At 44.4% G+C, this 68,236-nt stretch overlaps 2 protein-coding genes across 8 annotated transcripts in view; one reads left to right on the top strand and one right to left on the bottom strand.

Moving 5' to 3' along the window:
* Positions 1 to 28,446: 28,446 nt before the first annotated feature.
* On the bottom strand, positions 28,447 to 32,420 carry LOC139584215 (putative nuclease HARBI1). Of its 7 annotated transcripts, none has more exons than XM_071415806.1 (7): positions 31,167 to 32,420; positions 31,015 to 31,076; positions 30,475 to 30,932; positions 30,360 to 30,395; positions 29,707 to 30,261; positions 29,314 to 29,425; positions 28,447 to 29,219 (listed from the first exon to the last, which is right to left on the bottom strand). In XM_071415806.1, exons 5-7 carry the CDS (start codon positions 29,773 to 29,775, stop codon positions 28,849 to 28,851), a joined length of 552 nt encoding a protein of 183 aa, XP_071271907.1. In that variant the 5' UTR covers positions 29,776 to 30,261; positions 30,360 to 30,395; positions 30,475 to 30,932; positions 31,015 to 31,076; positions 31,167 to 32,420; the 3' UTR covers positions 28,447 to 28,848. The 7 variants fall into 7 exon arrangements, with proteins under 7 accessions (XP_071271907.1, XP_071271911.1, XP_071271904.1 ...); XM_071415810.1 differs by having other exon boundaries at positions 29,707 to 30,648; positions 30,717 to 30,758; positions 30,846 to 30,932; XM_071415803.1 differs by having other exon boundaries at positions 30,360 to 30,932.
* Positions 32,421 to 67,249: 34,829 nt separating this feature from the next.
* LOC139584214 (homeobox protein aristaless-like 4) overlaps positions 67,250 to 68,236 on the top strand; it is a 57,203-nt gene continuing 56,216 nt past the window's right edge. Inside the window, exon 1 of the mRNA XM_071415802.1 lies at positions 67,250 to 67,959. Within this exon, the coding sequence (XP_071271903.1) occupies positions 67,605 to 67,959 (355 nt within the window). The 5' untranslated portion in view covers positions 67,250 to 67,604. The remainder of the gene's footprint in view (positions 67,960 to 68,236) is intronic.

Below are 68,236 nucleotides of genomic sequence, written 5' to 3'. Positions count from 1 at the left end.
ACCTGATCCTCTGTACCCTAGAGACCTGATCCTCTGTACCCTAGAGACCTGATCCTCTGTACCCTAGAGACCTGATCCTCTGTACCCTAGAGACCTGAGCCTCTGTACCCTAGAGACCTGATCCTCTCTATCCTAGGGACCTGATCCTCTGTACCCTAGAGACCTGATCCTCTGTACCCTAGAGACCTGATCCTCTGTACCCTAGAGACCTGATCCTCTGTACCCTATGGACCTGATCCTCTGTACCCTTGAGACCTGATCCTCTGTACCCTAGAGACCTGATCCTCTCTATCCTAGGGACCTGATCCTCTGTACCCAAGAGACCTGATCCTCTCTATCCTAGGGACCTGATCCTCTGTACCCTAGAGACCTGATCCTCTGTACCATAGAGACCTGATCCTCTGTACCCTATGGACCTGATCCTCTGTACCCTAGAGACCTGATCCTCTGTACCCTAGAGACCTGATCCTCTCTATCCTAGGGACCTGATCCTCTGTACCCAAGAGACCTGATCCTCTGTACCCTAGAGACCTGATCCTCTGTACCTTAGAGACCTGATCCTCTGTACCCTAGAGACCTGATCCTCTGTACCCTAGAGACCTGATCCTCTGTACCCTAGAGACCTGATCCTCTGTACCCTAGAGACCTGAGCCTCTGTTCCCTAGAGACCTGATCCTCTGTACCCTACAGACCTGATCCTCTGTACCCTAGAGACCTGATCCTCTGTACCATAGAGACCTGATCCTCTGTACCCTAGAGACCTGATCCTCTGTACCCCAGGGACCTGATCCTCTGTACCCCAGGGACCTGATCCTCTGTTCCCCAGGGACCTGAGCCTCTGTACCCTAAGGACCTGATCCCTGCTGGAGGGAGTTCATTGGGTTTAATGAAGAGAATGGAGCCAAAGAGACGTCGCCAGTCCCTGGTCCCGTCACGACGTCCAGTAGAACAGAAACCCACAGAACAGAGCCTCACAGGACCAGGCAACCAACAAGCCGGTCTGGTCTGGCCTGGTTTAGGCCTTGTCTTGCCTGGTCTGGCCTGGCCTGGTCTGGCCTGGTTCAGGCCTTGTCTTGCATGGCCTGGCATGGTTCAGGCCTTGTCTTGCCTGGTCTGGTCTGGTCTGGCCTGGTTCAGGCCTTGTCTTGCCTGGTCTGGTCTGGTCTGGCCTGGTTCAGGCCTTGTCTTGCCTGGTCTGGTCTGGTCTGGCCTGGTTCAGGCCTTGTCTTGCCTGGTCTGGTCTGGCCTGGTCTGGTTCAGGCCTTGTCTTGCCTGGCCTGGCCTGGTTCAGGCCTTGTCTTGCCTGGTCTGGTCTGGCCTGGTTCAGGCCTTGTCTTGCCTGGTCTGGTCTGGTCTGGTCTGGCCTGGTTCAGGCCTTGCCTGGTCTGGCCTGGTTCAGGCCTTGTCTTGTCTGGTCTGGTCTGGCCTGGTTCAGGCCTTGTCTTGCCTGTCCTGGCCTGGTTCAGGCCTTGTCTTGCCTGGTCTGGTCTGGCCTGGTTCAGGCCTTGTCTTGCCTGGCCTGGTCTGGTCTGGTCTGGTTCAGGCCTTGCCTGGCCTGGTCTGGTCTGGTCTGCTTTCCATTCTCTTATTTTCTTCTTGCTCTCCTCCAGTGCAGCGCCCTCCAGCCTGAGCTTCTCCAGAGAGCAGCCCTGACACACACACACACACACACACACACACACACACACACACACACACACACACACACACACACACACACACACACACACACACACACACACACACACACACACACACACACACACACACACACACACACACACACACACACACACAACCACCCTCGGCGGGTCTCAATAAAGGCGTTCTGTTCCTCTTGTGTCATCCCTAGCAGCTGCACACAAGGCCGGGAGTGTAATGCTGTGTTCTGTGTTTGTGTGCAGAGGAGGGTCTGTTTCGTCTCTCTAATGTCACAGCATTGCCCAACGGGTATACCTAAAAACAACCAGCTGTGCTCATGGAAACCAAGGAGACTTACTGAGGATGAAACCACAGTGTGTCGCAGCTTGTTTTTGTCCAACGGAGCAGAGGGCTGAGGTCTCACCCATTGCGTGAAACCCCAATCATCCTGGATCATGCAACTGTGAGGTGGTGTTATGTTCACTGTGTCCAGTAGATGGCGTGTGTGTTCTGATGGATGCCTATGGTCTCCTGGGCTCCTGGTCTGATATGAGGCCAAGCCAGCAGAGAGCCAGCAGCAAGCCAGCAGAGAGCCAACAGAGAGCCAGGAAGCACAATAATGAGGCCTAGTCAGCAGAGACCCAGCCAGTACAGAAATTAGGCACAATCAGCAGAAAGCCAACAGAGAGCCAGAGAGCCAGGCAGTACAGTAATGAGGCCCAGCCAGCAGAGAGTGATGATTATTACTGTACTGTCTGGCTCCCTACTTGCTGGGCCTCATTACTGTACTGCCTGGCTCCCTGCTGGCTGGGCCTCATTATTTTACTGCCTGGCTCCCTGCTGGCTTGGCTGGCTGGGCCTCAATACCGTACTGCCTGGCTCCCTGGTGGCTGGCTCTCTGCTGGCTGGGCCTCATTACTGTATTACCTGGCTCTCTGGCTCTCTGCTGGCTGGGCCTCATTATTTTACTGCCTGGCTCCCTGCTGGCTGACTATCATTCGATCCATCACTACACACATTCACACATGTGTTCTAGACAACTGTGAAAAGGAGGAGAGGAAGACAGTATAGCTGAAAGAAGAAAGGAGAGATGACAGAAAAAGAGAATGAGAATGAAAGGTTAGGTGGAGAGAGAGAAAGAGAGCGAGAGCGAGAGATAGGGAGAGAGATAAATAGAGTCAGAGAGTGAAAACTAAAAGGTGAGGTAGGGGGAAAGAGAGAAAAAAGTAGTCTGGGGAGGAAGACTGTTGGGTTCTGTAGTCTGTTGGGGCCCAGTAAGAAGACAGTTGGGTTCTGTAGTCTGTTGTGGCCCAGTAAGAAGACAGTTGGGTTCTGTAGTCTGTTGGGGCCCAGTAAGAAGACAGTTGGGTTCTGTAGTCTGTTGTGGCCCAGTAAGAAGACAGTTGGGTTCTGTAGTCTGTTGGGGCCCAGTAAGAAGACAGTTGGGTTCTGTAGTCTGTTGGGGCCCAGTAAGAAGACAGTTGGGTTCTGTAGTCTGTTGTGGCCCAGTAAGAAGACAGTTGGGTTCTGTAGTCTGTTGGGGCCCAGTAAGAAGACAGTTGGGTTCTGTAGTCTGTTGTGGCCCAGTAAGAAGACAGTTGGGTTCTGTAGTCTGTTGTGGTCCAGTAAGAAGACAGTTGGGTTCTGTAGTCTATTGGGGCCCGGTAAGAAGACAGTTGGGTTCTGTAGTCTGTTGGGGTCCAGTAAGAAGACAGTTGGGTTCTGTAGTCTGTTGGGGCCCGGTAAGAAGACAGTTGGGTTCTGTTGTCTGTTGGGGCCCAGTAAGAAGACCATGTGGACCCCCAGCGTTCTCTCGTCGATCAACCTGCATTCAACAAATCCTCATCAGATATTTAATCCAGTCATAACATAACACATGTCCAGAGCGGAGTTAAAGTGTTTAATTTACCTATCCACCTCACAGTCTTCAGTGGTCTGTGTGTTATTTCACCCACACACAGCTACCCAGACCTCCCCCAGATTTCTATCAGGCTATCAGAGATGAGAACATAAATGTGTCTCCTGGCAGACCACAGTCTGCTGAATCAATATATTCCCTATTAGCCTCCTCTGATCTAACATGAGTGAGAGGGAAATCTGAGGAGTTTAAAAAAAGCATGTTTTGATCAATAGCAGTTGAATCGTTTAATCCGATCAGTTCTTATCCTGACAGACCAGACCTAGCTGTGCTGTGATGAATCATTCTGCTATTAAGGATAATATCCTGACCACAACTTTCTCTGTAAGGTGTTGCTGAACTTTGCCGCTTGTGACTTCAGATCTTTTGGTTCTGGCTGGTCGGTTGGGTTTTTACTGATGTGCAAATTAATCTGTTCCTTATAGTTTTATTTGATTGACACACCTCACATCCTATCATAATCTATAATCTTCCTCGTGTTAGTGAAATAGTAATATGCAATAGATTGGACGAAGTCTGTAAAAGAGGTATTGTAAATCTTCAGTCTTTTACATATGTTGCCGGGGCCTTTCTCCCCACCGTATGTGGAGGGCTATGTTCCTGGCTCCCAATAAACCCAGCTTATGTATGTATGTTTCAAGTTGCATTTGTCACGTGTACAAGTACAGTGAAACGCTTAACTTGCAAGCCCTACCCAACAGTACAGTATTCAATGTCAAACTAGTATAAAATACATTTACATTTACATTTTAGTCATTTAGCAGACGCTCTTATCCAGAGCGACTTACAGTAGAGTGCATACATTTTATTACATTTTTACATACTGAGACAAGGATATCCCTACCGGCCAAACCCTCCCGGCAGGTAGCCTAGTGGTTAGAGTGGAGGGGCGGCAGGTAGCCTAGTGGTTAGAGTGGAGGGGCGGCAGGTAGCCTAGTGGTTAGAGTGGAGGGGCGGCAGGTAGCCTAGTGGTTAGAGTGGAGGGGCGGCAGGTAGCCTAGTGGTTAGAGTGGAGGGGCGGCAGGTAGCCTAGTGGTTAGAGTGGAGGGGCGGCAGATAGCCTAGTGGTTAGAGTGGAGTGGAGGGGCGGCAGGTAGCCTAGTTGTCAGAGCGTTGGACTTGTAACCGAAAGGTTGCAAGATTGAATCCCCGAGCTGACAAGTTAAAAATCTGTTGTTCTGCCCTTGAACAAGGCAGTTAACCCACTGTTCCTAGGCTGTCATTGAAAATAAGAATTTGTTCTTAACTGACTTGCCTAGTTAAATAAAAATACTGGAGTGTTTGAGGTAGATATATATAGGGGAAAGGTGATGGCAGCATTTGCGCAAAACTGAAAGTGCGAACTGTCACATTTAACCATGGCAAGCTGACTGGGAATATGGTCGAATACAAACAGTGTAGTTATTCCCTCCGTAAGGCAATCAAACAGGCAAAACGTCTATACAGAGACAAAGTGTAGTCTCAATTCAATGGCTCAGACTCGAGATGTACAGTGGCTTGCGAAAGTATTCACCCCCCTTGGCATTTTTCCTATTTTGTTGCCTTACAACCTGGAATTAAAATGGATTTTTGGGGGGTTTGTATCATTTGATTTACACAACATGCCACTTTGAAGATGCAACATATTTTTTATTATGAAACAAACAAGAAATAAGACAGAAAAAAATGAAAACTTGAGCGTGCATAACTATTCACCCCCTCAACGTCAATACTTTGTAGAGCCACCTTTTGCAGCAATTACAGCTGCACGTCTCTTGGGGTTTGTCTCTATAAGCTTGGCACATCTAGCCACTGGGATTTCTGCCCATTCTTCAAGGCAAAACTGCTTCAGCTCCTTCAAGTTGGATGGGTTCTGCTGGTGTACAGCAATCTTTAAGTCATACCACAGATTCTCAATTGGATTGAGGTCTGGGCTTTGACTAGGCCATTCCAAGACATTTAAATGTTTCCCCTTAAACCACTCGAGTGTTGCTTTAGCAGTATGCTTAGGGTCATTGTCCTGCTGGCAGGTGAACCTCCGTCCCAGTCTCAAATCTCTGGAAGACTGAAACAGGTTTCCCTCAAAGATTTCCCTGTATTTAGCACCATCCATCATTCCTTCAATTCTGACCAGTTTCCCAGTCCCTGCCGATGAAAAACATCCCCACAGTATGATGCTGCCACCACCATGCTTCATGGTGAACTCGGGGTGATGAGAGGTGTTGGGTTTGTGCCAGACATAACATTTTCCTTGATGGCCAAAAAGCAAAATATTAGTCTCATCTGACCAGAGTACCTTCTTCCATCTGTTTGGGGAGTCTCCCACATGCCTTTTGGCGAACACCAAACGTGTTTGCTTATTTTTTTCTTTAAGCAATGGCTTTTTTCTGGCCACTTCCATAAAGCCCAGTTCTGTAGAGTGTACAGCTTAAAGTGGTCCTATGGACAGATACTCCAATCCCCGCTGTGGAGCTTTGCAGCTCCTTCAGTGTTATCTTTGGTCTCTTTGTTGCCTCTGATTAATGCCCTCCTTGCCTGGTCTGTGAGTTGGTCTGTGAGCTGGTGTCTTGGCAGGTTTGTTGTGGGGCCATATTCTTTCAATTTTTTTACAATGGATTTAATGGTGCTCTGTGGGATATTCAAAGTTTCTGATATTTTTTTATAACCCAACCCTGATCTGTACTTCTCCACAACTTTGTCCCTGACCTGTTTGGAGAGCTCCTTGGTCTTCATGGTGCCGCTTGCTTGGTGGTGCCCCTTGCTTAGTGGTGTTGCAGACTCTGGGGCCTTTCAGAACAGGTGTATATGTACTGAGATCATGTGACAGATCATGTGACACTTAGATTGCACACAGGTGGACTTTATTTAACTAATTATGGGACTTCTGAAGGTAACTGGTTGCACCAGATCTTATTTAGGAGCTTCATAGCAAAGGGGGTGAATACATATGCATGCACCACTTTCCGTTTTAATTTTTTTTTGTTTTTTTGAAACAAGTTATTTTTTAAATTTCACTTCACCAATTTGGACTATTTTGTGTTTGTCCATTACATGAAATCCAAATAAAAATCTATTTAAATTACAGGTTGTAATGCAACAAAATAGGACAAACACCAAGGGGGATGAATACTTTTTCAAGGCACTGTTCTTGGGAATGTTCCCCTCTCTGTGAAGAAACACACACACACACACACACACACACACACACACACACACACACACACACACACACACACACACACACACACACACACACACACACACACACACACACACACACACACACACACACACACACACACACACACACACACACACACACACACACACACACACACACACACACAAATTCCTTTGTATCCACATCCCTGGGGATTTAACATGGTCCCCTCACACCAGCACAGTCATGAAGACGGCAATGCCTCTTCTCCCACGTAGACTAAGATACAGTAGAACAGGACAGAATACACTATATACGTATGAGATGAGTCATGCAAAATATGTCAACATTATGAAAGTGACTAGTGTTCCGTTATTATTAAAATGGCCAGTGATTTCAAGTCTCCTTGAGGAACGTAAAGTAGGCCTACAGCAAGGGTGGAATTGGAAAAATGTATATTTTAGAAACTGACCAATGTAAAAAAATCAAATATAGAATTCACCTTAAAACCCATTTTGTGCCCTGGGATGTTGATAGGGAGTCCAGCTGATGTCTGAATATGACCTTGGACGAGACGCAATATTGTGTCAGCAGACTATCATCTTCTTCTCTTTTACTCGGGGTAATAAATGTAATTCTATGTCTGGACCACAATATTAGGGTCAGACACTATAAATCAGAGGGATTATCCTCTGTAATCTAAAGCATTTTTTACAATACTTGGAGAAAGGAAAATAAGTGACGTTATGAGACAATGAAAACAGCACGACCGTGATTGAGTGGGTACTGCCTGACTGGGAGGTCAAAGTTGAAACAGTTGTCTGGGATGTATAGGAAAATTGGAGGCTAGAGAGACACGCAGTAGAAACCTGTCCAACAAAACAGACAAATGGTTTCCATTACCAAGGCCATTTTTTCTTTGTAATCCATCTCTGTACTACACCACAGTAGAAAAGAGTGGATAGTGAACAGACCAGTGCCTGGTAACAGAATAGTCCACTTTCAAAAAAGTAAACAGTTCAATTAAGGTTTCTAGAAAAGAACGGCCCTGCTTTTCAGTGCCCAGTCCACATGTGCAGGTAAGTGACGGGGCGTAGCATGGAGAGGCATGGTGATAAAGTTATGGGTTTGGGTTCACTGCAATTTCCATCTCTAATTGGATTTCCAAATGCAATGCCTGTTTCCAATCAGCCCAGAGATCAGTATAGACACCAAACTAGGCCAGACCAGACTAGGCCAGACTAGACCAGGCCAGACTAGGCCAGACTAGACCAGGCCAGACTAGGCCAGAGTAGACCAGACCAGGCCAGACCTGAGCAGGCCAGACTAGACCAGGCCAGACCAGACCAGACTAGGCCAGACCTGAGCAGGCCAGAATAGGCCAGACTAGGCCAGACCAGACCAGGCCAGACTAGGCCAGACCAGACCAGGCCAGATTAGGCCAGACTAGACCAGACCAGGCCAGACCAGACCTGTCTGGCCTATGTTAATGCCATGACGATGGCTCCTCTGTTAATGCTGTGACGATGCTCCTCTGTTAATACTGTGATGATGGCTCCTGTGTTAATGCCATGACGATGGCTCCTCTGTTAATGCTGTGATGATGGCTCCTCTGTTAATACTGTGATGATGGCTCCTCTGTTAATACTGTGATGATGGCTCCTCTGTTAATACTGTGACGATGGCTCCTCTGTTAATACTGTGATTTTATTTTTTTATTTTTTTATTTATTTCACCTTTATTTAACCAGGTAGGCTAGTTGAGAACAAGTTCTCATTTGCAACTGCGACCTGGCCAAGATAAAGCATAGCAGTGTGAACAGACAACACAGAGTTACACATGGAGTAAACAATAAACAAGTCAATAACATGGTAGAAAAAAAGAGAATCTATATACAATGTGTGCAAAAGGCATGAGGTAGGCAATAAATCGAATAATTACAATTTAGCAGATTAACACTGGAGTGATAAATCATCAGATGATCATGTGCAAGAAGAGATACTGGTACTGGTGTGCAAAAGAGCAGAAAAGTAAATAAATAAAAGCAGTATGGGGGGTGAGGTAGGTAAATTGGGTGGGTAGTTTACAGATGGACTATGTACAGCTGCAGCGATCGGTTAGCTGCTCGGATAGCAGATTTTTAAAGTTGTTGAGGGAGATAAAAGTCTCCAACTTCAGAGATGATGATGGCTCCTCTGTTTCTACTGTGATGATGACTCCTGTGTTAATGCTGTGATGATGGCTCCTCTGTTAATACTGTGATGATGGCTCCTCTGTTTCTACTGTGATGATGGCTCCTGTGTTAATGCTGTGATGATGGCTCCTCTGTTAATACTGTGATGATGGCTCCTCTGTTTCTACTGTGATGATGGCTCCTCTGTTTCTACTGTGACGATGGCTCCTCTGTTAATACTGTGATGATGGCTCCTCTGTTCCTACTGTGACGATGGCTCCTCTGTTAATACTGTGATGATGGCTCCTCTGTTAATACTGTGATGATGGCTCCTCTGTTTCTACTGTGATGATGGCTCCTCTGTTACTACTGTGATGATGGCTCCTCTGTTTCTACTGTGATGATGGCTCCTCTGTTAATACTGTGATGATGGCTCCTCTGTTTCTACTGTGATGATGGCTCCTCTGTTAATACTGTGATGATGGCTCCTCTGTTAATGCTGTGACGATGGCTCCTCTGTTAATGCTGTGACGATGGCTCCTCTGTTACTACTGTGACGATGGCTCCTCTGTTAATGCTGTGACGATGGCTCCTCTGTTTCTACTGTGATGATGGCTCCTCTGTTAATGCTGTGACGATGGCTCCTCTGTTAATACTGTGATGATGGCTCCTCTGTTACTACTGTGACGATGGCTCCTCTGTTAATGCTGTGATGATGGCTCCTCTGTTAATACTGTGATGATGGCTCCTCTGTTAATGCTGTGACGATGGCTCCTCTGTTACTACTGTGACGATGGCTCCTCTGTTAATGCTGTGATGATGGCTCCTCTGTTAATACTGTGATGATGGCTCCTCTGTTAATGCTGTGATGATGGCTCCTCTGTTAATACTGTGACGATGGCTCCCCTGTTTCTACTGTGATGATGGCTCCTCTGTTAATGATGTGATGATGGCTCCTCTGTTAATACTGTGATGATGGCTCCTCTGTTCCTACTGTGATGATGGCTCCTCTGTTAATACTGTGATGATGGCTCCTGTGTTTCTACTGTGATGATGGCTCCTCTGTTAATGATGTGATGATGGCTCCTCTGTTAATACTGTGATGATGGCTCCTCTGTTCCTACTGTGATGATGGCTCCTCTGTTAATACTGTGATGATGGCTCCTGTGTTAATACTGTGATGATGGCTCCCCTGTTTCTACTGTGATGATGGCTCCTCTGTTAATACTGTGATGATGGCTCCTCTGTTAATACTGTGATGATGGCTCCCCTGTTTCTACTGTGATGATGGCTCCTCTGTTAATACTGTGATGATGGCTCCCCTGTTTCTACTGTGATGATGGCTCCTCTGTTAATACTGTGATGATGGCTCCCCTGTTTCTACTGTGATGATGGCTCCTCTGTTAATACTGTGATGATGGCTCCTCTGTTAATACTGTGATGATGGCTCCTCTGTTAATACTGTGATGATGGCTCCCCTGTTTCTACTGTGATGATGGCTCCTCTGTTAATACTGTGATGATGGCTCCTCTGTTAATACTGTGATGATGGCTCCCCTGTTTCTACTGTGATGATGGCTCCTCTGTTAATACTGTGATGATGGCTCCTGTGTTAATACTGTGATGATGGCTCCCCTGTTTCTACTGTGACGATGGCTCCTCTGTTAATACTGTGATGATGGCTCCTCTGTTAATACTGTGATGATGGCTCCTCTGTTAATACTGTGATGATGGCTCCTGTGTTAATACTGTGATGATGACTCCTGTGTTAATACTGTGATGATGGCTCCTCTGTTAATACTGTGACGATGGCTCCCCTGTTTCTACTGTGATGATGGCTCCTCTGTTAATGATGTGATGATGGCTCCTCTGTTAATACTGTGATGATGGCTCCTCTGTTCCTACTGTGATGATGGCTCCTCTGTTAATACTGTGATGATGGCTCCTGTGTTAATACTGTGATGATGGCTCCTCTGTTAATACTGTGATGATGGCTCCTCTGTTCCTACTGTGATGATGGCTCCTCTGTTAATACTGTGATGATGGCTCCTGTGTTAATACTGTGATGATGGCTCCTCTGTTAATACTGTGATGATGGCTCCTGTGTTAATACTGTGATGATGGCTCCTCTGTTAATACTGTGATGATGGCTCCTGTGTTAATACTGTGATGATGGCTCCCCTGTTTCTACTGTGATGATGGCTCCTCTGTTAATACTGTGATGATGGCTCCTCTGTTAATACTGTGATGATGGCTCCTCTGTTAATACTGTGATGATGGCTCCTGTGTTAATACTGTGATGATGGCTCCTCTGTTAATACTGTGATGATGGCTCCTGTGTTAATACTGTGATGATGGCTCCCCTGTTTCTACTGTGATGATGGCTCCTCTGTTAATACTGTGATGATGGCTCCTCTGTTAATACTGTGATGATGGCTCCTCTGTTTCTACTGTGATGATGGCTCCTCTGTTAATACTGTGATGATGGCTCCTCTGTTTCTACTGTGATGATGGCTCCTCTGTTAATACTGTGATGATGGCTCCTCTGTTTCTACTGTGATGATGGCTCCTCTGTTTCTACTGTGATGATGGCTCCCCTGTTTCTACTGTGATGATGGCTCCCCTGTTTCTACTGTGATGATGGCTCCTCTGTTAATACTGTGATGATGGCTCCTCTGTTAATACTGTGATGATGGCTCCTCTGTTTCTACTGTGATGATGGCTCCTCTGTTAATACTGTGATGATGGCTCCTCTGTTTCTACTGTGATGATGGCTCCTCTGTTAATACTGTGATGATGGCTCCTCTGTTTCTACTGTGATGATGGCTCCTCTGTTTCTACTGTGATGATGGCTCCTCTGTTTCTACTGTGATGATGGCTCCTCTGTTTCTACTGTGATGATGGCTCCTCTGTTTCTACTGTGATGATGGCTCCTCTGTTTCTACTGTGATGATGGCTCCTCTGTTTCTACTGTGACGATGGCTCCTGTGTTAATACTGTGATGATGGCTCCTCTGTTTCTACTGTGATGATGGCTCCTCTGTTTCTACTGTGACGATGGCTCCTGTGTTAATACTGTGATGATGGCTCCTCTGTTAATACTGTGATGATGGCTCCTCTGTTCCTACTGTGATGATGGCTCCTCTGTTTCTACTGTGACGATGGCTCCTGTGTTAATACTGTGATGATGGCTCCTCTGTTTCTACTGTGACGATGGCTCCTCTGTTTCTACTGTGACGATGGCTCCTGTGTTAATACTGTGATGATGGCTCCTCTGTTTCTACTGTGATGATGGCTCCTCTGTTTCTACTGTGATGATGGCTCCTCTGTTTCTACTGTGATGATGGCTCCTCTGTTTCTACTGTGATGATGGCTCCTCTGTTCCTACTGTGATGATGGCTTCTCTGTTTCTACTGTGACGATGGCTCCTGTGTTAATACTGTGATGATGGCTCCTCTGTTTCTACTGTGATGATGGCTCCTCTGTTTCTACTGTGACGATGGCTCCTGTGTTAATACTGTGATGATGGCTCCTCTGTTAATACTGTGATGATGGCTCCTCTGTTCCTACTGTGATGATGGCTCCTCTGTTTCTACTGTGACGATGGCTCCTGTGTTAATACTGTGATGATGGCTCCTCTGTTTCTACTGTGACGATGGCTCCTCTGTTTCTACTGTGACGATGGCTCCTGTGTTAATACTGTGATGATGGCTCCTCTGTTTCTACTGTGATGATGGCTCCTCTGTTTCTACTGTGATGATGGCTCCTCTGTTTCTACTGTGATGATGGCTCCTCTGTTTCTACTGTGATGATGGCTCCTCTGTTCCTACTGTGATGATGGCTCCTCTGTTTCTACTGTGACGATGGCTCCTGTGTTAATACTGTGATGATGGCTCCTCTGTTTCTACTGTGATGATGGCTCCTCTGTTTCTACTGTGACGATGGCTCCTGTGTTAATACTGTGATGATGGCTCCTCTGTTAATACTGTGATGATGGCTTCTCTGTTCCTACTGTGATGATGGCTCCTCTGTTTCTACTGTGACGATGGCTCCTGTGTTCATACTGTGATGATGGCTCCTCTGTTTCTACTGTGATGATGGCTCCTCTGTTTCTACTGTGATGATGGCTCCTCTGTTTCTACTGTGATGATGGCTCCTCTGTTTCTACTGTGATGATGGCTCCTCTGTTAATACTGTGATGATGGCTCCTCTGTTTCTACTGTGATGATGGCTCCTCTGTTTCTACTGTGATGATGGCTCCTCTGTTTCTACTGTGATGATGGCTCCTCTGTTTCTACTGTGATGATGGCTCCTCTGTTCCTACTGTGATGATGGCTCCTGTGTTCCTACTGTGATGATGGCTCCTGTGTTCCTACTGTGATGATGGCTCCTGTGTTCCTACTGTGATGATGGCTCCTGTGTTCCTACTGTGATGATGGCTCCTGTGTTCCTACTGTGATGATGGCTCCTGTGTTCCTACTGTGATGATGGCTCCTGTGTTAATACTGTGATGATGGCTCCTCTGTTCCTACTGTGATGATGGCTCCCCTGTTAATACTGTGATGATGGCTCCTCTGTTACTACTGTGATGATGGCTCCTCTGTTACTACTGTGATGATGGCTCCCCTGTTAATACTGTGATGATGGCTCCTCTGTTACTACTGTGATGATGGCTCCTCTGTTACTACTGTGATGATGGCTCCTCTGTTACTACTGTGATGATGGCTCCCCTGTTAATACTGTGATGATGGCTCCTCTGTTACTACTGTGATGATGGCTCCTCTGTTACTACTGTGATGATGGCTCCCCTGTTAATACTGTGATGATGGCTCCTCTGTTACTACTGTGATGATGGCTCCTCTGTTTCTACTGTGATGATGGCTCCTCTGTTACTACTGTGATGATGGCTCCTCTGTTACTACTGTGATGATGGCTCCCCTGTTAATACTGTGATGATGGCTCCTCTGTTAATACTGTGATGATGGCTCCTCTGTTTCTACTGTGATGATGGCTCCCCTGTTAATACTGTGATGATGGCTCCTCTGTTAATACTGTGATGATGGCTCCTCTGTTACTACTGTGATGATGGCTCCCCAGGATTGAAACATGTTGGAAGATGGAGAGATGCGTCAGATGTTTCTCTACATTCTTTGGGGTCCAAGTCATCAATGTTGTGCATCGAATTAACGATTCCTAATATCACTAGTTCACTTGTATTGTTAAATTTATAACAAACTCCAGGGAATTATTAAAATGAGCTTGTTTGTATTTCCTGCTTTTGTGTTTTATGTGAGGAGGGTAGAGAAGGCACAAAGACGATACATGAATACCCACCTTCCTTCAGATATAGAAACAGCTGAGGTTTCTCAACAACGACTTACCAAATATGTTGATTGTATATTCAACCTCGTATATCAACGTAACTCTTTTCTCTGTAGATCTATAGGATCTTACTGAATAGACACACACACTCTCTCTCTCTCTCTCTCTCTCTCTCTCTCTCTCTCTCTCTCTCTCTCTCTCTCTCTCTCTCTCTCTCTCTCTCTCTCTTTGTCTATCTCTCTCTTTGTCTCTCTCTCTCTCTTTGTCTCTCTCTCTCTCTTTGTCTCTCTCTCTCTCTCTCTCTTTGTCTCTCTCTCTCTCTCTCTCTCTCTCTCTGTCTCTCTCTCTCTCTCTCTCTCTCTGTCTCTCTCTTTGTCTGTCTGTCTGTCTGTCTGTCTGTCTGTCTGTCTGTCTGTCTGTCTGTCTGTCTGTCTGTCTGTCTGTCTCTCTGTCTCTCTGTCTCTCTGTCTCTCTGTCTCTCTGTCTCTCTGTCTGTCTCTCTGTCTCTGTCTCTCTCTCCCTTACTCCCTCTCCCTCTCTCCGTCTCTCTGTCTCTCCCTCTCTCTCTCCGTCTCTCTCTCTCTCTCTCTCTCTCTGTCTCTCTCTTTCTGTTTGTTACAGTGTTAACTCGTTGTTTGGATTGTAACAGAACCCTGTCTGTCCTCCTGACCCAGCCTGATCTTCCCACAGTGAAGCCTGGGTTAGGAGATGTGTGTAGACTACAGACAGAGAACCAAAGCAAAACAAACTGGGGGGGGAACACGCCTCTAGATTCAGGGTTCAACCACACCACCTACCACATAGGCCTCATGGTGGTTGGTGGCGGAGGAGGAGGTGGAGGAGGAGGTGGATGGGGAGAAGGAGGGCAACATTCCCCTGAAATGAGGCTCAGTGGGATGAAAGCGTAGGGTGAGCTCCACCGATGACCCACGACCCTGTCTGTGTTTGTCCAGGGACGGAACCCTGATCCTTGTAGCTTGTAGTTGTCTCATTCCCCTGCTTCCCTGCCTACCCACCCTCCCTGCCAGCTTCCTGGGGAGTTCGACTGCGGCTGCTTGGGACTGGGGTGGCACGATTATACCCCGCTGTTATGGCCTCCTATGTCTAAGTTTTGGAGCAGAGTGAGAGACTGTCACAGCGGTGACCTTTCTCCCCCAGGAGTATCAACGGTGAGCCGCTGTGCTCGAGTCTTAAGTCTAAGAAGAAATTGCTTCTTAAGAAGGTTTTGTGAAGTCTAGTCTCACAGATGGGGAAGTTTGCTGGACTTACAGTTTCAGAGTAAATGGAAGTTTTTATTTGTTATTTTTATATAACCTTTATTTAACTAGGCAAGTCAAAATTATTATTTATAATGACGGCCTACCCCGGCAGAACCCAAACCCGGACGACGCTGGGCCAATTGTGCGTCGCCCTATGGGACTCCCAATCACGGCCGGTTGCGATACAGTCTGGAATCGAACCAGGGTCCGTAGTAACGCCTCTAGCACTGAGACACAGTGCCTTAGACCGCTGGGCAACTCGGGAGCTCGTATTTCACACTGTCCCAGTTTCATTCAGCAAGGCTTGTTTCTGAGTGATGTCATACTGAGTGGAGATGCACTACACGACCAAAAGTATGTGGACACGTGCTCGTTGAACATCTCATTCCAAAATCATGGGCATTAATATGGAGTTGGTCCCCCCTTTGCTGCTATAACAGCCTCCACTCTTCTGGGAAGGCATTAATATGGAGTTGGTCCCCCCTTTGCTGATATAACAGCCTCCACTCTTCTGGGAAGGCATTAAAATGGAGTTGGTCCCCCCTTTGCTGCTATAACAGCCTCCACTCTTCTGGGAAGGCATTAATATGGAGTTGGTCCCCCCTTTGCTGCTATAACAGCCTCCACTCTTCTGGGAAGGCATTAATATGGAGTTGGTCCCCCCGTTGCTGCTATAACAGCCTCCACTCTTCTGGGAAGGCATTAATATGGAGCTGGTCCCCCACTTTGCTGCTATAACAGCCTCCACTCTTCTGGGAAGGCATTAATATGGAGTTGGTCCCCCCTTTGCTGCTATAACAGCCTCCACTCTTCTGGGAAGGCATTAATATGGAGTTGGTCCCCCACTTTGCTGCTATAACAGCCTCCACTCTTCTGGGAAGGCATTAATATGGAGTTGGTCCCCCCTTTGCTGCTATAACAGCCTCCACTCTTCTGGGAAGGCATTAATATGGAGTTGGTCCCCCACTTTGCTGCTATAACAGCCTCCACTCTTCTGGGAAGGCATTAATATGGAGTTGGTCCCCCCTTTGCTGCTATAACAGCCTCCACTCTTCTGGGAAGGCATTAATATGGAGTTGGTCCCCCACTTTGCTGCTATAACAGCCTCCACTCTTCTGGGAAGGCATTAATATGGAGTTGGTCCCCCCTTTGCTGCTATAACAGCCTCCACTCTTCTGGGAAGTCATTAATATGGAGTTGGTCCCCCCTTTGCTGCTATAACAGCCTCCACCCTTCTGGGAAGGCATTAATATGGAGTTGGTCCCCCACTTTGCTGCTATAACAGCCTCCACTCTTCTGGGAAGGCATTAATATGGAGTTGGTCCCCCCTTTGCTGCTATAACAGCCTCCACTCTTCTGGGAAGGCATTAATATGGAGTTGGTCCCCCTTTGCTGCTATAACAGCCTCCACTCTTCTGGGAAGGCTTGTTGCTCCTAGATGTTTCCACTTCACAATAACAGCACTTACAAGGCAGCTCTAGCGGGGCAGAAATGTGACGAATTGATCTTTGTCTGTGGAGATAGCATGGCTGTGTGCTCAATTTTATACACCAGTCAGTAACGGGTTTGGCTGAAATAGCCAAATTCACTCATTTGAAAGGGTGTCCACATACTTTTGTATATACGTGGTTGTGATTGACAATATAAAAGGTCTCCAGGAGGCCATCTCAGTGTGATCAGGGCTCTGTAAGGAGGTGGGGAGAGGAGCTGTCAACAGGAAGCTGTTACTAATCTTTATCTCAGCTAGCATGGAAAGTTCTACTGACATCATGATGAACACCCCTCTGGCCTCAGATAACCTGGAACTGTGACTGGGCTGAGGAGACGATGAGAGGAGAGGAGAGGACTGGGCTGGGGGACGATGAGAGGAGAGGACTGGGCTGGACTGGGGGGATAAGGTTCAGGGGGACAAAGAGAGGAGAGGACTGATCTGGGGGACGATGAGAGGAGAGGACTGGGCTGGACTGGGGGTACAAGGGGCTGGGGGACGAAGAGAGAAGAGGAGAGGACTGGGCTGGACTGGGGGGACAAGGGGCTGGGAGACAATGAGAGGAGAGGAGAGGACTGGGGGACGAAGAGAGGAGAGGAGAGGACTGGGCTGGACTGGGGGGACAAGGGGCTGGGAGACAATGAGAGGAGAGGAGAGGACTGGGGGACGAAGAGAGGAGAGGAGAGGACTGGGGGGACAAGGGGCAGGGGGACAATGAGAGGAGAGGAGAGGACTGGGCTGGGGGACGACGAGAGGAGAGGACTGGGCTGGACTGGGGGTACAAGGGGCTGCGGGACGAGGAGAGGAGAGGACTGGGCTGAGGAACGAAGAGAGGAGAGGACTGGGCTTGGGGGACAAGGGGCTGGGAGACGATGAGAGGAGAGGACTGGGCTTGACTGGACTGGGGGGACAAGGGGCTGGGGGACGATGAGAGGAGAGGACTGGGCTGGGGGACGAAGAGAGGAGAGGACTGGGCTGGGGGACGATGAGAGGAGAGGACTGGGCTGGGGGGACAAGGGGCTGGGGGACGATGAGAGAACTGGGCTGGGGGGACATGGGGCTGGGGGACGAAGAGAGGAGAGGACTGGGCTTGACTGGACTGGGGGGACAAGGGGCTGGGGGACGAAGAGAGGAGAGGAGAGGACTGGGCTGGGGGGACAAGGGGCAGGGGGACAATGAGAGGAGAGGAGAGGACTGGGCTGGGGGATGAAGAGAGGAGAGGACTGAGCTGTGGGGACAAGGGGCTGGGAGACAATGAGAGGAGAGGAGAGGACTGGGCTGGGGGATGAAGAGAGGAGAGGACTGGGCTGTGGGGACAAGGGGCTGGGAGACAATGAGAGGAGAGGAGAGGACTGGGATGGGGGGACAAGGGGCAGGGGGACAATGAGAGGAGAGGAGAGGACTGGGCTGGGGGACGAAGAGAGGAGAGGACTGAGCTGTGGGGACAAGGGGCTGGGAGACAATGAGAGGAGAGGAGAGGACTGGGATGGGGGGACAAGGGGCAGGGGGACAATGAGAGGAGAGGAGAGGACTGGGCTGGGGGACGAAGAGAGGAGAGGACTGAGCTGTGAGGACAAGGGGCTGCGGGACGAAGAGAGGAGAGGACTGAGCTGTGGGGACAAGGGGCTGGGAGACAATGAGAGGAGAGTTTCAAGTTGTGACACACAGTCTGTGAGTCGGACTCTGAGACATTTGTGTACCGTTTCTAGAGTAAGGGTGGTGACAAGTTCCAGCAGCAGAGCAGAGGACTGTTTGTATGGCCGCTGGTTATGTCGTATTCTCTTAATAAAGGTAACACAAGATCTAACCCCTACCCTACCTCTACCTACCCGTAGGCTTTCCAGGATGTTGGAACAGAACCAGCCTCCGAACACAGCCAATACCAAACATATATTCCACACATTCCACTTTCACTTGAAACAGTCGGTCGACCTGGTCCCCTCTCTCTGCTCTGCTGAAGGTATCCCCTATCCCCTATCCCCTATCCTCTATCCCCTATCCCCTGTCCCCCCTATCCTCTACCCCCTATCCCCTATCCCCTATCCCCTATCCTCTATCCCCTATCCCCTGTCCTCTATCCCCTATCCTCTATCCCCTATCCTCTATCCCCTATCCCCTATCCCCTATCCCCTATCCCCTATCCCCTATCCCCTATCCCCTACCCCATCCTCTATCCCCTGTCCCCCCTATCCTCTATCCCCTATCCCCTATCCCCTTTCCACTATCCCCCATCCCCCATCCCCCATACTCTATCCCCTATCCCCTATCCCCTTTCCCCTATCCCCTATCACCTATCCCCTATCCCCTATCCCCTATCCCCTATCCCCTATCCCCCCTATCCCCTATCCCCCATCCCCTATCCCCCATCCCCTATCCTCTATCCCCTATCCCCTATCCCCTATCCCCTAGCCCCTATCCCCCCTATCCCCTATCCCCTATCCTCTATCCCCTATCCCCTATACCCTATCCCCTATCCCCCCTATCCCCTATCCCCTATCCTCTATCCCCTATCCCCTATCCCCTATCCCCCCTATCCCCTATCCCCCCTATCCCCTATCCCCTATCCTCTATCCCCTATCCCCTATCCCCCATTCCCCTATCCCCTATCCCCTATCCTCTATCCCCTATCCCCTATCCCCTATCCCCTATCCTCCATTCCTCTATCCCCAATCCCCCTATCCCCTATCCCCTATCCCCTATCCCCCCTATCCCCTATCCCCTATCCCCTATCCCGTTTCCCCTATCCCCTATCCCCTATCCTCTATCCCCTATCCCCTATCCTCCATTCCCCTATCCCCTATCCCCTATCCCCTATCCTCTATCCCCTATCCCCTATCCCCTATCCCCCCTATCCCCTCTCCCCTATCCCCCCGATCCCCTATCCCCTATCCCCTATCCCCTATCCCCTATCCCCTATCCCCTATCCCCTATCCCCTATCCTCTATCCCCTATCCCCCCTATCCCCTATCCCCCATCCCCTATCCCCTGTCCCCCCTATCCTCTATCCTCTATCCCCTATCCCCTATCCCCTATCCTCTATCCTCTATCCCCTATCCCCCATCCCCTATCCCCTGTCCCCCCTATCCTCTATCCTCTATCCTCTATCCCCTATCCCCCATCCCCTATCCCCTATCCCCTATCCCCTATCCTCTATCCCCTATCCTCCATTCCTCTATCCCCAATCCCCCTATCCCCCATTCCCCTATCCCCTATCCCCTTTCCCCTATCCCCTATCCTCTATCCCCTATCCCCTATCCCCTATCCCCTATCCCCTATCCCCTATCCCCTATCCTCTATCCCCTATCCCCTATCCTCCATTCCTCTATCCCCAATCCCCCTATCCCCCATTCCCCTATCCCCTATCCCCTTTCCCCTATCCCCCATTCCCCTATACCCTATCCCCTTTCCCCTATCCCCTATCCCCAATCCCCTATCCCCTATCCCCTATCCTCTATCCTCTATCCCCTATCCCCCATCCCCTATCCCCTGTCCCCCCTATCCTCTATCCTCTATCCTCTATCCCCTATCCCCCATCCCCTATCCCCTATCCCCTATCCTCTATCCCCTATCCCCTATCCTCCATTCCTCTATCCCCAATCCCCCTATCCCCCATTCCCCTATCCCCTATCCCCTATCCCCTTTCCCCTATCCCCCATTCCCCTATCCCCTATCCCCTATCCCCCCTATCCCCTATCCCCTATCCCCTATCCCCTTTCCCCTATCCCCTATCCTCCATTCCTCTATCCCCAATCCCCCTATCCCCCATTCCCCTATCCCCTATCCCCTGTCCCCCCTATCCTCTATCCTCTATCCCCTATCCCCCAATCCCCTATTCTCTATCCCCTATCCCCCATTCCCCAATCCCCCATTCCCCATTCCCCTATCCTAGTGTTTAGAGTGTTGGGTCAGTAACCGAAAGGTTGCTGGATTGAATCATCGAGCTGACAAGGTGAAAATCTGTCGTTCTGCTGCTGAGCAAGGCAGTTAACCCACTGTTCCCCGGGCACCAAATACACATTTCAGTTGAAGGCATTCAGTTGTACAACTGACTAGGTATCCCCCTTTCCTGTGTCCTCTACCCTCTATCCCCTATCCCCCATCCCTCATCTACCTCACCCCCATCCCCTCTCTCTCACCCTCAGGCCTCAGGCTGATGTTAATCACATTAAAGGGGAGGTTAAACAGGAAGACAATGTTAATCCCATTAAAGGGGAGGTTAAACAGGAAGACATGGTGGGGTCAGTAATGGTTGAGGCCGGCGATTACAGCAAGGCTAGAGGTCCCCCTCACTGGTCTAAAAGTATTCAGGGCTCAGTGGAGCCAGGAGAACAGAGGACACCACGACCTGACTGGTTGGAATTCATGACCCTCCCCCTGGCAACCCGATGGTTACCTACAGTCTGTCTCAGCTATATCAGTTACCTACAGTCTGTCTCAGCTATATCAGTTACCTACAGTCTGTCTCAGCTATATTCAGTTACCTACAGTCTGTATTCAGCTATATTCAGTTACCTACAGTCTGTCTCAGCTATATTCAGTTACCTACAGTCTGTCTCAGCTATATTCAGTTACCTACAGTCTGTCTCAGCTATATTCAGTTACCTACAGTCTGTCTCAGCTATATTCAGTTACCTACAGTCTGTCTCAGCTATATTCAGTTACCTACAGTCTGTATTCAGCTATATTCAGCTACCTACAGTCTGTCTCAGCTATATCAGTTACCTACAGTCTGTCTCAGCTATATTCAGTTACCTACAGTCTGTCTCAGCTATATCAGTTACCTACAGTCTGTCTCAGCTATATTCAGTTACCTACAGTCTGTCTCAGCTATATCAGTTACCTACAGTCTGTCTCAGCTATATTCAGTTACCTACAGTCTGTTTCAGCTATATTCAGTTACCTACAGTCTGTTTCAGCTATATTCAGTTACCTACAGTCTGTCTCAGCTATATCAGTTACCTACAGTCTGTATTCAGCTATATTCAGTTACCTACAGTCTGTCTCAGCTATATTCAGTTACCTACAGTCTGTCTCAGCTATATTCAGTTACCTACAGTCTGTCTCAGCTATATCAGTTACCTACAGTCTGTCTCAGCTATATTCAGTTACCTACAGTCTGTTTCAGCTATATTCAGTTACCTACAGTCTGTCTCAGCTATATCAGTTACCTACAGTCTGTATTCAGCTATATTCAGTTACCTACAGTCTGTCTCAGCTATATCAGTTACCTACAGTCTGTCTCAGCTATATTCAGCTACCTACAGTCTGTCTCAGCTATATTCAGTTACCTACAGTCTGTTTCAGCTATATTCAGTTACCTACAGTCTGTTTCAGCTATATTCAGTTACCTACAGTCTGTCTCAGCTATATTCAGTTACCTACAGTCTGTCTCAGCTATATTCAGCTACCTACAGTCTGTCTCAGCTATATCAGTTACCTACAGTCTGTCTCAGTATCAGCACAAACAAGAGGTCTGTCTCTTTCTCTGTCTCTATCTCTATCTCTCCTTCTCTCCTCTCATTTTCATTCTGTCTCCTTTTTCTCGCACGTTCTTTCTCTCGTTCTCTCTCTCCCTCATTCTCCGTGTACAGTACATTCGGAAAGTATTCAGACCCCTTCACTTTCCCCACATTTTCTTAAGTTCCAGAGTTATTCTAAAATGTATTACATTATTGTTTTCCGACATCAATCTATGCAAAATACCCCATAATAACAAAGTTAATAACAAAGTGAAAACAGGTTTTTAAAAAACAGAAATACCTTATTTACATAAGTATTCAGAATCTTTGCTGTGAGACTTGAAATTGAGCTCAAGTGCATCCTGTTTCTATTGAATATCCTTGAGATGTTTCTACAACTTGATTGGAGTCCACCTGTGGTAAATTCAATTGATTGGACATGATTTGGAAAGGCACACACCTGTCTATATATGGTCCCACAGTTGACCGTGCATGTCAGAGCAAAAACCAAGCCATGAGGTCGAAGGAATTGTCCGTAAAGCTCAGAGACAGGATTGTGTCGAGGCACAGGTCTAGGGAAGGGTACCAAAACATTTCTGCAGCATTGAAGGTCCCCAAGAACACATTGGCCTCCATCATTCTTAAAAGGAAGAAGTTTGTAACCACCAAGACTCTTCCTAGAGCTGGCTGCCCGGCCAAACTCAGTAATCAGAGGAGAAGGGCCTTGGTCAGGAAGGTGACCAAGAACCCGATGGTAACTGACAGAGCTCCAGAGTTCCTCTGCGGAGATGGGAGAACCTTCCAGAAGGACAACCATCTCTGTAGCACTCCACCAATCAGGCCTTTATGGTAGAGTGGACAGACGGAAGCCACTCCTCAGTAAAAGGAACATGACAGCTCGCTTGGAATTTGCCAAAAGGCACCTAAAAGACTCTCAAGACCATGAGAAACAAGATTTTCTGATCTGATGAAACCAAGACTGAACTCTTTGGCCTGAATGCCAAGCGTCACGTCTGGAGGAAACCTGGCACCATCCCTATGGTGAAGCATGGTGGTGGCAGCATCATGCTGTGGGGATGTTTTTCAGCGTCAGGGACTGGGAGACTAGTCACGATCGAGGGAGAGATGAATGGAGCAAAGTACAGCGAGAGTGGCCCAACCAGAGTGGTCCAACCAGACCCCGGACTTGAACCCGATCTAACATCTCTAGAGAGACCTGAAAATAGCTGTGCAGCAACACTCCCCATTCAACCTGACAGAGCTTGAGAGGATCTGCAGAAAAAAATGGGAGTAACTCACCAAATACAGGTGTGCCAAGCTTGTAGCGTCATACCCAAGAAGACTCAAGGATGTAATGGCTGCCAAAGGTGCTTCAACAAAGTACTGAGTAAAGGGTCTGAATACTTATTTAAATGTGATATGTAATATTTTTTATATTTAATACATTTGCAAAAAATTCAAAAACCCTGTTTTTGCTTCATCATTATGGGGTATTGTGTGTAGATTGATGAACGGAAAAAAACCTATTAAATCAATTTTGAGACTAAGGCTGTGACGTAACAAAATGTGGGAAAAGTCAAGAGGTCTGAATACTTTCCGAATGCACTGTATATCTTCAAATCTATCTATCATCTCTTGCTGTCTTTATTTCTCCTGGGGAGTGGGTTTCCTTTCAAACGTCCAGTATCCCAGAATGCAGAGGGTCATACAACTCACTGGCAGTAGCTGTCCACTCTGAACTCTGTGTTTACTCTAGAATTCCTTACAATCAAATGCCGACCGTATTATCATCCAATAGAATTCTCTTCGATTATAGTCACAGCCGTGTATATCCCCCCCCCCCTCCAAGCAGATACCTCGTCGGCCCTGAAAGAACTTCACTGGACTCTATGTAAACTGGAAACCATACATCCGGAGGCTGCATTTAACAAAGCTAATCTAAAATTATTACTCACTAAATTCTATCAGCATATCGAATGCGCGACACGAGCTGGCAGAAATCTGGAACATTGCTATTCGAACTTCCCGCGATGCATACAAAGCCCTCCCAAGCCCTGCCTTCGGCAAATCTGACTATGGATACATTTTGTTGTTCCCAGCCTATAGACAGAAACTTAAACAGGAAACGCCCGTGCTCAAGTCATCAATACAACGATGGTCTGACCAATCGGATTCAATGTGATTCCAACAAGATTGCTTCGATCACATGGACTGGGATACGTTCCAAATAGCCTTAGACAACAACATTGATGTATACGCTGACTCGGTGAGCGAGTTTATTAGCAAATGTATTGGAGATGTTGTACCCACTGTGACTATTAAAACCTTCCCTAACCAGAAACCGTGGATTCCTTACAACATTCGCACAAAACTGAAAGTGCGAACCACCGCTTTTAATCATGGCAAGGCGACCGGAAACACGACCAAATACAAACAGTGCAGCTATTCCCTCCACAAGGCAATCAAACAAGCAAAGCGTCAGTATAGAGACAAAGTAGAGTCGCAATTCAACTGCTCAAACACGAGACGTATGTGGCAGGGTCTACAGTCAATCACGGATTACAAAAAGAAAACCAGCCCCGTCGCGGATATCGACGTCTTGCTCCCAGATGAATTAAACAACTTCTTTGCTTGCTTTGAGGACAATACAGTGCCACTGACAGCTAGCCCGCTACCAAAACCTGCAGACTCTCCTTCACTGCAGCCAACGTGAGTAAAACATTTAAACGCGTTAACCCTCGCAAGGCTGCCGGCCCAGACGGCATCCCTCCCCGCGTCCTCAGAGCATGCGCAGACCAACCTGCCGGTGTGTTTACAGACATATTCAACCAATCCCTATCCCAGTCTGTTGTGCCCACATGCTTCAAGATGGCCACCATTGTTCCTGTTCCCAAGAAAGCTAAGGTAACTGAACTAAATGACTATCGCCCCGTAGCACTCACTTCTGTCATCATGAAGTGCTTTGAGAGACTAGTCAAGGATCATATCACCTCCAGCCTACCTGACACCCTAGACCCACTCCAATTTGCTTAACGCCCCAATAGGTCCACTGACGATGCAATCGCCATCACACTGCACACTGCCCTAACCCATCTGGACAAGAGGAATACCTATGTAAGAATGCTGTTCATCGACTACAGCTCAGCATTTAACATCATAGTACCCTCCAAAGTCGTCATTAAGCTCGAGACCCTGGGTCTCGACCCCGCCCTGTGCAACTGGGTCCTGGACTTTCTGACGGGCCGCCCCCAGGTAGTTAAGGTAGGAAACAACATCTCCACCCCGCTGATCCTCAACACTGGGGCCCCACAAGGGTGTTTTCTCAGCCATCTCCTGTACTCCCTGTTCACCCATGACTGTGTGGCCATGCACGCTTCCAACTCAATCATTAAGTTTGCAGACGACACTACAGTGGTAGGCTTGATTACCAACAACAACGAGACGGCCTACAGGGAGGAGGTGAGGGCCCTCGGAGTGTGGTGTCAGGAAAATAACCTTTCACTCAATGTCAACAAAACAAAGGAGATGATCGTGGACTTCAGGAAACAGCAGAGGGAGCACCCCCCTATCCACATCAACCGGACAGCAGTGGAGAAGGTGGAAAGTTTTAAGTTCCTCGGCGTACACATCACTGACAAACTGAAATGGTCCACCCACACAGACAGCGTGGTGAAGAAGGCGCAACAGCGCCTCTTCAACCTCAGGAGGCTGAAGATATTTGGCTTGTCATCTAAAACACTCACAAACTTTTACAGATGCACAATCGAGAGCATCCTTTCGGGCTGTATCACCGTCTTGTATGGCAACTGCTCCGCCCACAACCGTAAGGCTCTCCAGAGGGTAGTGAGGTCTGCACAACGCATCACCGGGGGCAAACTACCTGCCCTCCAGGACACCTACACCACCCAATGTCACAAGAAGGCCATAAAGATCATCAAGGACAACAACCACCCGAGCCACTGCCTGTTCACCCCGCTATCATCCAGAAGGCGAGGTCAGTACAGGTGCATCAAAGCTGAGACCGAGACTGAAAAACAGCTTCTATCTCAAGGCCATCAGACTGTTAAACAGCCATCATTAGCACAGAGAGGCTGCTGCCAACATACTGACTCAAATCTCTGGCCACTTTAATACATTTATTTAATTAAGGTATCACTAGTCACCTTAAATAACCCTACTTTAATAATGTTTACATATCCTACATTGCTCATCTCATATGTATATACTGTATTCTATACCATCTACTGCATCTTGCCTATGCCGCACGCCATCGCTCATCCATATATTTATATGTACATATTCTTATTCATCCCTTTACATTTGTGTGTATAAGGTAGTTCTTGTGAATTTGTTAGATTACTTGTTGGTTATTACTGCATTGTCGGAACTAGAAGCACAAGCATTCCGCTACACTCGCATTAACATCTGCTAACAATGTGTATGTGACAAATAAAATTTGATTTGATTTTCGATTTGATTTGTGATGGAACACATGGACTTCAAATCAAATCAAATCAAACTTTAATTGTCACGTGCGCGACGAATACAACAAGTGTAGACTTTACAGTGAAATGCTTACTTACAAGCCCTTAACCAACAGTACATTTCAAGAAGGGTTAAGAAAATATTTACCAAGTAGGCTATAATAAAAAAGTAACACAATAAGAATAACAATAACGAGGCTATATACAGGGGGCACCGGTACCGAGTCAGTGTGCGGTGGTACAGGCTAGTGGAGGTAATTTGTACATGTAGGTAGGGGTGAAGTGACTATGCATAGATAATAAACAGCGAGTAGCAGCAGTGTACAAAAGGGGGCGGGGTCAATGTAAATTGTCCGGTGGCAATTTTATGAATTGTTCAGCAGTCTTATGGCTTGAGGGTAAGAGCTGTTGAGGAGCCTTTTGGTCCTAGACTTGGCGCTCTGGTACCGCTTGCCGTACGGTAGCAGAGAAAACAGTCTATAACTTGGGTGACTGGAGTCTCTGACAATTTTATGGGCTTTCCTCTGACACTGCTTATTATATAGGTCCTGGATGGCAGGAAGCTTGGCCCCAGTGATGTTCTGGGCCGTTCGCACTACCCTCTGTAGCTCCTTACGGTCAGATGCCGAGCAGTCACATAATCAATGACATGGGACCATTAAACTGTTTTGTCATGATTATTAAGTCAAAGATAAGAATACAAAACATCACTTTGATCCAGTGTCTTAAAACATTGGTATGAATGATTTGTCAGAAGGATGGATTTTGGTAGTGGAGGTTTCCCATCTCAAATTTTTATTTATTTATTTATTTATTTATTTCACCTTTATTTAACCTGGGGCCTGTTGCACAAAACTAGGATAAGGGATTAAGCCAGGATATCTTGGTGATCCTGGCTCAATTGATCCGTAATCCGGTTGCACTAAAGATGGATAGGGGGCAGGAGGATATGTTATGGTATAAATTACCATGGAGATTTATTCTGTGGAGCTAGCCTGCTCCAGACCAGGCTAAATTCCAGGATCTATTTAATCTCATCCCTAATGTCAGTCAGCAGTCACCACAAATGGAAACCAATAGTTATTTCACTGCTCACTATACATTGTTATCACATATAACTAGACCCACTGTTATTATTTAAACGTTTGTGATCATTAATTTCAATGATTTTGGATAAAAAATGATTTTTAGATGATGTTGCTATCATTAGATAATTTACAGTTTCCCATAGACTATAAGGCTATATATAAAATGATAGAATATTAGGGCCACAAAGGGGAAAAAAACACAAGTCATAATATTGTAACCAGTTGTTTTAAAGGAGGACAGTTGTTAAAATGACAGATGTGGGGCATTTCGTGAAATTGTACTTCAGTATGGTTTCATAAACAAAGACATGCTGATGTGCCAGAATATTAAGTATCACATTGTCATAAGTATCAAAACTGTAAAAACAATATGTAGCTTTTCTGCAGAAAGAACCAGCCTCATAAATTTATGACTTTATCCTTTTTCTTCAGTGTGGCCCTAGTACTCTGTCATATAAACAAATACACATTCCATATGAATATAAAAACACAATGTGTAACATTATGTTCCTTTATTGAATAAGGACAAAACAAAGCAGGTAAACCATCAGCTCCTTTCGAAACTGAAGTCACAGTGACTCTACAAGATGGAAAGCACAGAATCCAAGCATATTATACAAAATGATACATACACATTCAAAGGTCTGTATATAACACACCCTGCATGTCTGCACACTAAAATAAATGCAGGACAAATCCATACACATCAACTGAACAGACAAATGAATGGATGCAGTAGCCTCCCTGCAGCCTTGTATTACACACAGTATACCGCACAAACATCATAAGAGGCCAAATTCGTCAAAAAACGAACCCAAAAAAACCCAAATTCCTCTGCCACCGCAGGACATATTTAACCAAAATTGAAAGCACACATACTAACTAAAATAATTCAACACATATTGGTCCCTCAGCAGCCGACCACTGTCGTCATCAGGGAAGATTGCCGGATTGTCCCAGTCCATGGCTGGTGGCACTCTGGGGGCCCTCTCCTTCCTCAGGCAGGCCACATTGTGGAGGACAGCACAAGCCACAGTAATATCACATGCCCTAACAGGGCTGACCCTTAATTTGTGAAGGCAGTGAAAGTGTGCCTTCAGGAGGCCAAAGGTCATTTCAACTCTGGCCCTGGTCCTGGCATGGGCATGGTTGTAGGCCTGCTGTGCTTCCTGGGGGTCTGTGAAAGGTGTCAGGAGAAAAGGCTGGCAGCCATACCCCCTGTCTCCCAGCAACACACCAGAGAATTCACCTGTCAACACAAAATCTCATCATTACTACCTCATAAACACAGTGATATTCTTGACACAGCCATGATGGTTATAAATAGGGGTTGTGTGGCTTACCTTGTGATAGGCACTGATAGATTTCAGAGGCCCGAAAGATTCTGGAGTCATGGACTGAGCCAGGCCATTTTGCCACAACATTGCTGATCACACAGTCAGCATTGCAGACCATCTGAAATCATAAGATGAGGAATATTACACCAATCAATGCACATCACTGGCAATGCAGAGTGTTCGTCAATGGACAATATCAAAAAGTTATGTTCACCTGAACATTAATGCTGTGAAAGGATTTCCTATTCACAAAATCGGCCTCATGGGCACCTGAGGGGGCTTTTATCCTTATGTGTGTGCAGTCCACTGCACCAATGACATTGGGGAAACCTGTCACACAAAGTAATGAGTATCCTACTATGTGTTAACAGTTGTCCTGTAATTTGTAGATCCTCTTACCTGCAATCCTATAGAACTCCTCTTTGATGTCACAGAGTCTTCTGTGGCCAGGGAAGGAGATGAAGACATCTGCTAATGCTTTGATAGCCAGACACACACTCCTTATTGTGCGGCAAATTGTGGCCTTGTTCAGCTGTTCTGCATCCCCCACTGAGTACAGGAAGGCTCCACTAGCAAAAAAGCGCAAGGCCACACAAACCATTTGCTCCACACTCAGTGCATGGCTCCGTGCAGTGCGGTGCTTAATCCTGGGACCCAGTAGTCTGCATAGATACCTGATGCCATCTGCAGAAAACCTGTATCTTTCATATAGATGGTCATCAGGGAAGGCCAGTGGGTCCAACCGGTCCCTGAAGACCCTTTCTCGCCTGAAGGCTCTCCTCAGCACAAGTGCTTCTTCATCCACCACATCTCGCACGAATGGGCATGCCATTGTCAGAGCAGAAAGGAACACACAATTTTGGGCCTTCATATAGGCTAGTGGCCACACCTGGTGCTGGGGGGGTGGGCAAAAGAGGGCGATGCCTTATAACGATGACTTGGTTGTACTGATTGCTGGGAAAATAAAAAAAACCTTAGAAAGATGCCACCGTCCTGTGTGCTCACAATAAGAGCTCATATGTCATGGCTCACTTGACTTTACGAGAATATACCTAATTTTTATTTTGAGCTGTGTCATCTTCTTGGAGCTGGGGGAGGAAAGAAAAATAATGATTAATACATTTGTGTTACAGTTAGCATACAGTGTACATTGAAGGCATATCTCACCTCCCTCTCAAGTTTTTTTATTTCAAGGTCCAGTTTCCTAATTGTCCTCTTTTTTATTTCGGACTCCAGTGCAAGATTTTCCATCTTTTTCTTCTTGTACTGAATGTCTATGTCTGCCAGTTCTATTTGGCGCCGGAGGTGGTTGCCATACAACTTTCTGATAGCTTGTGAGCTCTGTGAACACAATACAATTAGCGCAGCTGGAATTTGGCAGGATGTGGTGTCCTTTTATTAATACGCACTATGTTGCCAGGCTGGTTTTCCCACTGTATAGCATCTGGGTCCTGTAAAATAAATTAGATTTTTTGATTTTGATGAGGACTCCTCACCATTGTAGAGTAAATAGTACTTTCACAGTCTTAACATGATACCTCATGCCTTCTGGAATCCAGAGAGATGGTCTCCTCCTCATCATCGTCTCCATCATGTGCTGTTGCTGCTGCACTGGGGCCTTCACCCTATCACATTTAATCGGATTCATATTGAAGCTAGTAGACAAGACATGCCAGGCCTACAGTATGCCTTTGATGGAGTACTCACTGGATCAGCATCGTCTGGTGCTTGTGCTGGTGGCTCTAACAGGAACACAGTGCTGCCAGACACTGCAAGGCAATAGGTAAACCAAAGTCAGACAGTCCAAATTGATTCAATATGAATGTGGTTGTATCCCATGTAGAGATGGAAGGACATACCTTGAATGAAGCGGGTGGCATCTTGGGAGGAACCTATGCTCGTCTCTTTCCCCCCCAGGGATCCCCTCTAAGACGGGCCTGCCTTTATTTAGCTCCAAGGCCATGTCCTCTGCTGGGGTAAGGTCAGCCTTTGGTGACCCACCACCCGTGCCTTGTCTGTGGGTATTCTTTTTCACTGCTAAAACAGTACAGACAATGTGTGAGCAGGCACCTTCTGGGTACAATATATGCTTGTGCTTTGTTAAATATTAGTCAGGGACCATACCATTCTGCAGAATGTTCTTGTATTTGATTTTGACCTGCTGCCATGTCCGTTTTGGCCCGTTCATGTTTAATCTACACACACACACACACACACACACACACACATTTAATGGAGTCACACTGCAAAAAATTACTTGGTATTTTTGTCTTGTTTTCAGTAAAAATATCAAAAAATTTATCATAGCTTTATACAGTGTGATGGAGTTACTTTACACAATTTCACTCATATCTGCAGTGCATTTCAATTAAAAATTTAACCGTTTCATAATTACAGTACAACTGCATTTTTGGAGATGTGAATTAAATATTTGAATTGTAATTGTGATGTTTCAGCGGAGCGGTGAGTGTGTAATTGTGCACTACTTACGCATTCAGGCGGTCTGCAATACTTTGCCACGCTTTTTCTCTTTGCTTTATCACTGTGGCGGTGTTGCCTTTCTTCTTAATTATATCTTTTACCTCCTCGTATGCCTCCATGAGGATTTGTGCTTCCGACGGGGAAAAGTACGCGGCTCTAGTTGCCATGGTAAATCAGTTAATCTGTGATCTGTGGCGGGGTCTATTTGAGTGAGCCGTGAGCGCGCACCTATCCAGGATTGGTTTCACCTGGCTTAATGAATCCGTGTCTGCTCATCCTGGCTTGGTCTTTGTGCAACCAATTAAGCCTGGACGCACATGTTTTGGCTTCATTGAGCTCAGCTGAGTCATTTATCCCGGATGTCTTAATTCTACTTTTGTGCAACAGGCCCCAGGTAGGCAAATTGAGAACACGTTCTCATTTACAATTGCGACCTGGCCAGGATAAAGCAAAGCAGTTCGACACATACAACAACACATAGTTACACATGGAGTAAAACAAACATACAGTCAATAATACAGTGAAAAATAAGTCTATATACAATGTGAACAAGTGAGGTGAGATAAGGGAGGTGAAGGCAAACAAAATATATATATAAATAAATAAAAATATAAAAAAGGCCATGGTGGCGAAGTAAATACAAATGATGTGTCAGCCACCAACATTAGTAACAGTCCTCCTCTCCCATGTCTCAATATCAGGCCCTGTTTGAGCGAGGTCACTAGTTCAACACTGCATGTATCATAAACTCGACTAAACTAACCTACTAACCTAATGACTTGTTCCTGGCATTGTAATGTATGTACATAAGTTGATCGGATCACATCACTTGGTCCAGGTGTATCCCGTCTCTTGGCCAGTCCTCTCAGGTATCACGCTGCGCGCGCCATCACCGTGACTGACCCCGGAGCGAGAGGTCATCATTGAGAGGCAAACAGAGACCCTCTCATTCCTCCATCCCCCTTCCCTTCTTCTAATGGTCTGGAATGTCCTCTCAGGGACAAGAAAGAACCTCTTTCACATGGAGCCTAATCAGAGGCACGGTGCCTGCTGCTCATTCGGGGGGACACTTGTGGAACAACTAGCCTTGTCTTCAGTCAAACGGCCGACTGTAGAGCAGAGGGTTGGTGTTGGTGTCCTATTCATCCCATATAACCACGACAGGACAATATTTACCCCACAGAACCACTACAGGACAATATTTACCCCATATAACCACTACAGGACAATATTCACTCCACAGACCACTACAGGACAATATTTACCCCACAGAACCACTACAGGACAATATTTACCCCACAGACCAATACAGGACAATATTTACCCCACAGAACCAATACAGGACAATATTTACCCCACAGACCACTACAGGACAATATTTACCCCACAGAACCAATACAGGACAATATTTACCCCACAGACCAATACAGGACAATATTTACCCCACAGAACCACTACAGGACAATATTTACCCCACAGACCAATACAGGACAATATTTACCCCACAGAACCAATACAGGACAATATTTACCCCACAGACCACTACAGGACAATATTTACCCCATATAACCACTACAGGACAATATTCACTCCACAGACCACTACAGAACAATATTTACCCCACAGAACCAATACAGGACAATATTTACCCCACAGACCAATACAGGACAATATTTACCCCACAGACCACTACAGGACAATATTTACCCCACAGACCACTACAGAACAATATTTACCCCACAGAACCAATACAGGACAATATTTACCCCATATAACCACTACAGGACAATATTTACCCCACAGAACCACTACAGGACAATATTTACCCCATATAACCACTACAGGACAATATTTACCCCACAGACCACTACAGGACAATATTTACCCCACAGACCACTACAGGACAATATTTACCCCACAGAACCAATACAGGACAATATTTACCCCACAGACCACTACAGGACAATATTTACCCCACAGACCACTACAGGACAATATTTACCCCACAGACCACTACAGGACAATATTTACCCCATATAACCACTACAGGACAATATTCACCCCACAGACCACTACAGAACAATATTTACCCCACAGACCACTACAGGACAATATTTACCCCACAGACCACTACAGGACAATATTTACCCCACAGAACCAATACAGGACAATATTTACCCCACAGACCACTACAGGACAATATTTACCCCATATAACCACTACAGGACAATATTTACCCCACAGACCACTACAGGACAATATTTACCCCACAGACCACTACAGGACAATATTTACCCCACAGACCACTACAGGACAATATTTGTCCATAGCGTGTACAATGTGTCTCCTTTCTCCCTCTCTCTCACTCTCCCTCGCCACTCACTCTCCCTCTCTCTCTCTCTCCCTCGCCACTCACTCACTCTCCCTCTCTCTCTCTTCTCTCCATCTCCTCTCTCTCAACTCTGTATAGATAGATCAATGATTTTTAACTTTGTATAGATGAGTTAAGATAATAACTATCTGATTATAGTATTAGGTTAATTATGAGAGGTTCATTTGGCTTTGAGGAAGAGGAAGATAACATCCAGGTTTAGGGCCAGTTCCATTTCAATTTAGTCAATTCAGTGGCCTTTAGTGGAATTCAGTTTACTTCCTGCATTAACTGAATCATAATGGAATTGACCCCAACCTCGATAACATCACTGAAAACAACATGGATTGATAATGTAGCTAATATTACTGACTTACAGCAGCTGTACTTTGCCTCTGTGGTTTTCCATTGAAACAGCAAGCAGTGCCGGTCCTTGGAAAACGTCTTCAGATGTCTTGTCTCTCTCTAAGCCAGCTGCAGTAGTAATCATCACATCCCTTCTACAGTAGGAGTCTTTACAACATATCACTAGAGACTCAAGTCCTCTGGCTGCCCCTCCAGCCTCTGCTCTCAGCATTACTTGGTGTTGCCCTACACAGCAGCCAGGGTGTCGTTGAAATTTCCACAATACAAATGACTGACCGTCACCCACCATAGAGATCCTATTAAGTACTCTAATTCCGAATTATATGGTCCCCAAAACGACACATGTAGGGAAAATACACTGAGCGTACAAAACATTAGGAACACCTGCTCTTACCATGACATCGACTGACCAGGTGAATCCAGGTGAAAGCTATGATCCCTTACTGATGTCACCTGTTAAATCCAACTCAATATCAGGAAGGTGCTCTTAGTGTTTTGTTCACTCAGTATACAAGGTTCCATCTGCATTTCTGTCAAATTTGAGTTATTGACATAGCCTTGTTTTGTTACCTGTTCTCCACTCTCCTACTCCAAGTACCCCAATTCACACTGTTACATTCAAGAGAACACAAGAGAAAAATCTCAGAATCATCTTTGTACAGAACCGTATAGTCAGTCCCCAGCTCTTGATATGCCCAGCTCTCGATATGCCCAGCTCTCGATATGCCCAGCTCTTGATATGCCCAGCTCTTGATATGCCCAGCTCTTGATATGCCCAGCTCTTGATATGCCCAGCTCTTGATATGCCCAGCTCTTGATATGCCCAGCTCTTGATATGCCCAGCTCTTGATATGCCCAGCTCTTGATATGCCCAGCTCTTGATATGCCCAGCTCTTGATATGCCCAGCTCTTGATATGCCCAGCTCTTGATATGCCCAGCTCTTGATATGCCCAGCTCTTGATATGCCCAGCTCTTGATATGCCCAGCTCTTGATATGCCCAGCTCTTGATATGCCCAGCTCTTGATATGCCCAGCTCTTGATATGCCCAGCTCTTGATATGCCAAGCTCTTGATATGCCCAGCTCTTGATATCCCAAGCTCTTGATATGCCCAGCTCTTGATATGCCCAGCTCTTGATATGCCCAGCTCTTGATATGCCAAGCTCTTGATATGCCCAGCTCTTGATATCCCAAGCTCTTGATATGCCCAGCTCTTGATATGCCAAGCTCTTGATATGCCCAGCTCTTGATATGCCCAGCTCTTGATATGCCCAGCTCTTGATATCCCAAGCTCTTGATATGCCCAAGCTCTTGATATGCCCAGCTCTTGATATGCCCAGCTCTTGATATCCCAAGCTCTTGATATGCCAAGCTCTTGATATGCCCAGCTCTTGATATGCCCAGCTCTTGATATGCCCAGCTCTTGATATGCCCAGCTCTTGATATGCCCAGCTCTTGATATGCCCAGCTCTTGATATGCCCAGCTCTTGATATGCCCAGCTCTTGATATGCCCAGCTCTTGATATGCCCAGCTCTTGATATCCCAAGCTCTTGATATGCCCAGCTCTTGATATCCCAAGCTCTTGATATGCCCAGCTCTTGATATCCCAAGCTCTTGATATGCCCAGCTCTTGATATGCCCAGCTCTTGATATGCCCAGCTCTTGATATGCCCAGCTCTTGATATGCCCAGCTCTTGATATGCCCAGCTCTTGATATGCCCAGCTCTTGATATGCCCAGCTCTTGATATGCCCAGCTCTCGATATGCCCAGCTCTTGATATGCCCAGCTCTTGATATGCCCAGCTCTTGATATGCCCAGCTCTTGATATGCCCAGCTCTTGATATGCCCAGCTCTTGATATGCCAAGCTCTTGATATGCCCAGCTCTTGATATGCCCAGCTCTTGATATGCCCAGCTCTTGATATGCCCAGCTCTTGATATGCCCAGCTCTTGATATGCCCAGCTCTTGATATGCCCAGCTCTTGATATGCCCAGCTCTTGATATGCCCAGCTCTTGATATGCCCAGCTCTTGATATGCCCAGCTCTTGATATGCCCAGCTCTTGATATGCCCAGCTCTTGATATGCCCAGCTCTTGATATGCCCAGCTCTTGATATGCCCAGCTCTTGATATGCCCAGCTCTTGATATGCCCAGCTCTTGATATGCCCAGCTCTTGATATGCCAAGCTCTTGATATGCCCAGCTCTTGATATGCCCAGCTCTTGATATGCCCAGCTCTTGATATGCCCAGCTCTTGATATGCCCAGCTCTTGATATGCCCAGCTCTTGATATGCCCAGCTCTTGATATGCCAAGCTCTTGATATGCCCAAGCTCTTGATATGCCCAGCTCTTGATATGCCCAGCTCTTGATATCCCAAGCTCTTGATATGCCCAGCTCTTGATATGCCCAGCTCTTGATATGCCCAGCTCTTGATATGCCCAGCTCTTGATATCCCAAGCTCTTGATATGCCCAGCTCTTGATATGCCAAGCTCTCGATATGCCCAGCTCTTGATATGCCCAGCTCTTGATATGCCCAGCTCTTGATATGCCCAGCTCTTGATATGCCCAGCTCTTGATATGCCAAGCTCTTGATATGCCCAGCTCTTGATATGCCCAGCTCTTGATATGCCCAGCTCTTGATATGCCCAGCTCTTGATATGCCCAGCTCTTGATATGCCCAGCTCTTGATATGCCCAGCTCTTGATATGCCCAGCTCTTGATATGCCCAGCTCTTGATATGCCCAGCTCTTGATATGCCCAGCTCTTGATATGCCAAGCTCTTGATATGCCCAGCTCTTGATATCCCAAGCTCTTGATATGCCCAGCTCTTGATATGCCCAGCTCTTGATATCCCAAGCTCTTGATATGCCCAGCTCTTGATATGCCCAGCTCTTGATATGCCCAGCTCTTGATATCCCAAGCTCTTGATATGCCCAGCTCTTGATATGCCCAGCTCTTGATATGCCCAGCTCTTGATATGCCCAGCTCTTGATATCCCAAGCTCTTGATATGCCAAGCTCTTGATATCCCAAGCTCTTGATATGCCCAGCTCTTGATATGCCCAGCTCTTGATATCCCAAGCTCTTGATATGCCCAGCTCTTGATATGCCCAGCTCTTGATATGCCCAGCTCTTGATATGCCCAAGCTCTTGATATGCCCAGCTCTTGATATCCCAAGCTCTTGATATGCCAAGCTCTCGATATGCCCAGCTCTTGATATGCCAAGCTCTCGATATGCCCAGCTCTTGATATGCCCAGCTCTTGATATGCCAAGCTCTCAATATGCCAAGCTCTCGATATGCCCAGGTCTCGATATGCCCAGGTCTCGATATGCCCAGGTCTCGATATGCCCAGGTCTCGATATGCCCAGCTCTCGATATGCCCAGCTCTCGATATGCCCAGGTCTCGATATGCCCAGGTCTCGATATGCCCAGGTCTCGATATGCCCAGGTCTCGATATGCCCAGCTCTCGATATGCCCAGCTCTCGATATGCCCAGCTCTCGATATGCCCAGCTCTCGATATGCCCAGCTCTCGATATGCCAAGCTCTCGATATGCCCAGCTCTCGATATGCCCAGCTCTCGATATGCCACGCTCTCGATTTCTTTAATGGATTTATTTTAGTTTCTTCAACCGTTTGTGACTGGCCGTGATTGGGAGTCCCATAGGGCGGTGCACAATTGGCCCAGCATCATCCGTGTTTGGCCGGTGTAGGCCATCATTGTAAATTATAATTTGTTCTTAACTGACTTGCCTAATTAAAAATAAAGCTTAAATGAAAAAAAATATATATCAAATAATTTAATTTAAGTCCACACCATTTTCTTGACGTAAAGAAACGTTTCTTTACTTACTTTTCTGCTTCTCTGTTTGACTTTGATTTAGTTTGAGAATTAGCAGACTTGAAGTAACTTATGGAAGTATTTCACTGCATCACAGGGAAACTATGGAACACCACCAGGACATTTGAGGGTTTGCTTTATTGTGATGCCAGCCGTTTCCTCCCTGGTTCACAGTAACAGCCAGTGCAGAGTTACACAAAACGGCTGTGTGTGTGTGTCCTTGTATGTATGTGTGCAAGTGCTTGTGTGTGTGTGTGTGTGTGTGTGTGTGTGTGTGTGTGTGTGTGTGTGTGTGTGTGTGTGTGTGTGTGTGTGTGTGTGTGTGTGTGTGTGTGTGTGTGTATGGGACTAATTCTGGGAAGAGTTATGTATTATTTCACAATAATTGCTCAATACTCTGTCATTCCTCCATTGGAGGTCCTGTCTACTCTGTTGTTGAAGGCTTTTGGGTCTCTTCACTGCAGCATTAGGCGGTTCCCCTTGACGTGTCTGGTCGCTACATAAACTGTCCAAGATGAGTCAGACAGTGAAACTGGGAGTATAGACCACAATCACAACCACGACTACGATCACAACCACGACCAGGACCACGACCACGATCACGGTCACAACCACGACCAGGATCACATCCACAACCAGGATCACAACCACGACCACGACCATGACCACGACCACGATCACGGTCACAACCACGACCAGGATCACAACCACGACCACGACCATGACCACGACCACGATCACGGTCACAACCACGACCAGGATCACATCCACAACCAGGATCACATCCACAACCAGGATCACAACCACAACCAGGATCACAACCACGACCAGGATCACAACCACGACCACGATCACAACCACGACCACGACCACGACCACGATCACGGTCACAACCACGACCAGGATCACAACCACGACCAAGACCACGACCAGGATCACAACCACGACCACGATCACGACCACGATCACGGTCACAACCACGACCAGGATCACAACCACGACCAAGACCACGACCAGGATCACAACCACGACCACGATCACAACCACGACCAAGACCACGACCAGGATCACAACCACGACCACGACCACGATCAGGATCACAACCACAACCAGGATCACAACCACGATCAGGATCACAACCACGACCACGATCATGACCACGATCACAACCACGACCACGATCACAACCACAACCACGACCACGATCACAACCACAACCACGATCATGACCACAACCACGACCACGATCATGACCACAATCACGATTACAACCATAACCAGGATCACAACCACGACCAGGATCACAACCACGACCATGATCACGACCACGACCACGACCACGATCATGACCACGACCAGGATCATGACCACGACCACTATCACGACGAAGATCACGACCAGGATCACGACCACGATCATGACCACGACCACGATCATGACCACGACCACGATCATGACCACAACCACGATCATGACCACAACCACGACCACGATCATGACCACAATCACGATTACAACCATAACCAGGATCACAACCACGACCAGGATCACAACCACGACCATGATCACGACCACGACCACGACCACGATCATGACCACGACCAGGATCATGACCACGACCACTATCACGACCACGATCATGACCACGACCACTATCACGACGAAGATCACGACCACGACCACGACCACGATCATGACCACGACCAGGATCACGACCACGACCACGACCACGATCATGACCACGACCATGATCACGACCACGACCACGACCAGGATCATGACCACGACCACTATCACGACGAAGATCACGACCACGACCACGACCACGATCATGACCACGACCATGATCACGACCACGATCATGACCACGACCACTATCACGACGAAGATCACGACCACGACCACGACCACGATCATGACCACGACCATGATCACGACCACGACCACGACCACGATCATGACCACGACCAGGATCACAACCACGACCATGATCACGACCACGACCACGACCACGATCATGACCACGACCAGGATCACAACCACGACCATGATCACGACCACGACCACGACCACGATCATGACCACGACCAGGATCATGACCACGACCATGATCACGACCACGACCACGACCACGATCATGACCACGACCACGACCACGACCACGATCATGACCACGACCAGGATCATGACCACGACCACGACCACGACCACGATCATGACCACGACCAGGATCATGACGAAGATCACGACCACGATCACGACCAGAACTACTTGAGCACCAATATAGATAATAGGGATGTTTTAGAGTCTAAAGATAGAGTCATTATACAGTCATTATAGAGTCATTATAGAGCATCCAAATTCAGTCTTAAGAGTCATTATAGTCTCATTACAGAGTCGCATTATAGAGTCTCAGTATAGCCTATCATTATAGAGTCTCATTATAGAGTCTCTCTTTAAGGTCTCAGAATAGAGTCTCATTATATAGCCTCATTATAGAGTCTCATTATAGAGTCATTATAGAGTCATTATAGAGCATCCAGATTCAGTCTATAGAGTCATTATAGAGTCTCATTATAGAATATCATTATAGAGTCTCGATATAGAGTCTCATTACAGAGTCTCATTATAGAATCTCATTATAGAGTCTCATTATAGAGTCTCATTATAGAATCTCATTATAGAGTCTCATTACAGAGTCTCATTATAGAGTCTTATTACAGAGTCTCATTATAGAATCTCATTATAGAGTCTCATTGTAGAGCCTCATTGTAGAATCATTATAGCGTCATTATAGAGTCATTATAGAGTATCCAGATTCAGTCTATAGAGTTTCATTATAGTCTCAGTATTGAGTCTCATTATAGAGTCTCATTTTAGAGTCTCAGTATATAGTCTCATTATAGAGTCTCATTATAGAGTCTCGTTATAGAGTCTCATTATAGTCTCGTTATAGAATCTCATTATTGAATCTCAGTATAGAGTCTCATTATAGAGCCTCATTATAGAGTCTCATTATAGAGTCTCAGTATAGAGTCTCATTACAGAGTCTCATTATAGAGACTCACAGAATCTCAGTATAGAGTCTCAGTATAAAGTCTCAATATAGAGTCATTATAGAGTTTCACGGAATCTCATTATAGAGTCTTAGTAAAGAGTCTCATTATAGAGTCTCATTGTAGTATTGTAGTCTTATTATAGAGTTTCATTATAGAGTCTCATTATAGAATCTCAGTATAGAGTCTCATTACAGAGTCTAGTTATAGAGTTTCATTATAGAATCTCAGTATAGAGTCTCATTACAGAGTCTCGTTTTTGAGTCTCATAGAATCTCATTATAGAGTTTCATTATAGAATCTCAGTATAGAGTCTCATTATAGTCTCATTATAGAGTCTCAGTATAGAGTCTCAGTATAGAGTCTCAATATAGTCTCATTATAGAGACTCACAGCTTCTCATTATAGAGTCTTAGTAAAGAGTATCCTTATATAATCTCATTGTAGTATTGCAGTCTCATTGTAGAGTTTCATTATAGAGTTTCATTATAGCGTTTCATTATAGAGTCTCAGTATAGAGTCTCATTACAGAGCCTCATTATAGGTTCTCGTTATAGAATCTCAGTATAGAGTCTCATTGCAGAGTCTCATTATAGAGTTTCATTATAGAATCTCAGGATAGAGACTCATTATAGTCTCATTATAAAGCCTCATTATAGGTTCTCATTTTAGAATCTCAGTATAGAGTCTCATTACAGAGTCTCGTTATAGAGTCTCATAGAATCTCATTATAGAGTCTCATTATAGAATTTCATTATAGAGTCTCAGTATAGAGTTTCATTACAGAGTCTCTTTATAGAGTCTCAGTATAGAGTCTCATTATAGAGTCTCAGTGTAGAGTCTCATTGTAAAACATCCAGATTCAGTGTAAAGATAGAGTCATTTTAGAGTCTCATTATAGAATCTCAGTATAGAGTCTTATTATAGAGTTTCATTATAAAGCCTTATTATAGAATCTCAGTGTAGAGTCTCATTGCAGAGTCTCATTATAGAGTTTCATTATATAATCTCATTATAGAGTGTCATTATAGAGTCTCATTGCAGAGTCTCATTATAGAGTTTCATTACAGTCTCAAAATAGAGTTTCATTATAGTCTCAGTATAGAGCCTCATTATAGAGTCTCAGTATAGAGTCTCATTATAGAGTTTCATTATAGTCTCAGTATAGAGTCTCATTATAGAGTTTCATTATAGTCTCAGTATAGAGTCTCATTATATAGTTTCATTATAGAGTCTCAGTATAGAGTCTCAATATAGAGTCTCATTATAGAGTCTCAGTATAGAGCCTCATTATAGAGTCCTATTATAGTGTCTCTTATTGAATCTCATTATAGAGTCTCATTATAGAGTCTCATCATAGTCTCATTGTAGTCTCATTATAGAATCTCAGTATAGAGTCTCATTATAGAGTTTTAATATAAAGCCTTATTATAGAATCTCAGTATAGAGTCTCATTGCAGAGTCTCATTATAGAGTTTCATTATAGTCTCATTATAGAGTGTCACTATAGAGTCTAAGTATAGTCTCAATATAGAGTCTCATTATAGAGTCATATATAATCTCAATATAGTGTCTCATTATAAAATCTCATTATAGAGTCTCATTATAGAGTCTAAGTATAGAGTCTCAGTATATAGTCTCTATATAGAGCCATTATAGAGTCTCTATATAGAGTCATTATAGAGTCTCATTATAGAGTCTCATTATAGAGTCTCATTATAGAATCTCATTACAGAGTCTCATTATAGAGTTTCATTATAGTCTCAGTATAGAGTCTCATTATAGAGTCTTAGTATAGAGTCTCAGTATAGAGCCTCATTATAGAGTCCTATTATAATGTCTCTTATTGAATCTCATTATAGAGTCTCATTATAGAGTCTCACTATAGAATCTCAGTTAAGAGTCTCAGTATAGAGTCTCATAATAGAGTCTCATAATAGAGTCTCATAATAGAGTCTCATTATAGAGTCTCAGTATAGAGTCTCAATTTAGTGCCTCATTATAGAGTCGTGGGACATGGACAGCATCTCACGTGGGTAGTCACACAAGACGTGGGACATGGATAGAGTCTCACGTGGGTAGTAACACAAGACGTGGGACATGGCGTCTCACGTGGGTAGTAACACAAGACGTGGGACATGGCGTCTCACGTGGGTAGTAACACAAGACGTGGGACATGGCGTCTCACGTGGGTAGTAACACAAGACGTGGGACATGGAGTCTCACGTGGGTAGTAACACAAGACGTGGGACACGGTGGGAGCACCATGTACAAAAACCAGAAAAGAGCATGTGTCGGTTGCGTGTTTCCTTAAATTGGTGGCGTGGTGGACACCTATAGTGGTGACGTCCCTATACAGGGTGCTGGCCATCTGCCCGTCGGGCCGCGTGATTCAGGCTGAAAGGTAGCAGCTGTGACGGAGGTTCACAGGACAAAGAGTTCACTTCAACAGGCGCTCTTTTTGCTCTACGCCTCCAACTGACGCGCATCTCACTGCCCTTCAATTGCTTATTGAATTAAGTCTAATCACTCAATTAAAGTCACATGGAGGACCAGCCAAGATAACAGGTCCAGTGTTGTCGTTTCGTGGGAAGAAGTCCAGTCCAAACCAATAACACGGTAGCACCGTGACGGGTTCCTGCGTCTCCAGCACCTGTGACCACTAGGCCTGTGGTTGACTGGCTGACGGGCTGCTGAAGAGAAGAGGGTGGCTTTATGTTGTTTTGGCTCCCTCTGGTCAAAGAGAGGACATTTTGTCTCGGATACATACCGATGGTGTCTGTCTGCTGTTCTGTGGTTTATGCTGAAGTAGAGGAAACTCCATCACACTCACTGCAATAAATATTGTATTGTTATGACTGACTAAGTAAGGCAGGCGTCGGCTGGACCTGGAATAGACCTTTATATACAGGTGTATGTCTCTCTGCCTAATTCAAGGGTTTTAAGAGTATACTACACACTGTGAGCATCAGTTGACCTTAGATCTCAGAAAAGGTGATGTCACCACACGAAGGCTGCTAGCACGTCACTGTCCTGCTAGCCCGTCACTGTCCTGCTAGCGCGTCACTGTCCTGCTAGCCCGTCACTGTCCTGCTAGCCCGTCACTGTCCTGCAAGCCCGTCACTGTCCTGCTAGCCTGTCACTGTCCTGCTAGCCCGTCACTGTCCTGCTAGCCCGTCACTGTCCTGCTAGCACGTCACTGTCCTGCTAGCCCGTCACTGTCCTGCTAGCGCGTCACTGTCCTGCTAGCCCGTCACTGTCCTGCTAGCCCGTCACTGTCCTGCTAGCCCGTCACTGTCCTGCTAGCCTGTCACTGTCCTGCTAGCCCGTCACTGTCCTGCTAGCGCGTCACTGTCCTGCTAGCTATTACAGTTAATCACCCTGCTGTTAAAGCTATTACAGTTTAATCTCCCTGCTGTTACAGCTATTACAGTTAATCACCCTGCTGTTACAGCTATTGCAGTTTAATCCCCCTGCTGTTACAGCCTATTACAGTTGAATCACCCTGCTGTTACAGCTATTACAGTTTAATCACCCTGCTGTTACAGCTATTACAGTTGAATCACCCTGCTGTTACAGCTATTACAGTTTAATCACCCTGCTGTTACAGTTGAATCACCCTGCTGTTACAGCTATTACAGTTGAATCACCCTGCTGTTACAGCTATTACAGTTGAATCACCCTGCTGTTACAGCTATTACAGTTTAATCACCCTGCTGTTACAGCTATTACAGTTAATCACCCTGCTGTTAAAGCTATTACAGTTTAATCTCCCTGCTGTTACAGCTATTACAGTTAATCACCCTGCTGTTACAGCTATTAGAGTTGAATCACCCTGCTGTTACAGCTATTACAGTTGAATCACCCTGCTGTTACAGCTATTACAGTTGAATCACCCTGCTGTTACAGCTATTACAGTTGAATCACCCTGCTGTTACAGTTGAATCACCCTGCTGTTACAGCTATTACAGTTGAATCACCCTGCTGTTACAGCTATTAGAGTTTAATCACCCTGCTGTTACAGCTATTACAGTTGAATCACCCTGCTGTTACAGCTATTAGAGTTGAATCACCCTGCTGTTACAGTTTAATCACCCTGCTGTTACAGTTGAATCACCCTGCTGTTACAGTTTAATCACCCTGCTGTTACAGTTGAATCACCCTGCTGTTACAGCTATTACAGTTGAATCGCCCTGCTGTTACAGCTATTACAGTTGAATCACCCTGCTGTTACAGCTATTACAGTTGAATCACCCTGCTGTTACAGTTGAATCACCCTGCTGTTACAGCTATTACAGTTGAATCACCCTGCTGTTACAGCTATTACAGTTGAATCACCCTGCTGTTACAGCTATTACAGTTGAATCACCCTGCTGTTACAGCTATTACAGTTGAATCACCCTGCTGTTACAGCTATTAGAGTTTAATCACCCTGCTGTTACAGCTATTACAGTTGAATCACCCTGCTGTTACAGCTATTAGTGTTTAATCACCCTGCTGTTACAGCTATTGCAGTTTAATCACCCTGCTGTTATAGCTATTACAGTTGAATCACCCTGCTGTTACAGCTATTAGAGTTTAATCACCCTGCTGTTACAGTTTAATCACCCTGCTGTTACAGTTTAATCACCCTGCTGTTACAGTTTAATCACCCTGCTGTTACAGTTTAATCACCCTGCTGTTACAGTTTAATCACCCTGCTGTTACAGTTTAATCACCCTGCTGTTACAGTTTAATCACCCTGCTGTTACAGTTTAATCACCCTGCTGTTACATGCAGCAGCTCTGGACTGAGACTGACTGACTGACTGGAGCACTGAGTAGAGGGACTGACTGACTGGCGCGCTGAGCTGAGGGACTGACTGACTGGAGACCTGAGTAGAGGGACTGACTGACTGGAGCACCGAGTAGAGGGACTGACTGACTGGAGACCTGAGCTGAGGGACTGACTGACTGGAGCACTGAGTAGAGGGACTGACTGACTGGAGCGCTGAGCTGAGGGACTAAACTGACTGACTGACTGACTGACTGGAGACCTGAGTAGAGGGACTGACTGACTGGAGACCTGAGCTGAGGGACTGACTGACTGGAGCGCTGAGTAGAGGGACTGACTGACTGGAGACCTGAGCTGAGGGACTGACTGACTGGAGCGCTGAGCTGAGGGACTGACTGACTGGAGCACTGAGTAGAGGGACTGACTGACTGGAGCGCTGAGTAGAGGGACTGACTGACTGGAGACCTGAGCTGAGGGACTGACTGACTGGAGCGCTGAGCTGAGGGACTGACTGACTGGAGCACTGAGTAGAGGGACTGACTGGAGCGCTGAGTAGAGGGACTGACTGACTGGAGCACTGAGTAGAGGGACTGACTGACTGGAGCACTGAGTAGAGGGACTGACTGACTGGAGTGCTGAGCTGAGGGACTGACTGACTGGAGACCTGAGTAGAGGGACTGACTGACTGGAGCGCTGAGCTGAGGGACTGACTGACTGGAGCACTGAGTAGAGGGACTGACTGACTGGAGTGCTGAGCTGAGGGACTGACTGACTGGAGCACTGAGTAGAGGGACTGACTGACTGGAGCACTGAGTAGAGGGACTGACTGACTGGAGCGCTGAGTAGAGGGACTGACTGACTGGAGCGCTGAGCTGAGGGACTGACTGACTGGAGACCTGAGTAGAGGGACTGACTGACTGGAGCACTGAGTAGAGGGACTGACTGACTGGAGCGCTGAGCTGAGGGACTGACTGACTGGAGCGCTGAGTAGAGGGACTGACTGGAGCGCTGAGTAGAGGGACTGACTGACTGGAGCGCTGAGCTGAGGGACTGACTGACTGGAGCACTGAGCTGAGGGACTGACTGACTGGAGACCTGAGTAGAGGGACTGACTGACTGACTGGAGTGTCTCAGAACAACCACGGTTATTTTTCCCCATTGAACACTGGTATACTGCTTATTGTTAGCGCCCGGGCTGTGCAGTCTTCTTCAGGGGCAGTAGAACAGAAGTACACCAGAGAATTGTCTCAAGGCCATCGACATAATTCTCAGTGATAGAATTTCTCTGTTTCAGTTTGAAGATTACCAAGAGATTAGTACCAACCATAGCTACAGAGCTACCAGAAGAAGAACAAGAATAGACAGACAGACAGACAGACAGACAGACAGACAGACAGACAGACAGACAGACAGACAGACAGACAGACAGACAGAATTAGAGAGAGACAGACAGACAGACAGACAGACAGACAGACAGACAGACAGACAGACAGACAGACAGACAGACAGAATTAGAGAGAGACAGACAGACAGACAGACAGACAGACAGACAGACAGACAGACAGACAGACAGACAGACAGACAGACAGACAGACAGACAGACAGACAGACATAATTAGAGAGAGACACACAGACAGACAGAATTAGAGACAGACAGAGACAGACAGACAGACAGACAGACAGACAGACAGACAGACAGAATTAGAGAGAGACAGACATAGAGACAGACAGAATTAGAGAGAGACAGACAGAGAGACAGACGGACAGACAGAGAGAGAGAGTCAGACAGAATTAGAGAGAGACAGACAGACAGACAGAGAGACAAACAGAATTAGAGAGAGACAGACAGAGAGAGAGTCAGACAGAATTAGAGAGAGTCAGACAGAATTAGAGAGAGACAGACAGAGAGACAGACAGACAGAATTAGAGAGAGACAGACAGAGAGACAGAATTAGAGAGAGACAGACAGAGAGACAGACAGACAGAATTAGAGCGAGACAAACAGAGAGACAGACAGAATTAGAGAGAGACAGACAGATGAAATGAGAGAACATGAGACCCCGCGAAATAATGGACTATCAAAGGGAGGAGCTGGTTCTTTCATGTCAGGACACTTTGATTCTGTTGCTGATTGGTTCCAGGTGAGCCAGAGAGGAGAGCCAATAAGAGGAAGGAAACTCTAAGCAAGATGACATTCCAAAACTATTAAACTACGATAGTAGTAGGATTTAGAGGATGTAGAGAATAAAGGGGAGTAGAGAATCCATGAAGCTCAAATGTTATGTTGAGGTTGGTGGCAACATAGCAGAGGGGGGTATGACTCTCCTTCAGGAGGTCGGGAATAACTTGGATTCATCTCTTTACAAAACACCACGCCCAAAAGGAGTAGCGTTTCAATATGGTATCAACTTTTGCCATGTCTGGACATTGTATATGTGTATGTGCCTCTCTCTGGGAGATAACGAGATGACATTCACATGAGACGTTTTAGTCATTTGGCAGACACTGTCAACAAGATGATTCCAGAGATCCAAAGCTATTTCAGAGAGGAGTTCTCTGAACTGTTGAGATGGTGATGATGCCTTGGCCATGCTTGGTATACGTGGGTTAAAGTATACATGGGTTAAAGTCTACATGGGTTAAAGTCTACATGGGTTAAAGTCTACATGGGTTAAAGTCTACATGGGTTAAAGTCTACATGGGTTAAAGTCTACATGGGTTAAAGTCTACATGGGTTAAAGTCTACATGGGTTAAAAACATGGGTTAAAGTCTACATGTGTTAAAAACATGGGTTAAAGTCTACATGGGTTAAAGTCTACATGGGTTAAAAACATGGGTTAGAGTCTACATGGGTTAAAGTCTACATGGGTTAAAGTCTACATGGGTTAAAGTCCACATGGGTTAAAGTCTACATGGGTTAAAGTCTACATGGGTTAAAGTCCACATGGGTTAAAGTCTACATGGGTTAAAGTCTACATGGGTTAAAGTCCACTGCTGCCTTTTTCCTTCTCTCCCTCCTCATCTCTGCTTAATTTGATCAGCGAATCTGCTGACGTAGTGTGTGTGCCTGCCTCATGTGAAACCAATTTACAATAAAACTCCTCTTTCTTTCTCTCAGAGGGCGGGTGGGGGGGGGGGGGGGGGGGGGTGCATCCCCATCTTCAGGGAGGTGAGGAGTAACCCCTCCAACAGCCGGGTCAACATCACCGGGTCACCATAAGTCCTGACCCTTCTATTGGATATGGTAACAGAGGACATGTCTGTCCACCTATAACCCCTCAAAACGGGAATAGAAGTCAGGTGTTAAACTCATATAGATATATTCTAAGCAGGCGGCATCCAAACCAATGACGTCAGATAAAATAGACTTATGATGAATAGCAGCTTTGGTATGACCGGCAGCAACACATTTACATTGAAAATAAACAAGCTAGTACTTAATACTATTAGGACTGTGTGTCATCATACGTCACACAGACAGACAGACAGACAGACAGACAGACAGACAGACAGACAGACAGACAGACAGACAGCATCACCACACAACACTGAGTCTCATCGTCTGGTTGCCATGACGAGGTAACAACAGCGTCATGGAGAAAACGTGTTGATTTCCCACGACGGGGGAGTCATGGCTTTTAGATAGAATTGAAGACGTTACCATGGAGCAGCACCCACAGTGTCAACTAGGGCCGTCATCATCTGGTTGCCATGGTGAGGGATCCATAAAAAATAATGAGTCGTAAGTACAGAGCCTTCAGGAAGTGTTCACAACCCTTGACTTTTCTCTGCATATTTTGTTGTGTTACAACCTGAGATTAAAATGGATTAAATCTGATCTAGACACAATACCCCATAATGTCCATGTGGAATTAAGTAATTCTTTCTGAAATTTTTACAAACTAATAAATAATGAAAAGCTGAAATGTCTTGAGTCAATAAGTATTCAACCCCTTTGTTATGGTAAACCTAAATACATTCAGGAGTAAAAATGTGCTTTATAAGTCACATAATGACTACCCACACATAAAATGATCTGTAAAGTCCCTCAGTCGAGCAGTGAATTTCAAACACAGATTCAACCACAAAGACCAGGGAGGTTTTCCAATGCTTCTCAAAGAAGGGCACCTATTGGTAGATGGGTATAAAAAAGAAGAAGCTGTCATTGAATATCCCTTTGAGCATGGTGAAGTTATTAATTACACTTTGGATGGTGTATCAATACACCCCAGTCACTACAAAGATACAAGCATCCTTCCTAACTCAGTTGCCGGAGAGGAAGGAAACCGCTCAGGGATTTCATAATTTCAACTTTAAAACAGTTACAGAGTTTAATGTCTGTGATCAGAGATAACTGAGGATGGATCAACAACATTATAGTTACTCCACAATACTAACCTAAATGACAGAATGAAAATATTCCAAAACATGCATCCTGTTTGCAACAAGGCACTAAAGTAATACTGCAAATCATTTGGCATAGCAATTACCTTTTTGTCCTGAATACAAAGTGTTATGTTTGGGGCAAATACAACACATTACTGAGTACTATTCTCCATATTTTCAAGCATAGTGGTGGCTGCATCATGTTATGGGTATGCTAGTAATTGTTAGGGACTGGGGAGTTTTTCAGGATAAAAAACAAACGGAATGGAGCTAAGCACAGGCAAAATCCTAGAATAAAACCTGGTTCCGTCTGCTTTCTACCAGACACTGGGAGATGAATTCACCTTTCAGTAGAACAATAACATAATTTTACAAGGCCAAATATACTCTGGTTGTTAACCAAGTTGTTAACCAATAAGACAGTGAATGTTCGAGTTAGAGTTTTGACTTAAATCTACTTGAAAATCTATGGCAAGACCTAAAAATGGTTGTCTAGCAATGATCAACAACCAATTTGACAGAGCTTGAAGAATTTTGAAAATAATAATAGGGAAATGTTGCACAATCCAGGTGTGCAAATCTCTTAGAGACTTACCCAGAAAGACTCACAGCTGCTAAAGGTGCTTCTACAAAGTATTGACTCAGGGCTGTGAATACTTAAGTAAATGAGATATTTTAGTATTTCAATTTCAATATATTTGCAAAAATGTCTAAAAACATATTTTCACTTTGCTGTTGTGGGTGAGCAAAATATATACATTCAATTCATTTTGAATTCTCTATATAACTATGTATATAACTCTATATATCTATGTACATATCTATGTATATAACTCTATATACTATGTATATAACTCTATATATCTATGTATATCTATGTATATAACTCTATATACTATGTATATCTATGTATATAACTCTATATATCTATGTATATAACTCTATATATCTATGTACATATCTATGTATATAACTCTATATAACTATGTACATATCTATGTATATAACTCTATATACTATGTATATCTATGTATATAACTCTATATATCTATGTATATCTATGTATATAACTCTATATACTATGTATATCTATGTATATAACTCTATATATCTATGTATATCTATGTATATAACTCTATATACTATGTATATAACTCTATATATCTATGTATATAACTCTATATAACTATGTACATGTCTATACATATAACTCTATATAACTATGTACATATCTATGTATATAACTCTATATATCTATGTATATATCTATGTATATAACTCTATATATCTATGTATATAACTCTATATATCTATGTATATAACTCTATATAACTTTATATATCTATGTATATAACTCTATATAACTCTATATATCTATGTATATAACTCTATATAACTCTATATATCTATGTATATAACTCTATATATCTATGTATATAACTCTATATATCTATGTATATAACTCTATATAACTCTATATATCTATGTATATATCTCTATATATCTATGTATATAACTCTAAATAACTCTATATATCTATGTATATAACTCTATATATCTATGTATATAACTCTATATATCTATGTATATAACTCTATATAACTATGTACATGTCTATACATATAACTCTATATAACTCTATATATCTATGTATATAACTCTATATAACTCTATATATCTATGTATATAACTCTATATATCTATGTATATAACTCTATATAACTCTATATATCTATGTATATATCTCTATATATCTATGTATATAACTCTATATAACTCTATATATCTATGTATATAACTCTATATATCTATGTATATCTATGTATATACCTCTATATAACTCTATATATCTATGTATATAACTCTATATATCTATGTATATAACTCTATATATCTATGTATATAACTCTATATATCTATGTATATAACTCTATATATCTATGTATATAACTCTATATATCTATGTATATAACTCTATATATCTATGTATATAACTCTATATATCTATGTATATAACTCTATATATCTATGTATATAACTCTATATAACTATGTACATGTCTATACATATAACTCTATATAACTCTATATATCTATGTATATAACTCTATATAACTCTATATATCTATGTATATAACTCTATATATCTATGTATATAACTCTATATATCTATGTATATAACTCTATATAACTCTATATATCTATGTATATATCTCTATATATCTATGTATATAACTCTATATAACTCTATATCTATGTATATAACTCTATATATCTATGTATATCTATGTATATAACTCTATATAACTCTATATATCTATGTATATAACTCTATATATCTATGTATATAACTCTATATATCTATGTATATAACTCTATATATCTATGTATATAACTCTATCTATCTATGTATATAACTCTATATATCTATGTATAACTCTATATAACTATTCATATACAGTGAGCTCCAACAGTATTGGGACAGTGACATGTTGCTGTTGAGGCTCTTTACTCCGGTACTTTGGATTTTAAATGATACAACGACTACGAGGTTCAACGACTACGAGGTTCAACGACTACGAGGTTCAACGACTACGAGGTTCAACGACTACGATGTTCAACGACTACGAGGGTCAACGACTACGAGGTTCAACGACTACGAGGTTCAACGACTACGAGGCACAACGACTACGATGTTCAACGACTACGAGGGTCAACGACTACGAGGTTCAACGACTACGAGGTTCAACGACTACGGGGTTCAACGACTACGAGGTTCAACGACTACGAGGTTCAACGACTGCGAGTTTCAACGACTACGAGGTTCAACGACTTCGAGGTTCAACGACTACGAGGTTCAAGTACACCCTGTCATATTCCTAGCGTGGCAGCACATAATATGGAAGACATATTGTCCAGCGGTCCCGATGTCCCGAGGACACTCAAACACTTACTCACTGCAGACGACGCTAAACTGCGTTTACAGGCTCACTTTACAAAACACATCTAAAATAAAGGGCCAAATAATATAATATGAGGGACTAGTGGATAGTGTCTGTCTGTCTGTCTGTCTGTCTGTCTGTCTGTCTGTCTGTCTGTCTGTCTGTCTGTCTGTCTGTCTGTCTGTCTGTCTGTCTGTCTGTCTGTCTGTCTGTGTCTGTCTGTCTGTCTGTCTGTCTGTCTGTCTGTCTGTCTGTCTGTCTGCCTGGCTGCCTGTCTGCCTGCCTGCCTGCCTGCCTGTCTGGGATCTATGATGTGATGACAGATTGACGGGAGGGCTTGTTATAGTTGAGATGGAATTTTTCATGAGTCCCCAGCGTTCCTTTAATTAACATTGCTCTGAATATACGTTGGCCGGACTGCACGGGGACAATGTGTGTGTGTGTGTGTGTGTGTGTGTGTGTGTGTGTGTGTGTGTGTGTGTGTGTGTGTGTGTGTGTGTGTGTGTGTGTGTGTGTGTGTGTGTGTGTGTGTGTGTGTGTGTGTGTGTGTGTGTGTGTGTGTGTGTGTGTGTGTGTGTGTGTGTGTGTGTGTGTGTGTGCGTGAGAGAGAGAGGTTATATGTTATCTCTGACATACATATCACAGACTCCGACTGAACGTTCCGTGGGATTTGTGTTCTAAAAATAACTGGGTAAGATATTAGTGCCATTTAGGTCATTGTACAGTAATGTTCCAAAGAACAGTAATGCCTTTCCCACAGGTAATGCACACATGCATGTACACACACACACACACACACACACACACACACACACACACACACACACACACACACACACACACACACACACACACACACACACACACACACACACACACACACACACACACACACACACACACACACACACTCTCTCTCTCTCTCTCTCTCTCTCTCTCTCTCTCTCTCTCTCTCTCTCTCTCTCTCTCTCTCTCTCTCTCTCTCTCTCTCTCTCTCTCTCTCTCTCTCTCTCTCTCTCTCTCTCTCTCTCTCTCTCTCTCTCTCTCTCTCTCTCTCTCTCTCTCTCTCTCTCTCTTCCTCTCCCTCTGTCTCTCCCTCTCTCCCTCTCTCTCTTCCTCTCTCTTCCTCTCCCTCTCTCATGTAGTCTCTCCCTCTCTCTCTCTCTCTCTTCCTCTCTCTTCCTCTCCCTCTCCCAGGTAGTCTCTCCCTCCCTCTCTCTCCATCTCTTTTCCTCTCCATCTCTCAGGTAGTCTTTCCCTCCCTCTCTCTCTCTCTCCCTCTCTCTTCCTCTCCCTCCCTCTCTCCCTCTCTCTTCCTCTCCCGCTCTCATTTAGTCTCTCCCTCCCTCTCTCCCTCTCTCTCTCCATCTCTCTTCCTCTCCATCTCTCAGGTAGTCTCTCTCCCTCTCCCTCTCTCAGGTAGTCTCGCCCTCTCTCCCTCTCTCTCTCTCCATCTCTCTCCCTCTCCATCTCTCAGGTAGTCTCTCTCTGATAGCCAGGCGGGTGGTAAAGGGCCCTGCCTGTCTGTTCCAAATCTGTGTGAGTTCGGTGCCAACATAAACCCTACAGGCGCTGGGCTGAGTTGAGCTGGGATGTTGTCAATCCCTCCAACAGCGCAGCACAAAGAGTGTGTGTGTGTTTGTGTGTGTGTGTGTGTGTGTGTGTGTGTGTGTGTCATTCACTGTGCCCGAATAGAATAACCTGCCCATGTTTCCTCCTTCCTGCTGGAAGCTAAACAGACAGACGGGGAAGCAGTGGTCCACGTTTACCAAGAAAAGGTTTCTAAAATAAAAACCTTGAAGAATGTCATGGTTGAGTAAAGTGTATAGGTCAGTGATGTATTCGGGTCTTAACTGTGCAGCCTGTTGTGCATAAGGTTGTGTTGTGGTGGTGGGGGGGGGGGGGGGGGGGGAGGGGGGGGGTGTGTGCTGTTGACATGCTCAGAGCTAAACCAGGGGGTCTTCAATTCTACTACACCCTTTAATCATTTGGAAAGCCTCTGAATAGTTCACTTCTACAGTATGTTCTTATAATCAATGAATTATGTATTGGTAGAAATGGGTTACATTTCCATCTAAATGATACTTTACATACATCATGTACTGATTTACAATCTCTAAAATGCAAAGCGGGAGAGACTACAGTGGTATGCAGGCCACCAAATCACTCATTTTGTTGTATTGGGAAAACACTTCTCTACAGGAGATTGGGCAATAAAAGAATGATGGAAATACGTTCAATGTCTTGTTAAAAAATACCTGCACAGCGGGAGAGGTGCCTGTGAACATAGGACCAGACGAGGGTTCATCACATGCGCACTGGTAGGCATAATTATAGCTAATAAGATCAGTGTTGCAATGAATGAGCAAATTGGTATTTTTACTGAAAGGCGGTTGCTTTTATTTTTTCCCCGGGGTATTTAAATGAACATGTTTATTGCCTTGGAGTCGACAGCGAATGATATTGAATCATGCAGTGTAGCTTTCATCAGTTTGTTACAGTGGACATACAAACACGTACAATTAAATCTAAAAGAAAAACAATCGATGCACTTTATGAATCTATCTTCGCTGAGATTAAAATAATTTAAATCGAATAGATGTAATTTATTCAGTTCAATAATAGCTCATAAATCATGAAAAAAATTAGGTTGAAGCATTTTGAAAACATGTTATATTAACCTGGGGCCTTTCCATCCATTCTATTCCATTCTATTCTATTCTATTCTATTCCATCCATTCTATTCTATTCCATTCTATTCTATTCCATTGTGTTCTATTGTATTCCATTGTATTCTATTCCATTGTATTCTATTCTATTCCATTGTATTATATTCCATTCTATTCTATTCCATTCTATTCTATTCTATTCCATTGTATTCTATTCCATTCTATTCTATTCCATTGTATTCTATTCCATTCCATTCCGTTATATTCCGTTCTATTCTATTCCATTCCATTCTATTCTATTCTATTCCATTGTATTCTATTCCATTGTATTATATTCCATTCCAGTCTATTCTATTCCGTTCTATTCTATTCCATTCTATTCCGTTCCATGCTATTCCATTGTATTCTATTCCGTTCTATTCTATTCCGTTCTATTCTATTCCATTCTATTCTATTCAGACCTATTCCGTTCCATGCTATTCCATTGTATTCTATTCCGTTCTATTCTATTCTATTCTAATCCATCCATTCTATTCTATTCCATTCTATTCTATTTCATTCTACTGTATTCTATTCCATTCTATTCTATTTCATTCTATTGTATTCTATTCCGTTCTATTCTATTTCATTCTATTGTATTCTATTCCGTTCTATTCTATTTCATTCTATTGTATTCTATTCCGTTCTATTCCATTCCATTCTATTCTATTCCATTCTATTCTATTTCATTCTATTGTATTCTATTCCGTTCTATTCTATTTCATTCTATTGTATTCTATTCCGTTCTATTCTATTTCATTCTATTGTATTCTATTCCGTTCTATTTCATTCTATTGTATTCTATTCCGTTCTATTCTTTTTCATTCTATTGTATTCTATTCCGTTCTATTCCATTCCATTCTATTCTATTCCATTCTATTCTATTTCATTCTATTGTATTCTATTCCGTTCTATTCTATTTCATTCTATTGTATTCTATTCCGTTCTATTCCATTCCATTCTATTCTATTCCATTCTATTCTATTTCATTCTATTGTATTCTATTCCGTTCTATTTCATTCTATTGTATTCTATTCCGTTCTATTCTATTTCATTCTATTGTATTCTATTCCGTTCTATTTAATTCTATTGTATTCTATTCCGTTCTATTTCATTCTATTGTATTCTATTCCGTTCTATTCTTTTTCATTCTATTGTATTCTATTCCGTTCTATTCCATTCCATTCTATTCTATTCCATTCTATTCTATTTCATTCTATTGTATTCTATTCCGTTCTCTTCTATTCCATTCTATTCTATTCTATTCCGTTCTATTCTATTCCATTCTATTCTATTCAGACCTATGAAAAGTGTACCCTATTGTAGCCTGTATCCTATCAACCTCAGTCTCTGACTGCCATGGAGTGTAGATATACAGGCCACTGGTTTTGCTTGTAAACTACAATGGCAGCTATTGCCTGTAAACAGCGACACAGTGACTTGATGTAAATTTTGTGCTATTGATATAAAAAGCGTGTCTGGTGGGGGTCACTACTATGTACGCCTGTCCCCGCCTCCTGCCCCCCCCCCCCCCCAAAAAATGTCTGACTATGAGTTACGAGAAGTCATAATTATGAGCTAGTAACTCGTTATTATGAGATAGTAAGTCATTATTATGAGATAGTAAGTCATTATGTGTGTGTGAGAGAGAGAGAGAGAGAGAGAGAGAGAGAGAGAGAGAGAGAGAGAGAGAGAGAGAGAGAGAGAGAGAGAGAGAGAGAGAGAGAGAGAGAGAGAGTTTGGCGATATTGTTCCATATTAATGGATTGGAGAGTTTTGTTGATGTGAGTTGGTGCCTGTTCGATGACATCTGGGATTGGCACATCCATTTTTTGACTTTTAAATTATTTATATATAGCCATTGTTTCTTGAAGAATATAACTTAGAAAGAGCTTCATGATCAATGGTCGCACACCATCGGAACCCCAAAATACAACTTTGTTTTAACTCCATTGTTTGTAGACCATGTTTGTAGACCATGTTTGTAGACCATATTTGTAGACCATGTTTGTAGACCATGTTTGTAGACCATGTTTGTAGACCATGTAATTGCAAACAAACGCTGTATAGCTTCAAAACCTGGTTAAAAATATTAGTTTGATCTCATGGACGATCAGTCCTTGTATCCGTATGTAAGAGTTGTTGTGTCTATGTATTTGAGAATGGTTATTTCTCCTTCTCCGTTCCTCACCTGTTTACCAAACAAAGTTTACCAAATAACGCTTTATTAGTATTTAAATCCAAGATTGGCCCTTTAAAAGGGATCAACCTCCATGTTCCAGACTTACTATCTCATAATAATGATTTATTATCTCCTAATAATGACGTACTATCTCCTAATAATGACTTACTATCTCCTAATAATGATTTATTATCTCCTAATAATGACGTACTATCTCCTAATAATGACTTACTATCTCCTAATAATGACTTACTATCTCCTAATAATGACTTACTATCTCCTAATAATGACTTACTATCTCCTAATAATGACTTACTATCTCATAATAATGACTTAGTATGTCATAATAAGGACTTACTATCTCATAATAAGGACTTACTATCTCATAATAAGGACTTACTATCTCATAATAAGGACTTACTATCTCCTAATAATGACTTACTATCTCCTAATAATGACGTACTATCTCTTAATAACGACTTATTATCTCCTAATAATGACTCACTATCTCCTAATAATGACTTACTATCTCATAATAATGACTTACTATCTCCTAATGATGACTTACTATCTCATAATAATGACTTACTATCTCCTGATAATGACTTACTATCTCCTAATGATGACTTACTATGTCATAATAAGGACTTACTATGTCATAATAAGGACTTACTATCTCAAAATAATGACTTACTATCTCATAATAAGGACTTACTATCTCATAACTCCTAGTCAGATGTATTTCTTTTGGTGGTGGGAACGAGCTTCCATACACTTCATATTCAATCAGATATAATATTATGTGACACTTCTTAGCCAATCAGAGGGACAGTGAACAGGTGTTTTTCTGGGCTTCTTCTAACCAATCACTGAGCACAAACGCAAGGCTCTCAAAGCTCTCAACATAATTCTCAGCGTCGCTTCCATTGACATCGTTTGCCACTGAGACTGAGCATGAATCTCTGCGCATTGTCTTGCTGGTGGCACTGAAAGAAATTCGCGTGGCAATATGGGAAGAATCAGTTACAGGGTTATATGCCTCTTTTGGATCATATGATGTTAATTGTGTGGAATACATAAAACTGAAGGGTGTACAAAAGTATAGAATCAAATCCAAAAGTACAAAGTATACTAATAGTACGCGGTAATAGTAGACAGTAGAATGAATAGTAGAACTGTTATATATATTACTTTTTGATTCACGTTAAATTTCTTTGCTTTTAATTAAATGAATTGTGTATAAAGCAGATGAGTTCAATAGAACAATTCCAGAGAGGAACGTATCCAACAAATAACTCTAAATAAATATATCGAATTTAAAAGGTTAGCTATATGGAACCACTTTTTTAATTGATCAAGTAGGTAAATACTTTATCAATTAAATAAATGAGTTGTAATTTTATAAGTTGTTCATCATAAACAGTGTAGTCTTACGTTTTTATATTTCGTTTTTAACGTTTCAATGCCTTAACGTTGGTTAATCACGCCAATGATCAATATCGTTATTATGGTATTATAAGGTACTATATTTTAATAGTTGTTGTCGTCGTACTACTTATTTTGAATATATGGTTATTATAATGTAATAGCCTGCAATAACCCCATGAATTAATAATAGTAGTCCTTTAATGACATCATAAAAGCCTGCCGCTTCAAGAAAAATGAATAAAATGTTTTAATTGTTTGTTTTAATTTCTGCAGTTGAGGGATTTAATTTCGATAACCTTGTTACTCTACAGCAATCATGAACAACACTATTTTCACCATTGAGCACAAGGAAAACATTTAGCAAAGGGCATTTAGAAACGAAGGAAAGTAGAAGAGTATTTTATTTCACGCAGAAAGGTACAAGCTAATAGTCCCATTACCCTATGAACCACATGCGTAAACTGCCATAACGGTTTATTGCTATAAGGATCCATTTCAAATGTTTACCTGATGAAGTGAGGGCATAACGGCTCTAAATAATAAATTCAAAAGTATCAATTTTACACAAAAGTAGGACAATGTCTTAGGGCTTTAGTTTGTGTTGATTTGTCTGTGCTATTCAGTACGAAGAATTTGAAAATCTATTAAAAAAAATAGAGGCTAAAACCAAAACAGTTTACGGCTCTTCTCAACAAATTTGGCACAATGAATGCCAGGGCCACAACGAAAAGTCACATCCCACTCACTGGGCACACACTGGTTGAATCAACGATGTTTCCACGTCATTTTAATGAAATTACGTTGAACCAACGTGGAATAGACATTGAATTGAGGTCTGTGCCTCGTGGAATTTTACATTCATCCATATAGGCTATAGGCTACATAATTTAAATATGCATCACAATATGTTAGTGTTTATTTACATAGATTTAGGGCTCTCCTTAAAAAAATATATATATATATATACAGTGGGGAGAACAAGTATTTGATACACTGCCGATTTTGCAGGTTTTCCTACTTACAAAGCATGTAGAGGTCTGTAATTTTTATCATAGGTACACTTCAACTATGAGAGACGGAATCTAAAACAAAAATCCAGAAAATCACATTGTATGATTTTTAAATAATTAATTTGCATTTTATTGCATGACATAAGTATTTGATACATCAGAAAAGCAGAACTTAATATTTGGTACAGAAACCTTTGTTTGCAATTACAGAGATCATACGTTTCCTGTAGTTCTTGACTAGGTTTGCACACACTGCAGCAGGGATTTTGGCCCACTCCTCCCTACAGATCTTCTCCAGATCCTTCAGGTTTCGGGGCTGTCGCTGGGCAATACGGACTTTCAGCTCCCTCCAAAGATTTTCTATTGGGTTCAGGTCTGGAGACTGGCTAGGCCACTCCAGGACCTTGAGATGCTTCTTACGGAGCCACTCCTTAGTTGCCATGGCTGTGTGCTTTGTGTCGTTGTCATGCTGGAAGACCCAGCCACGACCCATCTTCAATGCTCTTACTGAGGGAAGGAGGTTGTTGGCCAAGATCTCGCGATACATGGCCCCATCCATCCTCCCCTCAATACGGTGCAGTCGTCCTGTCCCCTTTTCAGAAAAGCATCCCCAAAGAATGATGTTTCCACCTCCATGCTTCACGGTTGGGATGGTGTTCTTGGGGTTGTACTCATACTTCTTCTTCCTCCAAACATGGCGAGTGGAGTTAGACCAAAAAGCTCTATTTTTGTCTCATCAGACCACATGACCTTCTCCCATTCCTCCTCTGGATCATCCAGATGGTCATTGGCAAACTTCAGACAGGCCTGGACATGCACTGGCTTAAGCAGGGGGACCTTGCGTGCGCTGCAGGATTTTAATCCATGACGGCGTAGTGTGTAACTAATGGTTTTCTTTGAGACTGTGGTCCCAGCTCTCTTCAGGTCATTGACCAGGTCCTGCCGTGTAGTTCTGGGCTGATCCCTCACCTTCCTCATGAGCATTGATGCCCCACGAGGTGAAATCTTGCATGGAGCCCCAGACCGAGGGTGATTGACCGTCATCTTGAACTTCTTCCATTTTCTAATAATTGCGCCAACAGTTGTTTCCTTCTCACCAAGCTGCTTGCCTATTGTCCTGTAGCCCATCCCAGCCTTGTGCAGGTCTACAATTTTATCCCTGATGTCCTTACACAGCTCTCTGGTCTTGGCCATTGTGGAGAGGTTGGAATCTGTTTGATTGAGTGTGTGGACAGGTGTCTTTTATACAGGTAACGAGTTCAAACAGGTGCAGTTAATACAGGTAATGAGTGGAGAACAGGAGGGCTTCTTAAAGAAAAACTAACAGGTCTGTGAGAGCCGGAATTCTTACTGGTTGGTAGGTGATCAAATACTTATGTCATGCAATAAAATGCAAATTAATTATTTAAAAATCATACAATGTGATTTTCTGGATTTTTGTTTTAGATTCCGTCTCTCACAGTTGAAGTGTACCTATGATAAAAATTACAGACCTCTACATGCTTTGTAAGTAGGAAAACCTGCAAAATCGGCAGTGTATCAAATACTTGTTCTCCCCACTGTATATATATAAACTCAGCAAAAAAAGAAACGTCCCTTTTTCAGGACCCTGTCTTTCAAAGACAATTCGTAAAAATCTAAATAACTTCACAGATCTTCATTGTTAAGGGTTTAAACACTGTTTCCCATGCTTGCTCAATGAACCATAAACAATCAACTTTTTTAACCGTTATTTAACTAGGCAAGTCAGTTAAGAACAAATTCTTATTTTCAATGATGGCCTAGGTAGGTTAACTGTCTTGTCAGCTCGGGGATTCGATCTTGCAACCTTCCGGTTACTAGTCCAACGTTCTAACTACTAGGCTACCTGCCGCCCCTGATGCACCTGTGGAACGGTCGTTAAGACACTAACAGCTTACAGATGGTAGGCAATTAAGGTCACAGTTATGAAAACTTAGGACACTGAAGAGGCCTTTCTACTGACTCTGAAAAACACCAAAAGAAAGATGCCCAGGGTCCCTGCACATCTGCGTGAACGTGCCTTAGGCATGCTGCATTTTTTTATTTTTATTTATTTAACCTTTATTTAACCAGGTAGGCAAATTGAGAACACGTTCTCATTTACAATTGCGACCTGGCCAAGATAAAGCAAAGCAGTTCGACACATACAACAACACATAGTTACACATGGAGTAAAACAAACATATAGTCAATAATACAGTGAAAAAAAAAATAATAAGTCTATATACAATGTGAGCAAGTGAGGTGAGATAAGGGAGGTGAAGGCAAACAAATATATGTATAAATAAATAAAAATATAAAAGGCCATGGAGGCGAAGTGAGTACAACACAGCAAGTAAAATAAAAACTAAAAAAAAAAACTATGGAATGGTTGGTTTGCAGTGGAAGAAAGTGCAAAGTAGAGACAGAAATAATGGGGTGCAAAGGAGCAAAATAAATTAATAAATAAATACAGTAGGTAAAGAGGTAGTTGTTTGGGCTAAATTGTAGATGGGTTATGTACAGGTGCAGTAATCTATGAGCTTCTCTGACAGCTGGTGCTTAAAGCTAGTGAGGGAGATAGGTGTTTCCAGTTTCAGAGATTTTTGTAGTTCGTTCCAGTCATTGGCAGCAGAGAACTGGAAGGAGAGGCGTCCTAAGGAAGAATTGGTTTTGGGGGTGACTAGAGAGATATACCTGCTGGAGCGCGTGCTACAGGTAGGTGCTGCTATGGTGACCAGCGAGCTGAGATAAGGGGGGACTTTACCTAGCAGGGTCTTGTAGATGACCTGGAACCAGTGGGTTTGGCGACGAGTATGAAGCGAGGGCCAGCCAACGAGAGTGTACAGGTCGCAGTGGTGGGTAGTATATGGGGCTTTGGTGACAAAACGGATGGCACTGTGATAGACTGCATCCAATTTATTGAGTAGGGTTTTGGAGGCTATTTTGTAAATGACATCACCGAAGTCGAGGATTGGTAGGATGGTCAGTTTTACAAGGGTATGTTTGGCAGCATGAGTAAAGGATGCTTTGTTGCGGAATAGGAAGCCAATTCTAGATTTGACTTTGGATTGGAGATGTTTGATGTGAGTCTGGAAGGAGAGTTTACAGTCTAACCAGACACCTAGGTATTTGTAGGTGTCCACATATTCTAAGTCAGAGCCGTCCAAAGTAGTGATGTTGGACAGGCGGGCAGGAGCAGGCAGTGATCGGTTGAAGAGCATGCATTTGGTTTTACTTGTATTTAAGAGCAGTTGGAGGCCACGGAAGGAGAGTTGTATGGCATTGAAGCTCGCCTGGAGGGTTGTTAACACAGTGTCAAAAGAAGGGCCAGAAGTATACAGAATAGTGTCGTCTGCGTAGAGGTGGATCAGAGAATCACCAGCAGCAAGAGCGACATCATTGATGTAAACAGAGAAGAGAGTCGGTCCAAGAATTGAACCCTGTGGCACCCCCATAGAGACTGCCAGAGGCCCGGACAACAGACCCTCCGATTTGACACACTGAACTCGATCAGAGAAGTAGTTGGTGAACCAGGCGAGGCAATCATTAGAGAAACCAAGGCTGTCGAGTCTGCCAATGAGGATGTGGTGATTGACAGAGTCAAAGGCCTTGGCCAGGTCAATGAATACGGCTGCACAGTATTGTTTCCTATCGATGGCGGTTACGATATCGTTTATGACCTTGAGCGTGGCTGAGGTGCACCCATGACCAGCTCTGAAACCAGATTGCATTGCGGAGAAGGTGTGGTGGGATTCGAAATGGTCGGTAATCTGTTTGTTGACTTGGCTTTCGAAGACCTTAGAAAGGCAGGGTAGGATAGATATAGGTCTGTAGCAGTTAGGGTCAAGGGTGTCCCCCCCTTTGAAGAGGGGGATAACCGCAGCTGCTTTCCAATCTTTGGGGATCTCAGACGACACGAAAGAGAGGTTGAAGAGGCTAGTAATAGGGGTGGCAACAATTTCAGCAGATAGTTTTAGAAAGAAAGGGTCCAGATTATCTAGCCCGGCTGATTTGTAAGGGTCCAGATTTTGCAGCTCATTTAGAACATCAGCTGACTGTATTTGGGAGAAAGAGAAATGGGGAAGGCTTGGGCGAGTAGCAGAGGGGAGGGCAGTGCTGTTGTCCGGGGTAGGGGTAGCCAGGTGGAAAGCATGGCCAGCCGTAGAAAAATGCTTATTGAAATTCTCAATTATAGTGGATTTGTCGGTGGTGACAGTGTTTCCTATCTTCAGAGCGGTTGGAAGCTGGGAGGAGGTGTTCTTATTCTCCATGGACTTTACGGTGTCCCAGAACTTTTTTGAATTTGTGTTGCAGGAAGCAAATTTCTGCTTGAAAAAGCTAGCCTTGGCTGTTCTAACTGCCTGTGTATATTGGTTTCTGGCTTCCCTGAAAAGTTGCATATCACGGGGGCTGTTCGATGCTAATGCAGAACGCCATAGGATGTTTTTCTGTTGGTTAAGGGCAGTCAGGTCAGGAGAGAACCAAGGGCTATATCTGTTCCTGGTTCTAAATTTCTTGAATGGGGCATGCTTATTCAAGATGGTGAGGAAGGCATTTTAAAAAAATGACCAGGCATCCTCTACTGACGGGATGAGATCAATATCCTTCCAGGATACCCCGGCCAGGTCGATTAGAAAGGCCTGCTCGCTGAAGTGTTTCAGGGAGCGTTTGACAGTGATGAGTGGAGGTCGTTTGACCGCTGACCCATTACGGATGCAGGCAATGAGGCAGTGATCGCTGAGATCTTGGTTGAAAACAGCAGAGGTGTATTTGGAGGGCAAGTTTGTTAGGATGATATCTATGAGGGTACCCGTGTTTACGGAATTGGGGTGGTACCTGGTAGGTTCATTTATAATTTGTGTGAGATTGAGGGCATCAAGCTTAGATTGTAGGGTGGCTGGGGTGTTGAGCATGTTCAAATTTAGGTCGCCTAGCAGCACGAGCTCTGAAGATAGATGGGGGTGGAGGCATGAGGACTGCAGATGTGGCCAGGGCAATACATTGCAATGTCCGTAGTCTGAGACGTCTAAGACAGTGCTACAGAGAGACAGGACGGACAGCTGATCGTCCTCGCAGTGGCAGACCACATGTAACAACACCTGCACAGGATCTGAACATCACACCTGCGGGACAGGTACAGGATGGCAACTGGCAACTGCCCGAGTTACACCAGGAATGTACAATCCCTCCATCAGTGCTCAGACTGTCCGCAATAGCCTGAGAGAGGCTGGACTGAGGGCTTGTAGGCCTGTTGTAAGGCAGGTCCTCACCAGACATCACCGGCAACAACGTCGCCTATGGGCACAAACCCACCATCGCTGGACCAGACAGGACTGGCAAAAAGTGCTCTTCACAGTTTTGTCTCACCAGGGGTGATGGTCGGATTCACGTTTATCGTCGAAGGAATGAGCGTTACACCGAGGCCTGTACTCTGGAGCGGGATCGATTTGGAGGTGGAGGGTCCGTCATGGTCTGGGGCGGTGTGTCACAGCATCATCGTACTGAGCTTGTTGTCACTGCAGGCAATCTCAACGAGGTGCGTTACAGGGAAGACATCCTCCTCCCTCATGTGGTACCCTTCCTGCAGGCTCATCCTGACATGACCCTCCAGCATGACAATGCCACCAGCCATACTGCTAGTTCTGTGTCTGATTTCCTGCAAGACAGGAATGTCAGTGTTCTGCCATGGCCAGCGAAGAGCCCGAATCTCAATCCCATTGAGCACGTCTGGGACCTGTTGAATTGGAGGGTGAGGGCTAGGGCCATCCCCCCCAGAAATCCGGGAACTTGCAGGTGCCTTGGTGGAAGAGTGGGGTAACATCTCACAGCAAGAACTGGTAAATCTGGTGCAGTCCATGAGGAGGAGATGCACTGCAGTACTTAATGCAGCTGGTGGCCACACCAGATACTGACTGTTACTTTTGATTTTGACCCCCCCTTTGTTCAGGGACACATTATTCCATTTCTGTTAGTCACATGGCTGTGGAACTTATTCAGTTTATGTCTCAGTTGTTGAATCTTGTTATGTTCATACAAATATTTACACATGTTAAGTTTGATGAATATAAACGCAGTTGACAGTGAGAGGACATTTCTTTTTTTGCAGAGTTTATATATATATATATATATATATATATATATATATATATATATACCCGGTTAAATAAAAGGGGAAAAATATAATTGACTCAGAGCAATTATCTCTCATGTGCACACGATGTGCATTTATCAAAGCAGTCATATTAACTCCTAATCAAATGAATGTCATGTGTTGTGTCTCCCTCGTGTTTACAAAGAAAACAAGAAAAAAATGTCCCTCTTGCTTGACCTCCCATTTTCCATCTCCATCTCTGTTGTCTGAATAATAACAGAGCTGGTTTGGCGCGGACGTTCACTAGTGTCGTGTGCAGAGGACTTTAGTGGGACCAGTGGCATCGTCTGTAAAGCAACGGCATTTTTAGTTCCTTACCCCGGTTAAACCTTCAGGGGGCTTTCTTTGCATTCATTTGTTCAGTCTGCTGCAAGTCTCTGGAAAACATCTAATTCGGTTTTATAACCAACCCCAGATGTTGCAGTGTGTGTGTGAGAGAGTGTGTGTGTGAGAGAGTGTGTGTGTGTGCGTGTGTGTTCGCCAGTGCTTGAGAGAAAGGGGTCTTGCTGCAAGGGGAAAAGGAGAACGAAGAAACAAACGGTTTGGAATTTTTCGATTCAAACGTTGCTTTTTTGTTGTTGTTTTTTTTTAGGAATGAACGCAGATACGTGCGTTTCATACTGTGATATGACATCCATGGATTCATATTATAACACGCCTTCGCCACACGGTAGGGATCAGCAACCATCGGATCCCTTCAGAATATTCCAACCGAGTGAAACCAAATACAGCCCGACGTTCCTACCTAAAGGACAACAGGGTTACGAGGAGAAGTCTCGGAGTCCTTTCCAACAGGGGTGCCAGTCACTGGATGACGGCACAGAGGAGGGCAACAACTTCAACAAATACCACCTCTTCATGCAACGACCAATCTGCAAAACACCCCCGGAAGGCGAAAAACTCCACCAGGAAAGCGGAGGACACAACGACGCGCTCATCCCCTGCTATGGTGAGTTCCGAACGGTTCTTAGGTCGCCGTTCGCGTGGGGAACAATCAACATCCAAAGGTTCTTGAAACAAACGCGCTCAGAACTGGTGCATTGACTAAAATCAAAACATCCTATTCATATTTGTACAGGTTCAAACATCCTATTCATATTTGTACAGGTTCAAACATCCTATTCATATTTGTACAGGTTCACACATCCTATTCATATTTGTACAGGTTCCACTCAAATAAAAAGTTCAAAAGTTATTTTATCCATTTCGCGAGGCAACGAGAGCAA

This window comes from Salvelinus alpinus, chromosome 9, assembly GCF_045679555.1.
Source record: "Salvelinus alpinus chromosome 9, SLU_Salpinus.1, whole genome shotgun sequence".
Classification (NCBI taxonomy): Eukaryota; Metazoa; Chordata; class Actinopteri; order Salmoniformes; family Salmonidae; genus Salvelinus; species Salvelinus alpinus.
Note: the sequence above shows the minus strand (reverse complement) of the source record. Positions and strands in the feature narration are given on the sequence as shown.

Bases quoted from the DNA above. Each gene is read 5' to 3' on its own strand.
- LOC139584215 (XM_071415807.1), bottom strand. From the start codon at position 29,775: ATGTCTTCATCTCCTTCCCTGGCCACAGAAGACTCTGTGACATCAAAG. The intron at 29,426-29,706 runs GTAAGAGGATCT...TTATGATTTCAG, and splicing joins GGAGTTCTATAGGATTGCAG to ATGGTCTGCAATGCTGACTG. The intron at 29,220-29,313 runs GTAAGCCACACA...TTGTGTTGACAG, and splicing joins CTATCAGTGCCTATCACAAG to GTGAATTCTCTGGTGTGTTG.